The sequence below is a fragment of the Falco punctatus genome (genome assembly GCF_963210335.1).
Source record: "Falco punctatus genome assembly, chromosome: 10".
Taxonomy (NCBI): Eukaryota; Metazoa; Chordata; class Aves; order Falconiformes; family Falconidae; genus Falco; species Falco punctatus.
In genome coordinates this window covers 38800983-38870303 of record NC_137590.1, presented here as the reverse complement: position 1 = coordinate 38870303, position 69321 = coordinate 38800983, and the positions used below count along the sequence as shown (strand labels likewise).

The 69321-nt window shown below is 45.4% G+C and overlaps 1 protein-coding gene and 2 long non-coding RNA genes across 3 annotated transcripts; 1 reads left to right on the top strand and 2 right to left on the bottom strand.

Annotated features, from left to right (window-relative positions):
• The first annotated feature begins 14582 nt into the window (after positions 1 to 14582).
• On the top strand, positions 14583 to 29046 carry LOC308070975 (ribosome-binding protein 1-like). Its single transcript, XM_080405810.1, has 8 exons — positions 14583 to 14981; positions 15527 to 15675; positions 15901 to 16023; positions 17036 to 17188; positions 17525 to 17643; positions 18439 to 18592; positions 19018 to 19150; positions 28481 to 29046. Exons 1-7 carry the CDS (start codon positions 14594 to 14596, stop codon positions 19129 to 19131), a joined length of 1200 nt encoding a protein of 399 aa, XP_080261936.1. The 5' UTR covers positions 14583 to 14593; the 3' UTR covers positions 19132 to 19150; positions 28481 to 29046.
• A 15893-nt stretch (positions 29047 to 44939) lies between these two features.
• LOC308070992 lies at positions 44940 to 45810 on the bottom strand. Its single transcript, XR_013930958.1, has 2 exons — positions 45757 to 45810; positions 44940 to 45274 (listed from the first exon to the last, which is right to left on the bottom strand). It is a non-coding gene; the product is annotated as an uncharacterized lncRNA (long non-coding RNA).
• Positions 45811 to 45860: 50 nt separating this feature from the next.
• On the bottom strand, positions 45861 to 49666 carry LOC308070988. The gene is made up of 2 exons (XR_013930952.1): positions 49055 to 49666; positions 45861 to 47404 (listed from the first exon to the last, which is right to left on the bottom strand). It is a non-coding gene; the product is annotated as an uncharacterized lncRNA (long non-coding RNA).
• Between the last annotated feature and the right edge of the window lie 19655 nt (positions 49667 to 69321).

Sequence of the window (69321 nt, the reverse complement as noted above, 5' to 3'; positions counted from 1 at the left end):
GTTCACTTTTGCTATTTGTCATGAAGGGGAAGATGCTTCCTACAAATTGGGTTTTGTTCTAATGGAAATAGGTGACTTGTGAATAAAGAGAGCAGTGGAGAGTTGTCTTTTCCCCCATTTTTGGAAAACGGAATGCATTATTGTTCCAGTTTAACAGCAGGTGGCACTCGGTTCCAGTGCAAGTAGTTATCACTTCATTGCCGTAAAAAGAAATCCATATAAATATGTCGGTTCTGATTCTGAATCAAAGAATGAAAATAGCTTCTGAACAGGGTCTTGACTAATAATTCATGTGCTGTGATATCTGCGTGGTGTGTCTTCATTGCCTTTCACTAAAATTCCTCTTTCCTGTGAAACCATTTGTGTTTGTGGGTTTGGGATCTTTTTTTCTTTCCTCCCCTTGTTCAGGAAGCAGTAGCCCAGCACAGTTCCACTTGATTTTTTTCTGGTGGTGTTACAACTAACATTGTGCAGTCCTTCTAACTCTGTCCATCAGTAATGCTTTCACTTTTTTGTTGTTCATGTTTTAAGAGACACTATTGTTTTCTTTCTAAGGGCTGTATTTTTGTTGTCTTTCATGATGAGTGAATTTGAAGAACCCCCAATGACATAATACATTTTGTAGTGTAATTTTGTGAAAATGCTTCTCTATGAATTACAAAAAAGATTTCATTTTATATTATTTCAGAGGTAAACCCTGAATTAATCAATCTTGGATGTGGTGTTTCTGTCTTCTAGAAATACTAAGAAATACATGAAGCTTAACTTTGTTTTTATAGGTTGAGAAGAAAAAAGCAAACAAAGATGTTCAAAAGTGCAGGCGGTGGCAAAACAGGAATGTGTGGATAAATTAAATAACATCACTAATCGGCAAATGAAACAAAAGATTACTGTAAGGAAGTATGACTGAAAATGGAGAATGAAAACACGAAGACAAAAAGAATTTTTCATCTGGGGAGAGCTCAAAATTATTAAAATGCCAATGAAAGGGTAAGCTAAGGAAATAATCTTTAATTCTTATTTGTAGTACTATGTAAGTGTCTTAGGTTTTCTAATATTGTAGTAGTTGAAGTAGTTTCCTCAGTGGTGAAAGCCATAGTGAGTAGTCCACTGCTTCTCAAAAAGTGAAGAAAATTTCTTCTTAGAAAACACTAAGCTCATGATGGAGGTTCAAATTTATTGCCTGCTCTAAAAAAAAGAAAAGGGAAAAAAAAAAAGAAAAAAAAAAAAACATCCAAATTCCTGTGATTTCCTTGTCAATACTGAGGCAAAATGCATCTTCAAAACCAGAAAGAGAAGCAGACTGGAAAAAGCAGTTACTTTTGTAGGAAATGGCCACCTAGAAAAGAAAAGTAGGAACTGGCGGTTTGCTACTACTCCCTTTTCTAGGTGATTTTAGTGATCTCCGTGCAGTTGGTGTTTTCCTTTTCATTAAGTTAATATGCCCTTTGTCAGGAGAGGGTGATTTGAAGAATCAGTCAGCAGTATGCAGGCGAGCGGAGGTTATCTTTATTCGGCAGCGCTGGGTGCATGGGGGATCGCTCCACCAAAGTCATGCACCCTGAGGGGGCTTTTCAGTCCCCCCTTTATACAAGCTACTCAGACCTATTCATTAGTTTTCCAAGAAATTGCTTACATATTCATTACAATTCTGAGAATTCATTTACATATCTCGTGCCTGCGCAATTGTCCTTGAGGAGTTGTCTCTGCCCAGACTCTATTCATCAACGGCCATGTTTAAAGTCTTTGTCTTCGCCACGTTGCATGTACAACAGGAATCTAAGACAGAATGTCCCTTCTTAAGATAACCAACCCAAGGACTTAGCAGTCTGTGCATCCGTCATGTGGCAATAAGGGTCCTCGGACATCTCCCGACTTTTAACTAAACATAGGTGTGTCATCCTTTAGATAAGTGGTACAGCATTCACTGTTCAGAGTTCCTGTTGTTTGTCAGGCAGCACCAGTCCCGCTGTGTCACCACATTTCCTTCTCAACCTGGACTTTGGACAGAGACCGGTCCTGCAGACACCTCGGCAAGGAGGAGCCCTTGATGAGGACGACGACGAGCCGCTTTTGGGTGAGCTCAGAGCTGACTGAAACACAAGCGAAAAGCCCCAGCTCAAACCAGGCCACTTTGCTTTTCTTGAAAGTCACAAAGCTTCGCTCTGGTGGGTCTCTTTGCATCGGAAACCCTTGTGCTCCCAACGCTGTGACCTGTGTGGGTGCCAAGTCAGAGCAGTCCGTCACCGCCTGCCTTTGAATTCAAGGTTTGAACTGTGCAGTGTGGCCAGAGAGGGCACATGCTGCGAGAGGTCACGGACCATCATTTCCCTGGCCCTGCGGCTAAGCCAGCGCAGCCCGCTGCTGTGCCGGGAGCGGTGGGGACAGTGCCGCTCTGTCCCCACACAGCTGCCCAGAGCTCAGGGGAGGGGGCGGCCTGGAAGCGCCTGGGCTCCAGCGGCCGGCCAGAGAAAGCCCCCCCCCCGTTCTCACAGGGGAAGTGACTGACATGTGCAGGGTTTCTCCTGCTCGGACTGCAACAAGTTTCCCAGGAAGCTCCCCAAGGCGTGGACGTTTGGGTCTAAAGCACCCCGGGCCGAGAGCAGGCGCTGCCAGGGAGCTAGAGCCCGCGGCAGGCTGGCTGTCACTCAGCAGGCAGGTGAACCTGCTTCCCCGCGCCCCGCTCCATCCACCTCCACCAGCTCTTACTTCCAGCCTGCTCCCCCCGCCCCGTACCCCCATCCTTTCTCCCGTGCGGCAGCTGCAGCAGGCACTTACCAGCCTCCCGAGCCCCCGGCTGACGCGGGGCACTGGCACGCTCAGCCGGCAGCGCTGGCCCCGCTGCAGGAGGGCTAATCCGCAGGCTGCAGAGGAATCACTCACTGACCCAGGGAAGGGAAAGCCCATTTATTTAGGCTACTTGAATTTGGCACGCACAGAACATATCCCAGTAACGCATGGGAGGCTAAGGGGTTTGTTTTGTTTTTTTCTTTTTTCTTCTTCTCTACAGACATAGAGGAAAACTCTATGCAACTCCCATGTACACACCGCACAAAGGAAACAGCTTTAAGCAACCACCGGTGAAACGTGGAAGCCTTTTAAGATCTCTGGAGCTGGCACAGGAATGTTCTCTACCCCCCATACAAAAGGCATTTCAATTTCAGGTCAGACTGTCTAGGTGATATTTCCATGCATTTCTACAGAAGTAAAGAAGCTAACAGACAAAAAGCCCAGATCAAGCCATATTAGTCAGGCTGATTGGTTCTACCAAGTTAGATCAATAGTGATTATGAACAAATGGACCAAGTGACCAAAGCCTGAGGCTGAGAATACCACTTTTTGAGATGTGGTTTCTTTTCACTGTACTACCCATAGAACTGGAGCACTCTGATAGAAGTATCTGCATTTGTAGAAGCCTCAGAAGCATCTGACCCACTAGTAAGTGTGTATTAGAGAAACGAAGGTAGTTCTAAATTAAACTATGTCAACAGAAAAGTAGTTGATAGAATCCCTCAGGCTGAAGGAGAACTCAAGGCACTTCATAACAAGAACATTGAACCTCTAGAACAAGTGAACCTTTAAATATTATTACTGCACCGTGAGTTTACAAGAGTGGATTAGGACTATTTCTCCAGAAAAATGTGTCTATTTTATGTCTGTTTCACTTCAGGATTAGCCTTTATTAGTACTGCTCTGCAACTGCTAGCACTAAGAATTTAACCCAGTTTTTGTGCCAACAGGTTGTTTTAGCCTAACTTTCACTACAGGTTTTCAGTTTTGTATAAAGTGGTTACAGGGGAAACTGTTTCTGAGTTTGGCCATTTGACCAGCAGCCTCAAAAAGACTGACTGAATTTTGCTTTTTACAACAAAGAAAATTAAGAACAGGAACCAGTTTGTTCTCACCCCCCCACCCCCCACCCCCCCCTTTCATCCCATGATACATTGACACTTTGCAGCTTTGGACCAACATTTTTGGAGACCTTTAGTGTTAATCCATTGGGGACAGTATTGGGCTGCTGGACAACCAATGCAAATACTAATAAACCAAGAGAAATCCTTAGATTTGATTTGTTGAGGGTCATTTGTACATACGAGCTACATCTCCAAAATGTGCTTTATTCTACCAGACAGCTTCCCTGCAGTTAGTGAAACCCTTGCCTAGAGTGGTTGCTTTACATAACTGATCTATTAAAACATGGAATGCCTGTAGAGTTGTGGCACTGCATGACATCTACAAGGGACTTGCTTCAAAAGCTACGACCAGGGAGCCTCCTGGCTTCTCAGCAGTGCAAGCTCGGGGCAGGTCCTCTGGCCCATTTGCTTGGCATTCATGCTTTATGCCTAAAAAAAGAGGCAAAACACTCAATGTGGTATTCCAGCATGCTAGTAATCAATCAAATGTACTTGGTAGTAACATTAGAAGAGGCAATCGGGTCACCAAGCAGGTAAGCCCTGCCTTGGCTTAGGCATTTGGATGGTTTTCTCTGACGTGTGTCAGAGCAGACCTCTGGCTACACGCCAAATAGCAATGCAGAAATACCGGGGAGAACGTTTTCACTACATCCGTGCTCAGACTGTTCCCCTTTTCACTGCAGGCTCTCTCAGGAGCGCATCTCTCCTTTCTAGGGCTACCCTGGGTATGGCGGGTGAGGAAGCTACACGCAGGCAGGCTCCAATGGCTGACTCAGCTCCCGCTGGCTCTGGAGAGGTGGGTGGAAGAATCAGAGTGAGAATCTGGGCTGTAGAGACCAGAAAGGCTTTGCTGCTCCAAGGGATCAACAATGGATTCTTTTTTTGGAGATCAGGGAGCCCAACCCAAGCCCGTCTGATGTGGAGAAAAGCTGAATTTCTTCAGGATTTCTTTTTTTTTTTTTAACTTCCACCTGTGCAGCACAGCCTCCCTGGCTAGTTCGAGTCCACTGGCCAGCTGTCGTGTGAAGGCTGGCACTGCTGCACAACGATCCTGTCTGTCTTGCAGGCTGCGAGATTTTGGCCCAGTGCAGCAGGAGGAACTGAAGGGGGTCAGCGCTCCCTGGCTACAAGCCACGCCGACTGAGCATGAAATCTCTGAATGCTGCAGCAACATGTTTACTCCTTGGTTAACGGTGTCTGACAGGCTGAACAGAACTTTGCTTCTCCACGTGGAGATGCAATGCCCTTTGAAATGAGTAATCACAACCACATCTCTAAATCAAGCGCATTGTTAATTACTACTGTTGCACAGGATGTTTGAGATCATGTCTTTCAACAGACACAGGCTTGAACGTCCTCTGCCACAGCAGCAGCTCTAGAAGGAATCTAATGGTTTCTAGCCTGTATGGTGCAGATGTGCTGCTCTGCATGGTACAGCTATGGTGTCACAGACACTGCAAAACCTGCTCTTGGCCTGCGCACAGTTCTAGTGCCTCTAAAATTCAGTCAGACAGTGTAAGTTTTAGCCAGAGCTCATTTGAGCTGCATCACGGGGCATTTCACTTATGAAGTTCTCATCTCTCACTAGTATCTCAAAAAAACCAGCCATCCACAACCAAAAACCAAAGGCCAATCCAGCATCCAGCTGCTTTGGGAGGTGGCGGGAGCAGCTGACGGGGCTGGAGAGCATTTGCCAGCCGTCAGTGACGCCCTTGCCCTAAGCTGGTGTGGTGAATTTTGATCTAAGTCTGACGTGGTGGCAGTGTGAGGTCAGCAGCTCTGTTGGTACCAGCGCATTGTTGGGGTTGCTAGGTGAGGAATGCAGGGCGCTCAGCTCCGCCCCGGTCAGCTCCGGGGCACATTGGTCTGGCCCTAAAGCCAGCAGAAGGACATGGGTACATGTTCTCTGGACCCTCATTTCTGTTTCCTGCCCGGAAGAGGAAATCCATCCCTTTTCACCCTGCAGGTTAGGAATAATCCCTCTGTCCCGATGGGGACCATCCCAAAGTGATGCTGCGTTGTCAGGAGGGAGGGGGCTGGCACCAGCTGTGCTGGGATGGAGCCGGCTGAGGCCGCTGAAATCCCAAAGGACTGGGATGGACCAGGATAGCGATGCCTGTAGTATCAGCTGGGATCTCGCGCGGTGCCCTGGTGTAGAAAGTTGGTCCTGCCGGAGGGAGGCTGGTTCCAGCTGGCGTTGGCAGCCTGCCCGCCTGCCGGCTCTCTGCTGCTTTGTCTGGGATGCTTGGCGAGGCGGGCAGGGAGAGCTGGGCTGCTGATTGAAACAGCCCTCAACAACCCCCCTGGGGGTTGGAGACGACGTTTCCATTGCACTGTCACCCCCTGGCTGCACCAGTGCAGATTCGGCTGTGAGTGAGTTCGCCGCTGTCGGCTGTGAGAAAGGGAAAGGCTCTGAGGTCTCTCCCTGTGAGCACTGAGGTTTTGAAAAGATGCTGATCTCCTTAGTTTTATTCTTATTTTTGCCTCCTCCCTTTCCAGCCACTCCCTCCGTCCCCAGCCCACAACCTCTTAAAGAGGAAATTCAATGATGTTTACAGTTAAGCGCGGGGATGGGAACTTCTGATAGCCGAGGGCTTGATGCATTGATCACAAGAAAGCGCAGCCTGGCACCTCCTGGGGAGTGCCCCTGCGCAGATGAACTGCCTGACTGCAGCATCGGGGGGGGGGGGGGGGGAGTTGTGAGCCACATGGAGGTGATGCCCATGGGGGAAACGCACGAGTGGGACAGTGGGGAAGAGACTGGCTTCCAGACTCGGGACGGGGTTCGGTTAGCGATTAAGAAGAGTGGAGGCAGCAGTATCTTCCTCCGCGTGGGGTTGCACCCTGCCTGCCAGGTCTCAGACCAGGCAGTACAGTCTCCGTTGTGGCTCCGTGTGTTATGGGTGGAGAACCTGAGCGTGGAGAGGAGGGTGGGAACGGATGCCCGCCAGTTAACAGCAGAGGTGGAAAGAGAAGCACCACATCCAGTGCTCCCTTTGCAAGTCTCGTTTCTTCCTGTGGGCATCTGCTGGGGAGATGAGATGGTTAATGACCATGCTTTTGCTTTTTTTTGGCTTGAACTTAGGCCTTTTCCTGGTGTTTGCATTGCAAGGAGATGGTAGCGTCTTGGTTCTCTGTGTGGCGTCTGTAGCATCATTGCTGGGGTGGTTCTCATCACTGGAGGCTGGGAGCAGCGACCCAGTGGGATGTGGTCACTGTGTGTCCTCCCTGCCAGGCTGGGCAGAGGCCAGCAGTGCTGCAAGCTGCGGGTGGCAAAGGGAGGCGGCCAGGGCTGTTGCAAAGCTGGGGAAAGCTCTCCCGTGCATGCTTTCCCCTTCCAGGGGGGTGTTTTATTCCAAAACTGAGACCCTGGATGCACTATGGGTGCAGAGATAAGGCCAGGTGGCCCAGGGAGAGCCCAGGTCTTGTCCAAACTGTACCAGGCAGTCTGGAAACGGGCTCTCTTACTGCCGCAGGGCTGCAGGTATTGCCCAGGGTTGTGCAAAAGCGTCCCATTGGACATGTCATGGGCACTTTGCTCGTGGCTGTCTCTGATTGCATCCCTGCTTTTTTCTTCCCCCTCTTTGGTTCTTCTGGAGCTTGCTGCAGCCAGTGCAAGCAGCCCCTGCGGTGTGGCTGGAGCACTGTGTGCAGGCAGCGCAGCGGAGGAGCGCAAACCTGGGAGGGGGCGGGGGGTGTCAGCAGGTTGCCCACACAACACAGATGGACATGGGAAACTCGCTGCTCACAGAGAGGCCGTTGCGCCTCTTTGTTTTCCCCACTGTTTGCGGCGAATGAAGAGACGGGACGCAGCTTGATGCAAGCAAATGTCAGTTTATTGTACAGAAACACGAGTTTATAAACACTTTCAAAAGCTGCGCATTTCAAACTAATTGGTTCTTGAAGCTAAGCACTGCATACCAGGCAATCCCTGATTGGTGGTTAACTACCAGCAATCAACAGCAAGGTGTTACCTTTCCTTGGCGCCATCCTTGGCGCCATCCGTCTCCCACTCCCCTGTGCTCTGCAAACATGCCTCATCATGTTAATTGTTGTCTAGACAAGCTCGAGCAAATTCCCCTCAGCTAACTGATTGCCGCGCATGGTCCCAGTTTGCAGACCGCTCCTGCATCTCCCCCTTCCTGTTGCACAAAAAGAACCTTTGAAACCGAACAAGTAAAAACAAGGTATAAGTAATAGAACAAATAAAAAACTGAGACATATTATCAGTGTCAAAATAACCCACTGTCTTTGTTCCGTACAATTTTACAATTTCCCCTTTTTGTTTTTGAACAGCTAGTACCAGGTTTGCCATGTTCTGCAGGGCCCTTGCAAACATGACAGCAACCAAGGTAATAGCAAACAAACAATACTGCCAATTGATTGAATGAATGCCAAAAAGGCTGAAATTTTCTCAGATTTTGATAACATGTTGCTGCAATGGGGCGCCTAAAATCCACGCAGCACATACCATCAAAATCCTCACAGCCATGTCCCTGAACCAACAACAAAAAACAGTGGCAATTTTGACTCACATTCTTAACTGCCTACCAAACAAGGTGATTTAACTCTTTAATGCTTTCCCTGCTGTTACTCTGGGTAAGATAAGAACCGCTGCGACACGTTCCCATCATAGCCTCCTACTACTTTAACATCTACAGAAAAACAATTATCGACAAAGTGTAAACAATATCATCTTCTTTTGGATTAATATTATACATAGGTGGAAGGGCACACCAAACAAGAACTGGTTCAGTCAAAAAGTCCAAAACATAGCATGCCTTCTCTGAACATACCTCTGGGGTCATTCCCTTCATTCCCTCTTTTTTATGCAAAGAGAGACACTTTACCATAACAGAGAAGCCCCTATTTACATCTCTGAGCCAGGACACAAACCGCAGCTGTATGCGCCACCAGGCTCAGGGCAGGAATCATTCATGTAGTTACATAGCTATATATCTCTACAACTGTGCAGACACCTATTAAACACTAAATAATCATGTTTATCTTTCCTATTCTCCTTCACAATACCTAGTTGTTCTCTCATTATGAATCCTCCATTCCCCACATCAGTGTCAATGGAATCATTGTCCGAGTTGTCCTGTGAGTTGTCCTGTTCCCATGCTTAGTCCAAGAGTATTACCTTTGTTAAGTGGTTTGATCCAGGGTGATAGTGTTCGTTCTAGGCGCTGTAAAAAGCGAAATCTATATTCTATGTCCTGATTTTGGGTATCTAACATTAATGCAAAACAGTAATCCTCACACAGTTTTTATTTCATTCTGTAGGGTCAGTGTCGCTATCAGTTGTCTGCGGTAAAGGTTCACGGAAAGGTCTTACATTCTTTGCTGGGATCCATCTGGGTCCTTTTTCTGTGGAGACACAAGCATAACCTTTTCCCCATGTAACAAGAGGATATGGTCCCATAATTTTACCTGTTTCTGGATCTCGGACCAATACTGGGGCTTTAACCCGTGCCTCGAAGGAGGCATTTGCAGTGAAATGTCGAACTATCGGTGGGTTGTTATCTATTAAAGAACAATTCAAAAAATTAAAAACATACAATGCTTTCTGTAACCGTTCCTCCGGAATAGCCATTCCCATTCCCCCTTTTTGTTGTTGTAATAAACGTTTTAGAGACTGATGAGACCGTTCAATGAGAGATTGACCGGTGGGGGAATGAGGAATGCCAGTAATATGAGTTATGCCCCATAGGGCAAAAAAGGTTTTTATAGTTGTTGAAACATAAGCTGGACCATTATCTGTCTTTATCTTTAAGGGAATACCCAATGTAGCAAAAGCACGCATTAAATGTCTACGAACATCTCGTGCCTTTTCCCCTGTGTGACAAGAGGCAAACAAGGCACCTGAAAATGTATCAATGGAAGAGTGGATATATTTAAGGTTACCAAATTCAGAATAATGTGTGACATCTGTTTGCCATAATTGTAGGCTTTGTAATCCTCTAGGGTTAACTCCTGCAGCAATTGATGGGAAAGAATGTTTTAGACAATCAGGACAGACAGCAATAATATTTGACGCTTGGTGAGAAGTAAGGTCAAACTGTCGTTTAAGAGCTCCAGCATTTTGATGGAAAAAGGAGTGACTCAGTTTAGCTTGTGCAATACGGTCTGGCAGTACTTGAACTGGTCACGTCAATAGATCAGCTCGTCGGTTACCTTCTGCAAGAAAACCAGGTAGTGAGGTATGAGACCTAATATGCATAACAAAATAAGGTGCAGATCGAGAGTCCAAAAGGAAAATAAGTTCCTGTAACAGGGTAAAAAGTTGTGAATGTGAAACATTTCGCAGCACAGAAGCTTCAGCTCGTGTAACAATACCTGCAACATAAGCAGAATCAGTAACAAGATTGAGTGGTACGTTCCATTTTCGGAAAACACGAACAACTGCATTCAGTTCTACTATTTGAGGTGAACCGGAGACTGTCTCTATGTCCGAATCCCATTGTCTCCGTTGATCATCCCACCATAGAAGAACAGATTTATGTGATTTGCCTGATCCATCTGTAAAGACAGTAAGTGCCTGTAAGGGTTGTTCGCTTCTTCTGGGTTTTAACATCAGACGAAAGTCAATGTTAAACAGTTTGTGTGAAGGTGGATGGGAAGTTATTTGACCTGTATAGTCAGCAAGTGCCATAGCAAAGGTGTCTGATTGCTGATAAAGCCATTGTAAGTATACTGTTGTTATTGGTAGACAAATACAGACAAAATCCTTCCCTGATAAGGTTAACAGGCGTGATCTAGCTTTAACAATCAGAGAGGCAAACATTTCATGTTGTGTCAAAATAGTTTTTGTAGACTGGTTAGGTAAAAAGATCCATTCAATAATTAACAGGGGGTCTGAGTTCTGAAGGTCCCATTGAAATATCAGGGCATGAGGCTGTCGTGCAGGGTTTAAAATAATCAAGTAAAAAGGTAGTTCAGGAGCCCATCGGTGGGCCTGTCGAGAAGCGATAGCTGAGGCAACCTTTTGTAAAGATGTATCTGCTTCAGAGTTAAGACTACGTGGAGAACAAAGATTAGTGTCCCCTTTTAGTAGGTCAAACAAAGGACCCAAGTCTGTATTAGAAATTCCCAATAATGGTCGAACCCAATTTATTGTTCCCAGTAATTTCTGTGCATCATGCAGGTTTCTTACATTGGTATTGATCTGCAATGGTTGAGGAACAATAGTGTGTGCTCTTATTCGCCAGCCCAGATATTTCCAAGGGGGAAACTTCTGGACCTTTTCTGGTGCTATACAGAGACCTGCCGAATTCACGGCATCTGTGACAAGGGCTACAGCTTTCTCCATGACTTCGTGATGTTGTGCTGCCACTAAAAGGTCATCCATATAATGATACAATAACACAGTAGGCATAGCATTTCGGACAGGAGTATTTTTGCAACGTACCATTGACACATTGTAGGGCTATTTTTCATACCTTGTGGCAGTCCAACCCACTGATATCTCTGCAATGGAGCTTGCATGTTGATGCTTGGAATGGAAAAGGCAAATTTTGGGGTATCATCTATATGCAATGGGATACTGAAAAAACAATCTTTAAGATCTATGACAGTTAGATGCCAATCTCGAGGGATCATAGTTGGAGACGGGAGACCAGGTTGGAGGGCTCCCATATCTTCCATAGCATCATTAATTTTTCTGAGATCATGGAGCAAGCGCCACTTGCCAGTTTGTTTTTTAATAACAAAAACTGGTGAATTCAATGGGCTGGTAGAGGGTACAATATGTCCTTTGGACAGTTGTTCTGAGACTAAGTTTTGAAGTGCGCGAAGTTTTTCCAAAGGAAGGGGCCATTGATCCACCCAAATAGGAACATCAGTTTTCCAGGTTATTTTCAGGGTGTTGCACACTTCAATGGCCCCATCTAAAAATGTGTACGGATGGACATTCCCCATTGTGACAATACATCACGTCCCCACAAAACCATAGGGACAGGTAGCACAAAAGGTTTAACAGAAGCCACATGTCCCTCTGGTCCTTGAATTCGAATTAGTTCCAAACTCTGACGACTGTTACCGGTCCCCCCTATCCCAGCCAGTGTCTGAGAGACATTAGTCAGTGGCCATTGCGGAGGCCATTTGGCTTGAGAAATTACTGTGACATCAGCTCCAGTGTCAATGATCCCATTTAGTGCTATTTGTTGGTCATTGTAAATAAGGGTACACTGATACATAGGTCGCTGTGGAGAAATAGATTGTACCCACAAAATGTGAGGCAACCCTGTAGAACCAAAACCTCCTCTCCTCTGCAGAGGGTGATCAGTGGTAAGAGAGCTTACCCCTGCCGGGATCAGAATCAATTGCGCTATTCTACTACCTTGAGGTATCGTACAGGGTGGAAATGGAGTCCATGCCATGATTTTGATTTCGTCCACACTGTCAGAGTCAATAACACCTGGTAAAACAAATAGACCAGACAATGTTGTGGAAGATCTACCAATTAACAGAGCTTGTGTATCAGGGGGTAATGATCCTTTGACATTTGTTGATAATAAATGAACCGAGGAATCGAGCAACGTTACTGTGTGTGAGGTTGCCAGGTCCAATCCTGCGCTGCCTGAGGTTGCTGGACAGAGACTTGAGGTGTCGGTGCTTCTCTCCGAGCTTGTTGAAATGTCAGCTGTGGCACTTGTGTCTGCGCGCGTCGCTGCCCCGCGCTCCGCGGTCGGTTTCCCTGTATCGGTTGTCCCTGGAAATCATACTTAGATCGACATCGATTAGCATAATCACGCCCTTTCCGACATGTCGGACAAACTCCAGGACCAGGAGGTTGTTGTTTATTCCCCGCAGCCCGAGCAAGACAATTTCTCTTTAGATGACCAGGCTTACCACAACCATAGCAATTCCCCACACCACACATCGCTGCAAAAGCAGCAGCCATAGCTTCAAACTTGTGGTCAACCGTACCGATTCGGTTACATGCTTCCACCATTTCCACCAGAGTGGGGTTTGGGTTGGGAAGAGACTTCAGTAGCCTTTTACAATCAGCATTAGCATTTTCAACAGCTAGTTTTGTTAGCAATATATCCCGAGCTTCCGCATTATCTACTTGACGTTCCAAAGCCTGTTTTAGTCTACCAATAAACTGCATATAAGGTTCTCGAGACTCCTGAGTGATGTTAGTAAAGGCTTTTTGTGGCTTTTGTACGTCAGGAACCTGGAAAAAAGCCTTTTTCGCCTCTTCTCTAATTGCCTCGAGAGTCGCACGGGGGCAGTGTTGAGCCCATGTTACCGGATCAACATGTGCACCGGTGCCCGCAAGATGTTCTATTGTCAGTGCAGCTAATACAGGATCATTATGATTAACATACGTGAGCAGGAGTGCTTGCAATCCTCCTTTCCAATGCGACTCCCACAACGTATACTGAGTCGGGGTTAATAGCAATCGTGCTAAGATTTCAAATCATGAGGAGTCATGATATAAGTATCAAACACAGAAGATAACAGACTTATAAAATAGGGAGAAGAAATACCATGTTCTGTGACTGTGCGGCGCAGTTTTTTAACAACCGAAAAAGAAAGAGGCTCCCATCGTGCTCCCCCTGCCCGACCCTGAGAATACAAGACCGGAGCAACTATAGTTTTAGCCATTTCTAAATCCCCCTCCTTTAAGGCTTGTTTCTTTATTTTTGTCCACACATCACGTAGATCAGGAGGGTATAAATCAGGTTCTTTTTCACAGTCTATCGGTCCTGCGTCAAAAGGATCTTCTTCTGGCGGATACCCCACTGCATTGACACCCAGGGGTCTAGAGCACTGTGACTTAGAGGCTGATAAGGAAAGAGCTATAGGAGCTTGCGATTCCTCCTCCTCTCCTTCCTCTGCTTTCATAGTCTCAAAAATAACTCTCCATGAAGAAAGCAGACGGTGGGACTCAATATTGCCTTTTGTCGCAGAATCCCATAATTTCACCCCTGTGTCGTCCCAAAGTTCCCGCGTAAAAATTGTAGATGCAGTCACTGCGGGCATATTTACTTGCACCCACTTGAGCATTGTTTTAAGGTCTTGCCCAGAGATATTTTTCTTATGTTTATTAAGAAGACCTTTCATAAGCTCGTAAACGTCTCCTTCTGGGGACGAAGCCTGATTCCCCGTTACGGATTTCCCACAGCTCACCTCTCAACTCCGGAGGGATTTCTGGCCGGCTCCTGCTTCCTTTCAGCAGATCATTCAAAGTTCTGTGGGATTCGCTGCATGTCGCTCAGATAGGCGATTCGAGAGCCCTTCACTATAGATCCTTAAACGGATCACGTCGGGGTCACCAATTTGCGGCGAATGAAGAGACGGGACGCAGCTTGATGCAAGCAAATGTCAGTTTATTGTACAGAAACACGAGTTTATAAACACTTTCAAAAGCTGCGCATTTCAAACTAATTGGTTCTTGAAGCTAAGCACTGCATACCAGGCAATCCCTGATTGGTGGTTAACTACCAGCAATCAACAGCAAGGTGTTACCTTTCCTTGGCGCCATCCTTGGCGCCATCCGTCTCCCACCCCCCTGTGCTCTGCAAACATGCCTCATCATGTTAATTGTTGTCTAGACAAGCTCGAGCAAATTCCCCTCAGCTAACTGATTGCCGCGCATGGTCCCAGTTTGCAGACCGCTCCTGCAACTGTTGTTCTGGTGTCTTGCAGGCACAGAAGAATAAGGCAGGATGGGTGTCTATGACCCTCAGATGCTGAAGGTTGTGCTCTTTGGAGGTTTGATGCTGGTATCGGCCATTGGGATCTTCCTGGTGTTCACCTTCGTGGAGAAGGTCCTCCGTCCTTCTGAGGAAGCCTTGGCCAAGCAAGGCAAAGGGCTTAAGAAGACTCAGCAGAAGGAAAAAGAGAAAAAGAAGAAAGAGGAAGCTGTTGAGAAAAAAGGAAAAGGAAAGAAAAATCAAGAGAAACCTAATGGACAGGTCCCAGAGGCGCACCAAAGTGCTCCAGTGGTCAGCTCTGTCACCATAAAGAAAAGCAATGTTCTTCCAGCCCATGAGGAGCAGAAGCATAATGGACCTGTCAAGAAGGTGGCTGCATCCAAGAAGAAGAGCGAGCCAGGTAAGGCCAAGTTCCTCTGCATATATCCCCGTCGGGTAAGCCGGCAGAGGGATCGGAGAAGGGCTGGAGTCATCTCGTTCCCTTAGCAAAGAGCTGGAACGAACCTACCTGGTGAAAGGCAGGAGATGACCTTGCTGCTCTGCATCACTGGCACCGCTGCATGGAGCGACAGTCCCCCAGCGAGGCTGTGTCACGATGGAGTCCAGCTTCTGATGCCCACCATGTCTCTGCTCCCTGGCATTAGCAAAGCGTGCCCAGCTCCGTCTGGAATCGCTCAGTGTGATGGAGGGTGGTGGCAGGGCGGCAGGAGCAGTAGCAGAGCCAGGCAGAGGTGGCAGCTGGCTCAGGGAACACTTGTCTGTGGTGGGTGCCGTCCCCAGCACTCGTCACGTTGCTTTCAGTTAGAGAGGTATCAAACTTGGCTGTGGAAATCTGGGCGGTTGCTGGCGTGAAATGACAGTTATGGGGTTGAAGTCAACTGAGGTGATGCTACTCAGCCCTGCCGTTGGCTCAAGCGCTCCCAAACCCTCCTCTCTCCTCCCCAGCACCTGCGGACTCGGATGGGCCCCTCTACCTGCCCTACAAGACGCTTGTGTCCACAGTCAGCAGCATGGTGTTCAGTGAGGGGGAGGCCCAGCAGCTCATCGAGATCCTGACGGAGAAAGCGGGCATCGTCCAGGACACCTGGCACGCGGTAGGGCTGCCAGCAGCGTCGTGTCCACCAGGGCTGGGCCAAGCCTCCGGGGGTGCGGAGGGGCGAAGGCAGCCCGTTTTCGGGCAGGCTGTCCCCCGAGGGTCAGCCTTAGAGACGGGAGCTGAATTTTCCCCTGGAGCAGAGGGCAGGACCCTGTGCGTGTGGGGTGGAGGGGTTGGATGCGAAGGTGGTGGTCCCCGCTGATGTGCCACCCTGTGCCGGCAGGCCAAGCAGAAGGGTGACCCTGTCACTGTCCTGAAACGCCAGCTGGAGGAGAAGGAGAAGCAGCTCGCCACTAAGCAGGAGGCTGCAGCCGCTGCCAGAAACAAGGTGGAGGAGCTGAGTCAGGTAAGTGCCGCGCAGCCCTCCCGGCATCCCTGGCACAGGCTCTGCGCCTCACGGCTCGCCATGTGCCTCCCTCTCCCACCGTCTTACCCGCCCTTGGAGGTGAAGCCCAGGGGTTCTCTGGGCCCTTCATCCATTTGCTGTTTTCTCCCCAAAAAGGGGAGGAGATGCCCACCTGAGCTCCTCTCCTGGGCCTGATCCAGCCCGGGGAGGCACGTGCCCTGTTGGCAGCCGCAGCAGGAGCGGGCTAAAGCCGTGCCCGTAAGAGACTGCAGCTTTCTGCTGCTCTATGGAGGACAGTAAAGCCCTTCTCATCTCTTGCCAGAGCCCCTGAGCTGAGAAGGTGTTGAACAGTCGCTTTTTAAGGAGCCTGATCCTATTTACAGCCCCCTTGCCTGACTCAGCCCCTTGCCTCCACCTCTCGTTGGGTGTTGAAGTTAGAAGGGACCCCCGGCGCGTCGTGCTCAGCACCTCCTGCCCCGCAGCCGCCAGGACCCTGCTGCAGCAGGTCCATCTGCCTGCAGGCAGGAGAGGAGAGGGCGAAGCCACCCTGTGCACTGAGTGCTGCGCTAAACCCCGGCCTGTGCAGGCAGCCCAGGGCAGCGGCACGGCATCACCCAGCCGGCCAAGAGAGCACCCCTGCCTTGGCAGGGGGCGGAGGGGGAGTCTGTGTTTCATTTGTGGGGGTGTTTTCTTTTTTTAGGTTTCCTGCTTTGCCGCAAACTTGTTGTGATGATGTTGATCCTGGGGCCGGGGAGGGGAATAAAATTCCAGGCCCTCACTCCTGTCTCTTAGCTGGCCCAATGTGGAACAACAGTGGCATCCAGTGGCCACTGAGCCCAAAGCTTAATGCAGGAGGAAATGTAAGTGCGGACGGTGTAGCTGGGCCTGGGGGCAGCGCCGAAAGGGTTACACTTCTTAAAGTCTTCTGAGCTAGGAGGCCACTTGGTTCGAGTCCCCTTAAAGCAGGGAAGTTCCTACGCTGAAACTGACCGGGTGGCTTCTCTCCTCGAAGGAGCTGGCGGCCGAGCGGGCCAAGGCGACAACCCTGGAGGGCAAGCTGAAGGAGCAGCTGCTGGCCCGCGAGCAGGAGATGGCAGCGGTGCAGGCACGCATGCAGGCCAGCTACCAGGACCATGTCAGCGAAACGCAGCAGCTGCAGGGCAAGGTGAGCCCCACGCGGTGCTCTGCAGCTTCCTCCGCTGGCTGCCGGCTGGCCCTCGGTGGCAGCTGCCTGGTCTTTTGGAGAAGACCAAGGTGGACGAGGGGACCAGAGCCTCGGGGAGGGGCGAGAGCCCCGCAGTGCTCCTGAGCCGTGGTGCTCACGCTAGAAGAGGGATGTGGGAGCATCCTCACGGGATGCAGCAGCCGCAGGGGCTGTCAGCATCAGCAGACACCTCGCTGTGGCTTCCTTGCCAGTCCCTCTTGCCCATGGAGTGGGCTCCTCAGGGGAGAGCTGAGGGGCTGGCAGCGGCGGCATTAACCCCTGTTGGTCTCTCCCTAGATCCGCACCCTGCAGGAGCAGCTGGAGAATGGCCCTAACACGCAGCTGGCTCGCCTGCAGCAGGAGAACTCCATCCTGAGCGATGCCTTCTGCCAGATCAGAAGTCAGATGGAGAGCAAGTAAGACTAGGGGTGGGGGTGGGGGTTGAGCCTGGGGCCGCCCTCTGGCAAGCCCTGGGGGTGGCTGTCCATCATGATTGGCCACCCCCTTTCTTGAGGGTGCTTCTACAGACGCCCCAGCTAGCTGGAGGTAGAGGAGGGAGTGAGGAAGAGATTGCCAAATGGCTTTTGTGGGCCTGGCAGGGGAAACAAGGATGCTTTTCCCAAGTGGAAGGGCAGGGGAAGCCCTCTCTGCTTTGGAGTCACCTGTGCTGATGCTAGCGGAGGGGGCAGAGGGGACCAGAAGGCGCTGCAGCATTTCTCCACACTTCGGAGAGCTTGTGCTCACCAACTTCAGAAGAAATGTCGCTGGCTCTTTGATGGGAGCGGTGCTGCAGAGAACCGAGACCTGCCTGGTGCATACAGAGCAACCAGGAGCTAGGGGGAAGAATTTGGCACTCTGTTTTTGTAGAAAGTCTGAAATGGCTGGTGATTAACAGTGGTCAATTAATTACAGAGCAGACTCCAGCTGCTTAGAGTGCTTCCTCCTGTGTCTGGGAACACAGATCCTTGCGTCTTCTATTTCATGAGAAAGGAATGTCTCCTGTGATGGAAACGGAGCTTTTGAAATTGATGTGTCAGCTCCTTCCACCCCATCCCTGAAGGACCAGGCGTGTCCGAGAAGCAGGCCAACACAACCGTTGAGATGTTTCAAGCCCTGTTATCAGGCCCACAGGAGGATGTGTTCCCCCTGGGTAACGCCAGGGATGCTTGACTGGCCTGCGGGCTGCAATAACGCTGCTTCTGTTGGTGCAGGCAAAACGCTGAGGTGGCCAGGTTACAGGAGTGGTGCGGCAAGCTGATGAACGAGCTCTCTGAGAAGTCAGAGGTGCTGCAGCATGAGAAGCAGCTGAGGAAGAGCTGGAAGATGAAAGTGGCAGCCTTGGAGAGGCAGATGGAGCAGCTGCAGGTCAGGCAAGCGCCTGCAAACCTGCTCCCCCCGGGTGTGAGGGTGGGGGGGGAAGCCTAGGTGGTGCACCGTGCTGGGTGGTAGCCTCAGGTGAGAGAGGAAACCCAGTGGCCCCTGCCAGCGGGTGCTCACGAGGACGTGGGTGCTCCCTCTCGACTCTGAAGCCCTTGGTGCAGGAGGTAGAGCTTGTGGCTTTGTTGTTGTCACCGGGGTGTGGCTGGATTTGGGTTTTTTAGGGGTGTTTAAAGGACACCTCCCAGGTAGAGCCTCTGAGCACACCGCTAGAGCAGTGGTGCATCGCTGGCTTGTGGCTACCGAGGCAGCTCAGTGGAGACCTGAGGTGACCCGAGATGTTTTGGAGGGGGGAGTGTCACCAGACGGCCAAGGGAGACTCAGGCAGATGCCTTCTTTTGACTCCCATGTAGGAAAAACTAGGAAAAAAAAAAGAGAAAGAACCGGGGCCAGGCAGCAAGCGAACTACAGGAGCGACTGAAGGTTACCCAGGACCAACTGGCCAAAGGGAGAATGAAGAAGTGTAAAGAACAGCTTCAGGAAACGGTACTGGTGGTAGCCACAGCCATCCCTCCCCTTGGTGCTGGTGGAGGGCAGGGGGAAGCGCCTGTCAGGCAGCGGTTGAAAACCGGAGACAAGGTGGCACTTGCTGCCAGAAACCATCTGGGTGGCTTTTGGGAAGCTCTGGGAGCACAGGAGATGGTGGTCATGGTTCTCCCTTCTCAAAAGGCAGGACCTGGCCCATCTGTGAAACGCTTTGATGCTTGTGTTACCGAAATCTCGGAATGAAGAACTTATCGACACCAATGTGATGTAGATAAGCAGACACTTCTTTATTGACGAGTCCTCTCACGATCAACGCACACCAGGTCCCACACTCAGATTCCATATATAGAACTTATTCATACATATTCATACATATACATATTCATTAAATATTCATGCATAATCATAACATTTCCCATAAATCATTTACATACTCTCCTCCTATATCCGATTCTGCGCAGTAAAGCTTAGAAAGGTCTAGAAATGGGTCTGGGGTACGATTTGGGTAGGTGGTATATGAGTCGGTGGTCGCGATCTCCCCCTGCCGGAATTACCTTTTACTAAAGTTCACAGTTTCTTGGCAGGCACCTACAAGCTGTTCCAGTCGACTCTCCCCAGTTCCCATTAATCTCATCCTCTGACATTTCAATGCACCTCTACGTAAAGAAGACTGGTTAAGTACAAAGGAACCTTTCAACCCTAAAGTTATTACCTAAGTTTTTCCACAATAGTTCCAGGCCCTTCTTCTAGCCTTGGTACAGGACGTACAAAAGATGTCATAACTACTTCTACTATATAGCTGTAAATTTTCCATAAAAATTTTCTTATTCCTCTATATTTTAATTCTATTAAATGATTTTATAAAATCAATCAATCAATCTAATATAATCAATCAATCTTAACTTATTAACAAATCGATAACATTTCCCCCCTTTGAAAGTGTTGAAAATCATCATTTCAATACTTTCACATTATTCATACATCTTTTGTTTCAACATATTTTGGTGATGGATCATATCTTGGTGAAATGGTTGGTACTTCTCTCATAATCATACGATTCACTGCAATTCTATTAGTAAACTGTTTCTTCAGACATGCTTATACTAGCATGCTCATCAAAAAGACAACTAGCAACAGAAACAAAGTTTTAATTATAGATTGTATCCAAGAGCTCAAATTCCATCCCAGTTTGTTAAAAATTTTTCCAAACCAATCTTCTGACATATCCTTTTGAATTGTTTCAGTTTCTTTTTCATTTTTTTTTTCCCAATAGGTCTAGATCATGTTCCACATCCTGAGTGACATTTGGAATGTGGACACAACAGTGGTCCAGTTTATCTTTGAGATATCCACACACTCCATGTTCTTTAAGCAGGAGCCTATCTAGTGCCATTCTATTTGTAAAGTCATTCTGGAGGTCGCCTGTAATTATATATTCAATTCCTTAAACCCCTTTTTGTTAACGTTTGCTAATTTTTCCACTTGACCAGCTAACTGATAGAGCCATGCTCTGTTTCTATATGAAGCTGTAGGATTTAAAAGTGATTCAAGTGCCCAACCAGTTTTCACTCCTATAAATGGTTCATTCCAAATATCATCATTTATCTCAGATCTCTTTATTCGTTTAGATTCTAAATTCTCTAAGGATCCTTTAAATGGTGATTTCTTCCAGATTGGACACAATGTTGGCATGCCTAATGTGATTTGTTTCACCTTACCATCTAATGGTAGGTGTGTTGTCCAGGTTCCATCACTTAATGCCCAAACTAAATGTCCTGGACTTCGAATAGTAGATTTTCTACAACTAAACAAAGTTCCTCTTCTGACTGTAAAAGCGCTGGTTAAATTTAGAGTATTCTTAAGACCTCGACAAAAACAACCAAATTTTAAAACAGTGGCCTACAGAGGAATTCTTTGGATTACTAAGTCTGCATTACTGCAATCATACACTTTTTCACATTTCCACCATGGCACTATTTTATTTTCTTTCTCTCCCAATGTAGTTGACCTATCATCTACCCAGGGTAATACTGAAAAAACTTTTCCATCCCATGTAAAACACCAAGGAGTTCTTGATATATATTGAAAATGGGAAAATATGGACATAGACCATATAGAGTCCCACTGGTCTACTAATTGGGTGCTTTGGCCAGTTTCGTTACACTTCCATTCCATAACACTTTTGCTCACATTGGTTTTAAATTGTTCATCATAAGAACACCATCCTACATTCTTAAATCTCCCTATTTTGGTAAAAACATGATTTAACAATTTTTCACAATCTGCCAGACTACCTGGAGTTTTCCATTGTTTTCTAGTGACTTTCACTTGTTCATACCATTGAGTCACTGGCCTCTGTTCACAATAATTGGTCTCATTTTTATGTTCCAGGTTAGTCAAATTCATGGTTAAAATTCCCCATGGAATAGATTCACCTACTGCTCTTGGTATAGGTAAACAAGCAGTGATCTGCGTGATGTTTTGTAAATTGGCAAATTCTTTAATTAATCCTACCATCAAATTTTCCTCAGCCATTTGTTTGGGAATGTCAATCACTTGTTCTGTTTCTATTTGTCTTTTGTTCCTATTCACCAAGTCATCCCATGATCCCACCAACACTATCAACCAAAAGAAAATCCAAAAACCAATCATAACTTGATCTGCAAAATTAGACATGTTCCAAAGTCAATTTTTAAGTCTCTGGGTCACGTTCCACAGTCCTCCACGGAGTAGATGCCTTCTTTATGGTGCTTTCTTCACTCGAGTATAATGTATCCAAGCATCCGATTCTGCAATTTTGATAGCTGTAAAAGTGGTTAGCAGTATCTGGAAAGGTCCTCTCCAGTGCTCCTGCAAAGGTTCAGAGGTCCAAGTGTTCACATAGACATAGTCTCCTGGTTGGAAATCATGCACTGAATTTTCCAGGGATAAAGGTCTATTCCAAATTACTGCACTTCAAATCACAGCCAAAGTTTTCCTTGGAAAAAACAAATAGTTATACACATCTTGTTTTCCTTTTACATATATGTTTGGATTTGGTTCTGGAGACTCATATGGTTTTCCATATAATAATTCATAAGGACTGACTGAGGTTCCACTCTTTGGTTGTACTCTGATTCGTAATAATGCCAATGGAAGTGCCTGAGGCCACTTTAAACTAGTTTCTTGACAAATTTTACTTATTTGTCGTTTTAACGTTTGATTCATCATTTCCACTTTCCCACTAGATTGTGGCCTCCAAGATGAATGTAAATCCCAATTAATACCCAATGCTTTGCTAACACTTTGGACTACTTCAGCCACAAAGTGTGGACCTCTGTCAGAGGAAATTCCAATAGGAACTCCAAATCTTGGAATTATTTCTTGTAATAACCACTTCACAGCCTCTTTTTGCTTTTGTGGTGCGACAGGGAAGGGCTTCTGGCCATCCTGTAAAAGTATCAACCCTTACCAGGATGTACCGGTACCCATTTTGTCTAGGTAACTCTGAAAAATCTACTTGCCAATAATCTCCAGGTTCTGTACCAGATTTCAGTCTACCCATTTGAACCTTTTTCTTAATCACTGGATTATTTTTCAAACATACTTCACACTTTGCAGTTACCATTTTAGCTATTCCCAACATCTTAACTGATATTATTTGCTTTCGTAAAGATGTTACTAAGGCTTCTGCTCCCCAGTGACATTCTTGATGTCTTGTTTGAATTATCTCTCTCATCCCAAGAGGTGGAATTACTACTTGTCCATTAGGAGTTATCCACCATCCAGCTAAGTTTTTCTTAGCACTTAATAACTGACCCAATTTGTCATCTTCCTCTGAATATCTCGTTTTTTCCCTAGGAAGGGTTACTGTTTTAGAAGGAATTATTGCCATTTGCAATGCTTGTTTCTTTGCTACCTTTTTTTTGCTGTTTTATCAGCTAAATTATTTCCAATTATTATTTTTATATTTCCAATGTGATGTGCCTTACAGTGCATGATTGCTACTTGATCTGGCTTTTGAACTGCTTGTAATAATCGTAATATTTCTGTTTGATGCTTAATGTTTGATCCTTGAGAGGACAATAGCCCCCTCTCTTTCCACAAAGCTCCATGGACGTGCACTACCCCAAAGGCATATTTTGAATCAGTCCAGATATTTACTCTCTTGTCTTTGCTTAATTCTAAGGCTCGAATTAAAGTAATGAGTTCTGCCTTTTGGGCTGATGTGGTACTCGCCGATGCTCCTGCTTCTATAACTGTAGTCTCTGTTGTTACCGCATATCCGGCGTATCGGACTCCTTGTTCCATAAAGCTGCTTCCATCATTATACAATTCCCAGTCTGGTCGCTCCAATGTCACATCCTTCAGATCTTCACGACTGGAATAAACATACTCGATGGTAGCCAAGCAGTCATGTTCCAGTCGTCCTTCTTCCTGTATGGAACTTAAAAACACTGCAAGATTTACCAGGTTAGTTGTCTTTAGAATCACATCATCCTGTTCAGTCAATACCACCTGGTACTTCATCATTCGGCTGGGGGACAGCCAGTGTCCCCCCTTCTGTTCTAGGACAGTTATCACCATGTGTGGAACATAGACTGTTATTGTTCTTCCCAAAGTCAATTTCCGAGCTTCTTGTATGAGCATCACTGTTGCGGCCACTGCTCGAAGGCAGTTTGGCCACCCTTTACTCACTGTGTCCAGTTGTTTAGAGAAATATCTGACTGGTCGTTTCCAGCTTCCTATCCTCTGGGTTAACACGCCCAGTGCAAGGTGTTGTCTTTCATGTACGAACAACTGGAAATCTTTGGTTAGATCCGGCAGTCCCAAGGCAGGTGCAGACATTAAGGCACGTTTCAATTCTACAAAAGCCTTTTGCTGTTGTGGGCCCCAGACAAAGGGAGAGTTCTTTTGGGCCTCGTACAGCGGTTTAGCTATTAGCCCATAGTTCATGATCCAAGGCGACACCACCCAGTCATTCCCAAAAATGCTCTGAGTTCATGAATATTTCTCGGCTCAGGTATACCACAAATAGCTTCTTTGTGATTTTTTTCCTAATTGTCGTTGTCCTTTTAAAATCTCAAAGCCGAGATATATCACAGTCTGGCAGGCTATTTGGGCTTTCTTCCTGGATACCTTATACCCATTTAGTCCCAGGAAATTCAAAAGGTCAATAGTCACCTGTATACAAATAAATCTTTCTTTTGTAACAATCAATATATCATCCACATATTGTAAAAATAAATGTCCAGGTCTTGGTTTGTCCTGTTTCCAGATTTCAAATTCCTTAGCTAAATGATTTCCAAAAATAGTTGGACTGTTTTTAAATCCTTGGGGTAATCTAGTCCATGTCAGCTGCATCTTTTGGTTTGAGGATTTTCCCATTCAAAAGCAAACAGTTTTCTGGTTTCCTTTTCCAAAGGTACACAAAAGAAAGCATCTTTTAAATCAAGCACTGTGAACCACTGATAAGTCTCCCTTAACGCTGTTAACAGTGTATAAGGGTTTGCTACTACAGGATAAATATCCTTAACTATTTGATATACTGCTCTCAAGTCTTTCACCAGCCTATATTCACCCGAGGGTTTGGTTTTTGGTTTTTTTTTTTGGTTTTTTTTTTTTGTTTGTTTGTTTTTGGTGGGGTTTTTTTGTTTTTTTTGGGGGGGGCTGGTAAAATAGGAGTATTATACTCAGATTCACATTATTCCAAAATTGTATACTCCAAAAATTTATCAATCAATTTCTTCAATTCCTGTCTCACTTCTGATTTGATTAGATATTGTTTAATTCTCGCTGTTCCTGCGCCTTCCTTCAAATCTATTTTAACAGGTTCTGCTAGTTTCGATTTACCAGTAATATTTGTTTCCCATACAGTAGGGATCACTGCCAAATCCACCTCCGGTGGAATTTCTTGTTCCTTTACCTTTTTTTGTATCATCAAGATTTCTCCCGTTTTTGACTCAGGTATTTTCAAGAGAAGTTCTCCTTCATCAAAAACAATCTGTGCATTTAATTTGGATAACAAATCTCTTCCTAAGAAGGGTATCGGACATTCTGATACATACAAAAATTCATGTGTAATTATTTTATTTCCAAATTTCAAATCTATGGGTTGTAGGAATGGCCTGTTTTCTTCTTTCCCTGTTGCTCCTTTTATATTGGCTGTCTTTGTTCCAATTTTTCCTTTACAAGTATCTAATACTGAAAGTGTCGCCCCTGTATCTACTAAAAATTTAACTTCTTTATCTCCCAGCTTAATTTTAACCAGAGGTTCAGCTGGGCTCCCCTCCGGTCCCCTTCAGTCATCTAAAACCATTATTTTGGCAAGGTCGTGAAAAGCACTCCTGTTTCTGGGGCAGTCCTTTTTCCAGTGTCCTTCCTCTTTACACAAGGCACACTGATTTATTCCTAAGAGGGTATTAAATTTCCGATCACCACAATTCATATACCCTCCATGCCACTTCCAACATTGCATTTAAACTTCTTGAATTCTCTCCCTCCAGTTTCTGGAGGTTTTTTTTTTGTTTTGTTTTTGTTTTTTTTCTTATATCTGGTGCCGATTGCCCCATAAAAATCAAAGCCAATTGTATCTGTGCTGCCTCTGTTTCCACTCTCAAATCAGTGTATTTTCTAGCAGCTTCCTTTAATCTTTCCAAAAATGCTGAGGGAGATTCATTTTTATCTTGTCTTACTTCATATAATTTAGACCAATTCAAAGATTTAGGCATGGCATGTCTAATCCCATACAAAACCCACTTTTGATACCGCTTCAATCTTTCTCTATGTGCCACATTATTTGGATCCCACTGCGGATCCCCAGATGGAAAATTCTGTTCTATTGTTCCACCTGTTATTCCACTCATCACATCCAACTCTGCCTGTGTTTTGCCAGCTTTTAATACCATTTGTTTCTCTGTATCATCTAACAAATTATCCAAAATCACCTGTAAATCACTCCAGTCTGGATTCTGTGTTCTAATTATATAATCTACCACCTTGCCCACTTTTTCAGGATCTTCTCTATAGTTTCCTGCTGCCTGTTTCCAAGTCATCAAATCCGTAGCTGTAAAAGGTATTTTCACATAGACTGGTCCGTCGCTGCCAATTCCCTGTCGCAGGGGAGCTATTGTATGGGTCTGTTGCCGAGTTCTCCGTGAAACAGGAGTATGAATTACAATCTCCGATAATCTCTCTCCCACATCTCCTGTTCCACTGCTATCTGGTTCAGTCACCGGTTCTTGTATCCTTAATTCTCGACCCTGATTCATTTCTCTCCTAGGAGGGGATATATCTAACTCTGGTCCATCGTCATTCTCAATAACAGTGCTTTTCTTCAAACAACCTTTCCCAATCTCACAAGTTGTACAACACTTTTTCACTTTCTTATTATCAGCGGTTACAGCCATTACTAAATTATCTCCAGTAGTTAACTTACATTCCTCCTGCCAATCCTTTCTTTGTCTCAAGTAAAAGAACAAATCCACATATGGCATTTCACTCCATTTCCCTTCTCTTTTACAATACAACATTAACTGCAAAATAGTGTTATAATTCAGTGTCCCGTTCATGGGCCACTTTTCCTGATCTTCTAGTATATATAGTGGCCACCAATTATTACAATACTCAATCATCTGGCTTTTTGGCAAATCCTCATATAAATCTCCCCAATGCGCTAACAAACATCCCAATGGAGAATTTTTCGGGATTTTATCAGTTAACACAAGATTACCCAAGCTTCTACTTTTAAACGACCGAGTTAACTTAGTTGCCATGGTGTAATTACCCACAGTACAATACATAATTATTCAACTCTGTCACTCCGATCCGCGGATCCACACTCCACACTCGCTTTCGTTTTCAATTATACGTCTCACCCTTACAACCACACTCACACTTTCCCACAGTTGCTTTAAACAAGCATATAACACAATTTTATACCTCTTAATTTTCTTCTTAATACACAGACTCACAAAACAACAGAAAGACAAAAATATAACACAATATTATACCTCTTAATTTTCTTCTTAATACACAGACTCACAAAACAACAAAAAAAGCACTAAAACTTCTAACTTCTTGTTAGAGGCACTACCTTAGAGAACACTATAGCATATAGTTTCTCTTGTCTACACTTTTGTCCAACCCTGCAATAGCTTTTGCTTATGTCTTACGGGCAGACGCCTAGGCTTCCACTTCCACAAGGATCCTTTTAGTCCAACCCTGCAATAGCTTTCGCTTATGTCTTACGGGCAGACTCCTAGTCCTACCCTGCGCAGGTCTTTCACTGCGTCTGACAGGTAGACTTACTCAGTGGGACTCCAACCCACTGGTGGGACTCCATCCCACTCTTTCCCATACACTTATTATAGTGGGACTCCTGCCCACTTCCTCTAGTGCACTTACTTACTACAATTAAAAGAAGAAGTGTCTTACCAAAAAAAATCCAGGGAACGTCGCGAAGAGCCTTACGGATCGGGGATCGATGGGTATCCCCGAGAAATCCTCGGTGCCGGCTGGAACCGATCAGGTCCCCGACTCCTCCGGTCTCCTTCAGCGAGGTCCCATCTGGGTTGCCAAAACTGTTACCGAAATCTCGGAATGAAGAACTTATCGACACCAATGTGGTGTAGATAAGCAGACACTTCTTTATTGACGGCCGGGTGCGTGAGCGAGTCCTCTCACGATCAACGCACACCAGGTCCCACACTCAGATTCCATATATAGAACTTATTCATACATATTCATTAAATATTCATGCATAATCATAACATTTCCCATAAATCATTTACATACTCTCCTCCTATATCCGATTCTGCGCAGTAAAGCTTAGAAAGGTCTAGAAATGGGTCTGGGGTACGATTTGGGTAGGTGGTATATGAGTCGGTGGTCGCGATCTCCCCCTTCCAGAATTACCTTTTACTAAAGTTCACAGTTTCTTGGCAGGCACCTACAAGCTGTTCCAGTCGACTCTCCCCAGTTCCCATTAATCTCATCCTCTGACATTTCAATGCACCTCTACGTAAAGAAGACTGGTTAAGTACAAAGGAACCTTTCAACCCTAAAGTTATTACCTAAGTTTTTCCACAATAGTTCCAGGCCCTTCTTCTAGCCTTGGTACAGGACGTACAAAAGATGTCATAACTACTTCTACTATATAGCTGTAAATTTTCCATAAAAATTTTCTTATTCCTCTATATTTTAATTCTATTAAATAATTTTATAAAATCAATCAATCAATCTAATATAATCAATCAATCTTAACTTATTAACAAATCGATAACACTTGAGCTGCCATGAGAATAAGGTTGAGACCCAGTTGAGTAACCCACCTCTCTTTTCCTTCTCCAGGGGGAAGAGGACAGTTTGAAGGAAGGGACTTCAGCTTGATGAGTCTGTGACCTAGACCTTACTGTCAGCTTACCAAAATGCCTTACACATTCCTAAAACTAAAACTAAAAATATATGCCTGATTTACTGTAGAAAAAAGTTGCAAGCCATTTGTGACCTAAAACCTAGTTTTGAAACTTAAAAAAAAACCCAAACACAAAAACCCAACCAGTAAACACTGGAGGCATATGTTTGTAAGAAAATCTTCATACTGTTTTGTACAACTACCGTTTGTTCCCAAGGGCACCGCACCGACCACATCGGGGCAGGCAGAACCCACAGATCTGTGAAAAGGGAAGACTCTGTTTGTACATCAACTGGTGAAATTATTTTTTTTCTTTCTTTTTTACTTTTTTTGGTTTGTTTTGGGTTTTTTTGTTTGTTGGAGTGCAAGAAGTGTGAAAGTGAGACCCAGCATGGAAGGAAGCCTCTCTTTGATGGGTGGCTCTTGGCACGTATCTTTTTGTGTATTTCTGGGTGTCGATGCATTTACAATGATGTAGTGAAAAGAGCTTATCCTTGCTTCATTTTCCCGTTATTATTTACTAATTTTTTATTAAGTTTGCAAGCCAGCCAGGTGTTTGGGGTCACTGAAGAAGGACCCTGCTGTGGCCGGGAGCAGATCCTTTATTCCCCGCCTTGCTTGCTGTGCTGCAAACAGCCATCCCCTCTGTTTTTTCTCCAAGATACGCAAAGGAGAGAAGCCTTCCCTTCCAGCCACGAGTGTCCTCACACTGGCTGCACCCCGAGGTCCCCTGCCATGGGGTCAGGCTGAGCGTGGGGACAGGGCACAGCAGCGTGAGCGTGGGGACAGGGCACAGCAGCACAGCCTCGCCAGCCCAGCGCAGGCTGCTCCTGCTCTCTTAAGCCTCAGCGCACCCCTGAAATTCTGTCCCTGCGGGTGCTGTGTGGTGGAGGTCCTTGGGCACTGCCTTCTCTCTCCCCTTCTTGTGGCTTTCCTTTTGAAACTCCACACAAAACCACCCTTTTTTCCCCAGGTTTTCTTCTTTTTAAATAATTTTTCTTTTTTTTTTTTTTTTTTATTTCAAGTTGGTTTATTGGGAAATGGCAGAGACCACGTCACAGCTTGGTGCCTGCCTCCTCACAATAAAGCTGCTGAGCCTGGTGCTGACATCAGTGGGATTTGAGGAGCTGGTGGGGGGAAAAGGCCCCCAGAGTACTTGGTACCTCTGGGGTGTGTGAAGAACCAAGGCCAGGAAGGGGGATGAAGGCCAGACCCGCCTCCATTTTGTTCCCAGAGAAGTCTGCGTGTGCTCAGCCTCTATATTAGACACACCAGAGATTCCACGCAGGCAGGACTGGGTAGACACGTGTCCTGTCCCCCCAGCACTGCAGCTTTGGGGGTCATGATGGAGAAGGGACGTGCAAATCACACTTGGGCTGTGCGGTATGTGCATGACCTGTCTCTGGTCAGGCAAGAAAAAGGGGTCCTGCTGAATTCTGGCTGAGGGAATGGCAAGCTGAGAGCCCACCACCCACCACCACCCCTACTGCCTGGTGATTAACAGTGGTCAATTAATTACGGAGCAGACTCCAGCTGCTTAGAGTGCTTTCTCCTGTGTCTGGGAACACAGATCCTTGCGTCTTCTATTTCATGAGAAAGGAATGTCTCCTGTGATGGAGGAGCTTTTGAAATTGATGTGTCAGCTCCTTCCACCCCATCCCTGAAGGACCAGGCGTGTCCGAGAAGCAGGCCAACACAACCGTTGAGATGTTTCAAGCCCTGTTATCAGGCCCACAGGAGGATGTGTTCCCCCTGGGTAACGCCAGGGATGCTTGACTGGCCTGCGGGCTGCAATAACGCTGCTTCTGTTGGTGCAGGCAAAACGCTGAGGTGGCCAGGTTACAGGAGTGGTGCGGCAAGCTGATGAACGAGCTCTCTGAGAAGTCAGAGGTGCTGCAGCATGAGAAGCAGCTGAGGAAGAGCTGGAAGATGAAAGTGGCAGCCTTGGAGAGGCAGATGGAGCAGCTGCAGGTCAGGCAAGCGCCTGCAAACCTGCTCCCCTCAGGGAGATGGGGCGGGTGGCTGAATTGTGTGGGATCCGTGGGGCTGGCCATGGGGAGAACTCGGGGGGAGATGAGCGTCCGCATTTGGATAGCGAGCTGCCTGGCGGACCTCTTCATTGCCTCCTGCCCCCTGTCAGTTTGTCACATGCAATGAACTCTATTGCACATCCCCGGCAAAGCCCAGGGGGCACGCTGCCCTGGTGGGAGCCATTCTTGCTCACCTGTGAAGCTCCCCAGCCGGCTGTGAGGGTGGGGGGGGAAGCCTAGATGGTGCACCGTGCTGGGTGGTAGCCTCAGGTGAGAGAGGAAACCCAGTGGCCCCTGCCAGCGGGTGCTCACGAGGACGTGGGTGCTCCCTCTCGACTCAGAAGCCCTTGGTGCAGGAGGTAGAGCTTGTGGCTTTGTTGTTGTCACCGGGGTGTGGCTGGATTTGGGTTTTTTAGGGGTGTTTAAAGGTCACCTCCCAGGTAGAGCCTCTGAGCACGCCGCTGGAGCAGTGGCGCATCGCTGGCTTGTGGCCACCGAGGCTGGTAAGATGCATGGAGACGTCAGGTGAGCAGCGTAGTCCCCAGGAGGAAAAGGTACCTTGGGAAGGGGGTTTGCTGACCAAGGGGTGGTCGCTAGTGATCTTGAGGGCAGATTGAGCAAACCAAGGTTACTGCCAAATCCTATTAAAAGCCCGGAGGCCTCGCAATGGAAAGCGGGGGTCAGGACGGAATAAGGCAGAATCTCACAGTAATAAGTTAAAAAAAGGGGGACCTCATAGCAGAAAGTAAGGGAAACTTTGCGTCGGGAAAAAGGAAAACAGGGGAGTAACAAAATCTTAAATAATTCATTACCAATAATCGTTTTTATTATCTGTTACATATTCTGCACAAGGCACTCCAGAAGCAGCCATGGCCCTCACGGAGCCTCCTGGCCAAAAGGCTTCAGTGTTGAGGGCAAAGGCTGAAGAGTGCATGAAAGTGAGAGAGACACAGGGGCTTGTCCCACCTTGTAACATCACTTGTCGGCATCTTCTCATCTGACCCCAGGCTGCAAAGGGTTGCAGCTCCGCTTGTAAATGACTGGGTACCATTACAGCGGTATTATCAATCAAGGAACAACGTTAGAGTAGCAAAAAGACACTTCTTTGCCCTCGGCTGGGGAGGCACACTGGGACAGCCTCCAGCGCCAGACCATTTTTAGCAAAACAATCACAAATACAATTAACTTCTTAGCTGACTTGTCTACAAAGAGGGAAAGGCTCCATACGATAAGCAGCACTCACTATTACTCTGCTGCAGAATTTAGTTCTTCCAGAGGTAATACACTCTGTTTTGCCAGCATCTAACAGCAAACCATGTAACACGAAGATGCAGAGTTAAGGTACCTGTAAATGCACTGGTTTTGTTTCCTGGCTTTTGTGCTTCCCAGGGCTGTCCTGTGTTGTGCAGCTCTGATATTTTCCAATGTTTTTATATTTGGATATAGTAATTGCTAACACAGAGCCTAAGGCTAGCAATCATAACATCTATTTACAACATGCACACTGGCTGTGTGCACCTGTTCCACCAGCCTCCCATTTGCTTCAAACATGTCAGTCTCCCTGAGGACACGTTCAATGAGAAACCACCCCCCTACCCTGCAGAGCCCTGCTTTACTTGCTGCCAAGCCTCCTGCATCCCCCTGGGCAGATTACTTTTGGAAGGCTGGCCAGGGAATATTTACCAGCTATTGAATCAACAGAGTTCAGCCACATGCCAACATTTCATGCTGTTACCTAAACGGTGTCGGAACTCTCAGAACTCCATCAAAACAGAAGTGGTTTGCACTTTGGTATTAAAAGTTATGTCCAGGCCTGAACACCTCGTTGGGAGCTGGGCCACACAGCAGGCTCCTCTGGGCAAAGATTTCTTTTCTAAGCAGCCGTTATGCAAGTACCAATCTGTGAAAAAATTTTGAAACTCAAAGAGAGAGAACCTTGATTTGACATAGTGCTCTTGCTGCACGTTCCGTAGAAGGGAAGTCACCCACATCTCTAGATCTAATGGAAAGTAGGAAAGAGGCACCAAGTGCCAGGTTCTGCGTGTGGGCTGGGGCAATACCAAGCACAGGCACAGGCTGGGCAGAGAATGGATGGAGAGCAGCCCTGAGGAGAAGGACTGTGGGGTGTTGGTGGATGAGAAGCTCAACTTGGCCCAGCAACGTGTGCTTGCAGCACAGAAAGCCAACCATGCCGTGGGCTACATCCCCAGCAGGGCGAGGGAGGGGATTCTCCCCCTCTGCTCTGCTCTGCTCTGCTCTCGTGAGACCCTCCCCGTGCAGTGCTGTGTCTTCTCTGAGGCCCTCAACATAAGAAAGACATGAAGCTGTTGGAGCAAGTCCAGAGGAGACCGTGGAGATGCTCAGAGGGCTGGAGCCCCTCTGCTGTGCAGACAGGCTGAGGGAGTTGGGGTTGTTCAGCCTGGAGAAGAAATGGCTCCAGGGAGACCTTAGAGCAGCTCCCAGTACCTGAAGGGACTGACAGGAAAGCTGGAGGGGTGTAGAGGGATTTTTAAAGGACCGAGGACATATGTTACCGTTGTCCAGGTTGGACAACCAAGGCCTGTTAGTTGAAGCTGCAGAGCAACTTTAAATTGTCCTTGGAACAAGCAGTGTGAGAAATAAAACAAGCTATGCACGAACAAGAAGCCAGGTGCAGAGCAAGTCCTGGGAACCGCAGAATCGACACAGTCATTGGCACACTCTGATCAGGTGCCTGCAGCATGTGACACGGGTGCCCGCATGGCCAGAGTCTTTTATCCAATCACCTGTGTGCAAAGTCGGGTGGACGGCCGGTTTAAGTTATAAATACGACCTGTTTGTTTAATAAAGTGAGCACGGCACGTAGCCATATTGGTGTGATTGTCGTGAATTGGCTGACTTTCCACGGGGGACCTTCTTCGCCTGGTGTCACCCGTCTGGAGATGCACCAGGATCCCTGGAGCTCCTGACCCCCCCCAACCCTCCCATCTGTTGCCCTCATCCCCACTCCCAAGCAGTGCAAGTATGTCTCAAAAGGCGTTGCCTCCAGTTAATGGCGAGAGGAGAAAAGAGACCGCTATAAACTTGTAGGATGTGTCAGGGCAGCGACTGTTACAGGCAGGTTTAAAGAAACACGCATGGAGGGGCCCTTGGTACTCTGGAGGCAGAGGGGACTGCACATGCAGGTGGGGAGGCCGGGGGAAAATGCTAATGAGTGAGAGGTGGTTAGCAGCAGTCAGAAGCTGCTGATTATCCCACGCTCCAGCTTGTTCTCAGGAGAGCTGGGAAACTCTCTCTTTGATCCTCCTGCATTTCAGCTGATAATTGGATGGGGGTTCCAGATGTTACTGCTGAGCATTTCAGAGAGCTGATGGAAAGACATATCTTGAATCAAGGGGCCTTGGACAATCCCAGAGGTATTTTCAGTGCTTTGCTAAAGGAGTGGGACACCATTCACCTTCTTGTCCCTGTTGAGTTATTGCTAGGGTTCATTTGTATTGTCCCCTGAATGGCCTTTTCTTTACCATATACATCCATAAGCTTCCACCCTTTTTTACTCAAGTTTCACAGAGAACAGAGCTGAATCTTTATTTCCTTCTGCTTAGAAGAGCTTTGAATTGGATTGAGTTTGTGTGTCATTGCTGCAGCTCTGTATGACTATTTCAATAAATGGATTTACTGATTTAGTGGCATTTAGTGGTAGCGACTGCAGCAGCAAGTCTGAAGATGCCTCCAAGAACATCAATGGAAAGGGAATTTTGAATTTGTCATTGCAAATATGCATGTTGAAAGCCTGATTCTGGCACCTAGATCTTTTCATGAACAGTACATCCAACCAAAGCAAAACACCTTGAAATACAAAGATGTAGGTTTTGTAATAAGTTGCTCATTGATGGGCCACAGATCAAGGTTTTAGCAGAAATCAGCTGGGGAAGATTTTTCCTGTCTATTCCAGGAGGAGACAAATCCAATCCCAAAACGCCTGGTCTCACAGAAGCTCAGATTACAGACTGTCATTGCAGGTTTCTTTGGATTTCCAGAATTTCTCCTGTGGCACAGTACTGGATGAATGGAGAATGACAGAGACTGAGAAAGGTCTGTTGGCTTGAAAAAAAGTTACAACAGTTATCAGCGTAGTTAAAGTACTGTAGGTGTAACAGCATGATCTCTATTATTATTCCAAAGAATAATGCCTTTCCCCAGTTGAGTAACACAAATAAGATCAGAAAAGTGCCTCTTTTGGAAAAGCATCCCGAGTGGGAGTTATGCAGTATGAAATGGCTGTATAATTTTAATGGTAAATTTCTTAGTGCAGACAAGCCCCGCTCTTGTAACAGTCCCGGGGCATGTCACAAAAGAGGGCATTAGTGTTACTAAAGGGCCAACAGTCTTCTAGGGAAATGTTTTCCATAATCAGCTATAATGTGAAATTATACAGTGCCTAGATACCATAGTGACATAGATAGATAGATAGATGGGATGTGTCAGCTACTCCCTGTAACAACGTCTTGAAGATCTCTTTATGGATGAAAACACCCAGTCACACACTTATCGTCAAGGCTTGTAGCTCCAGATGGAAGAAAAAGCTGCATTCACCCAGGCATGCCCATTCTTGTCTGTTTTACTTGGCGGTTGACCACGGGCACTGCATGGAGCCGTGTCCACTTCCAGGACTGCTGATAAGCAGGAGACTGGGACCCATCATCCCTGTGTTCTCATGAGGCAGAACAAGAGCACAGAGGGGAGAGAGTGTCTCTGTCCTCTGTAAAATGTTGTGTTTGCCTCCTGAGATAAAGGTTAAAATGCACAGAAGAATCCTCAGCAAGGGGTACCAAAGGTAACATCTCTGGTGGTGCTGAGACACCCAGGGAACAGGGATGGGAACCTCTCAGCCCTGAGCCACTCTGGAGTTACAGTTGAGGAGGCAAGTGGTGGAATCTAAAACTGGTTCACACTGCAGAGTCTGTGAACGCACTATGGGTACCACAGTCCTTGACTTCTTGAATACGAGCTCTGCTCTGCAAAGAATGTGACAGGAAGCAAATACTGAGGAATTTTCAGTATGGATGGCTGGAAGTTAAACAGACTTCTGTGCTGATCTCCATAATCAAGGGCAGGCTGTCTTGCTCCTGCAGCTGAGATTTGGGGCTGGTTTTATGCATTTTTTTGGGAATCTTTTTTTCTTAGATGATGTGAATCTTCATGTCTGGGCACTGGAGCACAAGCTGTTTCTAGTAGGTCATGCAGATCTCTTTCCCTGCTTTGTCTTGATACAGGTGTTCCAGCTGCTGAAGCCATTTTGGGGCTTTCATGCAGCAGGGGCTGCCATCAGCTCAAAGTGAAGATAAAACTGCACTGCTGAACGGGTCTAAAATGTGCAAAAAGGTGTGGGGCATGCACAAAACTGTATCTTAGTTTGAACGATGTGCTTGCTTGCTTATTTTCCTGCCACCACAATAAGCAGGATGGGGCCTATGCCTGTGCTTGATGAGACTTCTCCAAAGAAACCCCCTTGGTGATTCATTTAGTTTAAACCCCTTTTTCTCTCAGTAGAATTAAGGATCTGGGCAGATGTCAGCCGTTTTGGAAAGGACTCCTGAGTTGCTGTCCCAGAGTTGGCCTTACGACTTCTAGTATCTAGAACCTCCTCCTAGTGTACCACACCAGACATCCTGACAGCAACAGCATAGGGTTTTTCTCTTTTTCTCCTGCTGTGAACAAAATAGTTATTTCTAAGTATTTTCCAAAGAGTTTAGATGAACAATTTTAGGCATCAGGCATCAGGGTGTTTCTTCTGTGAGGATGGAAGCAAACGGTAGGGGCATATGCAGACTATGAGCATTAGCCATGGGGACCAGGAAACTAAGGGAGTGAAGGGAGGAGAAAGAATGGAGGCTCAGCCCAGAATAAAGTGGATATAACATCCCTAACCAAGCCCATTTACCTGGATTTGCACTGTGTCCTGGACTTCTCAAGGTTGACGCTAATAGGGTCACATTCATGTTACAGAGAGAAATGAGTGGCCTGGTTTGCATTACTGTATTTCATGAAGCAAACTACAAATCTGATCAGAATGAGGTATAAAATTGCAGATGTATATAGCCTCTGTGTGTGTGTGTGTTTATGTGCACGTGTGTACAAACACACAGATTACTTCCAAGAAGCACAATGTATTTGTGGTAGTCTGAAGGTTAATCCAGACTGGGACTTGATTTCCATATTCATTCACTGAGAACCCATACAATCTTTGTAGTAAACAACAAAACCCCCAAATATATTGGAACAATGAGCATTCCTGCAGTCAAATACAGCAAATTCCCTGATGAGTTATGCTAGGTCTACTCTCTCAGGTATTAGCAGGAGAGAGAGGGAGAATCTTGCACTCAAAAACTTAAAGATCCATAAAGATGTTCTTTTTTTTAGCAAGTAATAATTCTTTGGAAATTAAGGCTATTTAAAAGCAATACCATCCCAATAAATGCATTCAGTTACTTTGTCAAGACAATTTTATATTTGTTTCCTATGATGTTGCCATGTGCATCCTAATCAGTGTTTTGCTGTAATTGTAATTAGAGACCATACCTCAGAGGCAGACTCCTTAAAAACTGAATGAAAGTAACAAGCAGTGGGTGGTAACAGAACTGAGTGTCTTCTGCATATTTACAATGGATTAGGCTTTTTTATTTGAGGGTCAGTGCAGCCTTAACCTATATGCAGTGGTTTATGGCTAATGCCAGCATTGCTTCTGGGTGCAAAGCATGTGTGAGAAATTTCTGCATGCTTGATGTACTTAAAAGGGAAGACAGGAACTTAAGAAGATCTCTTTCCTGCCCTACTCATTTTCCATAATTGGCCCCAACTTCCTCCTAAGTCTTTTCCAGGTAGTGAAAAATGAAATGTGTGTTGGAACCCAGCTTTTTGCCCCTTCAGCTGTTGGCACATCTGTTCATCTGCTGAGGATGAGATGCACGTTACCATATGGCTGAAATGTTAGCGACTGAATTTCTGATGACTGCTTCCATAAAGCCAAACTAATGTTTCAGCAGCATGTCTCTTACCAATTGATATGCACAGAACCTCAGGTTTGATATTTTAGCTCTTCCTCTCTTTTTCAGGGCACAAAAAAAGAGAAAAATTAGCCTTCTTGTTTACCCAGAATCTATTGTCTGAGTGCACATGCCCGTGCATCTCTGTGTGTCTGTGTCTAACACGGGATGGCCCTTGGTGCCAGGCTGTCACTACTACTGCGTGTGTCAAGTGCTACAGGACTGTAGCTGTTCCCCTCATTTTATCCGCAGCTATGGCTAACTCTGTGCTACAGACAACAGACGAAAGGAATAGTTTTTGCAAACAGCACAATGTTCAAAATGCCTTTTTATCCTTTTCTTTTGGTGCAAAACTTTAAAGTTTTTGACTATGTACAGAGTAGTTTTCTAAGTGTGTGCTGACAACGTATTTATTTGCATGTGTGCCTTTTGAGTGTGAAGAGTGAGTGAAAATGCTTTGTGCCATGTCTGGATGCAGATTAGTTTTGGCTAGGAAAAGGAAGATGTATGACAAACAAAATCTTTTTCTCCTGCTGTGAACAAAATAGTTATTTCTAAGTATTTTCCAAAGAGTTTAGATGAACAATTTTAGGCATCAGGCATGAAAATTATGCGCAAACTGCATGCTCTGACATTTCTGCATTTGCTGCTTGTGGTGCATTGTGGCTCATAATTACTTGGTTTTGCTCAGTGACTGAGCTATTGAACTTGAGAGAAACAGAGCTATAGAAATCTATAGTATGAGATGGAGATGAATGAAGAGTGTGAGCACCTGAAGAGCAGTACTTCCGCGCTCTGCTTTACAGAGATGTTTTCTCTCTGTTTCATGAGTGAAGAACCTGAGTCTGGAGTCACTAGGTGAATTGCTGCCGTCACACAGTGATGCAAAATAGGCAGAAATAGAAATGGGAATGCCTGACTCCACATGTAGAAAAGTTCAGGTTTGGAAGTCTGACAAACAAATAAAAGTTGGTGCTAACTAGTTGCAGCAGGCAGCTTCTCTTGTCCACAAGCATGCTGCATTTGCTATGAAGCAATGCAAAGGAAGGAGCAGGAAAGTTGCTCATCTTCCAAGGAACTCAAATCCCCATGAGAAGATTCAAACGTGTAAATGCCTGCTTACATATTTTTTTTGAAATTCCCTTTACTTAGTTTTTGTTATTCTTTTCTTAATCTCATCTAAGTTTTTGTTTGATTTAAGCACTCTGTTGCAGTGTAGTCACAGCAACAAGTTTACTTCATTGAGTCTCTTTTTTAGGAATGTAAGATTTAAAAGAAAAGAAAAACAAATTCAGACAAGATAAGCCTTCATGTGGTCCTGACCCAGCATTTATTCATAGTCATGGAGGAGGTGTGAGTGAGGAGTGAGCGCAAAGTTGTTCATGTGCATTTGTCTCCTTGAGTTCACTGGAGGCTCTGCTTGTGCCTGTGACTGTTTGTAGGTATGCCTTTGAGTATGTTGTGTCCAAATACGATGTACATGGTAGAAGAGACCATGTAAGAGTTCTGGTCACAGTGACGCTGAAGTTACAGTTGCCTGCCTGTACCGGCGTTGATCTAGGTAGTCCATGAAACAATCACAGAGAAAGCACAGCAGCACAAACTTCAGTGAGAATTCCCTACACAAACGTAGGTCCGCGTTGATGGAGCTCCTATGTGATGTCTTCTCAGAGTACCAGTGTTAATTTAGGAACATTGAACTATGGCAGACGGGCACTTGCAGTCATATCTGAAACTGCAGTATAGACACAGCTCTGACTAGGGCCTATCTGTACACAGTTTCACATTGCTGTAACAGTAATTGTTCAGAAACATTCCTAGCGGCATTTGCACAGCTCTCTCCTGGGGTGCAGTTTTACTAGTGAAGAGGTGATGCATGCTCATCCCACCATTAGTAGGGCAGTGACTACACTACATCAGTTTCTAGAAGAGGAGAATAAGAACAATACAAAACCTGTCTGCAGAGATGCCCAGTGAACGATTGAAAGACTTTTGAACGTGTCAGCTCTAATTAATGTGTTTGACAGCTGTAAGCCAGCTCAGGTGGTGTGTACTTTAGCACCCCCTAAATTGGTCAAGGCATGTTCCACCTAGTGTTTAATTTGATCTTTCTAGCATGTATTAAAAGCAGTCACACCTTGATTGCACTAGACTCTTCTGAAACACTACTTCCAAAGGAGTAGCTAACAAGGTTCACCTGCCTATCCTAAAAAAAGTGCTGTTTGTCCACATTTGTATATGCATGTGAATTAAGGGAGAGACCCATGGCTTATTTGTCTGTGGCACTGTTTGATGTTGGGATGGCATGCCTAATGTTATCATCTTTCCAACGGTCACAATTTTTTAATTGTTTTAACCCAGCAACAGATTCCAACCATACCCAGATTCTTGGATAACCAGTTTTTCAGTGTATCTTTTTGTTACTGTGATTGTAGGAGGGAAGGCAGGCAGGAAGTTAGGGAAGTGGAGTAGCACAGAGTATATACACAAGTGTTGGGACACAGCCAAGCTTTAGATTAATACGTGACTGTCGTTTCACCATCTTTTGATACACGGAGTTTTTCTGAGCAGTGGTGCAGAGTGGAGTAGCACAAACAAAGGCTTTAAGGGAAAGAGAGAATCTGATGGAGGCTTTCTTCTGCATTACATCTCTGGTATCTCAAGTCTTTCACAACAGTTATGAATTAGCAATAAATAACCTCTGAGGACAGAGGAATAGAGAAGGATGCATTTTTAATTGCAGGATGCACAAAGAAGTATAGTAAATAAGTACAGGGAAGCTGTCCAGCAACTGGGACTCCAAAGGTGGCAGCTCTTGCCTTACAATGGTCAGAGAGAACAGTTACTATAACAGCAGCTTTGATACTTAAAGCCTTATTCCATTAGTGATTTCTGTAAATGTGTTTTTTACATCATAGAGACATCACTTGAGTGTAGCTAAACTTGTTGTTTCCCAAAACCTTTGCAGAGAAGGGCAATCTCTTGCTCTGTTGTGGAGGACTAGAACACTGGAGTGTCACGTCAGTAAAAACTTGCTGTTAGTTTTAAGAGAAATCGGATTGTGCCCTTTAAACTTCTTGTACAGATCTCAAGGTTGATTCTGATCTACATAACCCCAAGACAGCTGAACTTCAACCAGTAAGGAAGAGCGGCGCATCAGTCCTCCTACCATCTCATAGGTTTTCCAGTGCCATGTCCTTTGACAGCACATCACAAAGCAAAATGGTCACTTGGTGCACAGCCAGCCTCCCAGGGCAGTTGCAGGGTGATTCTTGCTGTGCAGTATGTGCAGCAGCGTACAAAGGTCTCTGAGCTGTGGGCCAGGTGACTGTTTACAGTGTAACCAGTATACCAAGTCAGAGAGAGAACAGAAAACGCGTTCCCTGCATGTGAAGTTATTCATGATTTAGAAGAATGGAGCAGCTAGTTTAGAGTTAGTCCTTGTCTCCCAGATAAAACTTCCTTCACTTCTCCCCGACATTTAATTCCTCTAGGGTTAGAGTACTGATCTACTGAGACTGGTCACAGAGCTATACAGGGCACTTGTAGGGAAGGTGGTTTGGAGAAGACATTTTGTGAAAATAGTTTGATGAGGAGAGAGTTCCTTAAAGCACCATTGACCACCCCCAACCCTGACCACGCCCAACGTCTGACCCTAAACCCGACCCCGACGTCTAACCCTAACCGGCGCCTAACCCTAACCAAGCGCTCCAAGCGCGCGGCTGCAGTACCCAATTCCTGGCCGCCAGGTGGCAGCAGCGCCCCACCAGCCCCGTGCTGAGCAGGGGCCGCGCGAGCACTGGGCGGGGTCTCAGCCCAGTTTACGCCACCGGAGCCCGGGAGTGCCCGCTGCGGCTGCGGGGTGCCCTGCGCTCTGCCCTTCGCCCACTCGCAGCCCAGCCGCTATTACCCCTTGCCTCCGTACTAAAAAGCACCCGCGTGGTTCGAGTGGCTAAATCCTTTGCATCTGACAGCTTTACAGTTGGGTGGCTCTTTCTGCCCGTGCCCCCGGCCCACCAGGAGGGAGCAGCAGCAGCATGGGGAACCCCTGGCACAAGGTGCAGGGGGGGCGGTGCATGGTGGGGTCCTACGGATAAGCCCCGGCGATTGCTGTTGTTCCAGGAGAAATTTAAACAGATGCGGGTACCACTGGGCTTGCTTTAGTCACAACTCAGAGCCGGGCTGCCACCCCAGCGAGTGGCAGGAGCAAAGGGATACAGCACGGCTTAGATATGCTTCTCAAACCGTTGGGATACAGCACGGCTTAGATATGCTTCTCAAACCGTTGGGATACAGCACGGCTTAGATATGCTTCTCAAACCGTTGGGATACAGCACGGCTTAGATATGCTTCTCAAACCGTTGGGATACAGCACGGCTTAGATATGCTTCTCAAACCGTTGGGATACAGCACGGCTTAGATATGCTTCTCAAACCGTTGGGATACAGCACGGCTTAGATATGCTTCTCAAACCGTTGGTCAACGTCTGAAGTTTTTAGGAGTTTCCTTTGGTCCTGTCAGTTCTGCAAATCCATCACCTGACTGTCCCAGGTGATTCATCTCCTCAGTTCCAGGCTGCTCCTCAGATCTTGATCTTCTTTCTGCCTGCTTTAACTCACACACTCCTTCGAGTACACTTAAGTCTTTGAACAAGCAATTACTATTCCAGTAGACAAATTTTTCCAAAAACACCTGAATTTGAGAACACCTGTGTACACAACTTGATCATCTGTTGTTTCTCTGCTCTCCCACTGATTAACTGGACTGGGCTTTAAACCAGCCTTGGATTAGGGCTACACTAGGGACAAGGCGTGGTTCTGCCACTTAGCTGCTTCAGCACTTCACATTTCCTAATTCAAAATACTTTTTCTCTAACAGACAACACAGAACAAAATGCCAAGACTCCAGGTGTTACAACAAACAAAAAAGCCCCAAACCCTAAACAGTGCCTCTGAACTGTTTCCCTTTCCATCCAACGAGTGGAAACTTCCTCAGTAAATGACAAGTGTCCATGACCACCCAAGTGACCTGTGCTTACTGAGCAGGAAAGCAAACAATACCTTTTCAGCTGGCACATGTATCCAAATATATACCCAAAGAAACTCCGTCAGCGTAACTTGCAAAGAGCCCTGCGATCTTACAGCCTTACCTGTAGTGAGTGCCCCTCTAGGGAACTGCAGAGCTGTGGACTCTCAGACGTACTGGAGCACATCTCTTGCCTGCCTGAAACGTTCAGGAGGCTCTCGGATATCCAGGCAGCAGCAGAAAGCGTTCTGATTTTACAGCAAGGCTGACCACACTGGCGAGTTTTCTTTTGCATGCTCACGCCTGGAAGCCAAACCAGAACAGCTGCACACACAGCAGAGCAATTACTCAGCACACCTACACCAACAGAGCTCTCCTAAAGCACACCTGGAGCCATTCATACCCCAAGTCAACATCTACAGCGGAACTTGGCCACAAGCTTTGACACAATGTCATTTTGCGGTCAAACTGGTGCACATCAAAAAATTAGTAAAACGCACCTCCTCCTCTGCCACGTCAGGTATCGTGCTCCTTCAGTTCAGCTGTAACTGTTACATTATTTCCCAAATGCAAAGCCAAACAGAGCAAATATAACCACAGCATGCTCCTTAAAAAGCAACTCTGCGCAGGCAACCGTTCATTGTGTGTGACCAAGGGAAGATGTGACCACGGCCCTTCAAACTTTCGGGAAGCCTAGGCAGGACTAAACGGTGCTTGCAAACAAAGAACATGCCTGCTCGTTAAGACAGGCTGGTCAAGTTTACCACCAAAACTCTACATCAGCATTTGCCACCCCTGTCCAGCTTTGGGTAGCCAGAGCTGCACTCGGATCACTTGAAAGCATCTCCCAGTAGCGGCCAGTACTAAGCTCAGAACTGTACCTCCCTGACACCTGCATGGCGGAAAACTCAGACTGTGCCCCCTTCTCCTTAAGGTGCCTTAGAGCTTGTGACAGGAATTTCATCCACTGCTTGGAAAAGCTCCAAGGTTGCAGCTTAAGGGAACCAGAGTTCCCTGGGTCTCAGAGTAATTCCAGAGCTAAAGCGGTGACAGACATCAGCTCTAGGTCAGATGATACATGCCAGCACTCACCACTGACCCAGGGTGGCAACCTGCTCCCATCCGCTACCTCCTGACCTAGGAAGCCCCTTAGGGAATTACAGCAGCAGTTTGCCAATGGAAAAACCACAACAGCACGACACGGTGACTCAAAGATCTAAAATAGACCCCTTGCGCCTACAGAAGCTGGTGCTAAAAACACAACAGGTGAACGAGAGAACATTAACTGCCATGACTGATACTAGAGCAAACCTCACTGGGCACTTAAGGAGAACAGCAAAACCAGAATAGTAGCAAAAGCCTGCGTGCCCAGGACTGTAATAAAAGAAAAAACCCTGCCTGGAGATTGTTATGAGCACAAATAATACACATCCTCTTCAGTTGCGATCTGAGTTAAGACAGAAAACAAATATCACAACACACCCATATTGATTAGTTGCAACAGCTCGCCTCTCACCGTGTCTGTTATGGGTCACAGGTTCTCCCGCTTGTCTCAGCTACGTTGGGCACCAGTTGCTGTAGCTGGAGCCCAACTCAGGCAGCCTCACACAGGGCACCCACTGCTGCAGCACAAGCAAGCTATCAGGCTGCAATAAGGCTTTTACCATCAGTCAGATTCTACTGTCTGTGCTGTTTCTCCTTCCTCCAGGGATGGGATGGGATGGGATGGGATCAGATCCCCTCTCCCACACTCCTCAGGGCTATTTAACTACTTAGCGGGAACGAGCTACAGCTGCTCATCATCCATGTCCCTCAACCCACTGCCTTGGAGGCAAGGTCACAGCTGCATGTTATCAATACTCATCAACCCTCTGCCTTCACTCCTCTGCACTCCAAGAAATTGCAGGAAAGACAGTGACAGAAACCTGTGTTGGAACTAAGTGCCTGGTCAATGCCTCCAAGTAACAGCAGCTGTGACATCCAGACAGACTGTGAAGGGACAGATGGATCCAAGAATTAAATTAGGGAATGAGGTAAGTAAAAGGCACAGAGAAACAGAGACCTCTGAGTTCTGGAGAGTATATTTTGATGTACCCAATTTCTGGTTTTGTGGCTCAGAAAGAACAGAGCCCAGGTTTTGTCGCAGCAGTTATATGGCTGCAAAGGGAAGGCGAGAGCCAGCAGCAGAACTCCTTCCTGGCACCTTCTGTGTAGGAGCAGCGGCCAGACGTTTTCGGTTTCGGAGCAGGGCTCCGTGGGAGTGACAAAGTGAGGGGACTGTTTTGTGGCCGAGAAGGAAAACCATGACACCACCATACAGGAAGCAATTCCATTTTAATAGTCTCCAAAGTGTCACGGTTCGAAAGGAAGAACAATAGGGTAAGAGCACGAATATGCAGCCAATACCGACAGAAGCAGCGTTGGTAAGCTTCTCAATATTGCTTTTTGGTATTTCACAGGGAAAAACATTGAGCCTAATATTTCTCATCTGTAGAGTTCTTGGGGGCTTTGGGGAGAAGGAAACTGACACTCTTACTAGGTTGTCTGAGAATCACAGTTTACGGTTACTCAATGTCTTCTGGTCTCACAGGATGAGGCAGAGGTATAATTGATTTCTTCTCTGTAACTCTGCAAAGAGCTTTCCTCGTACCTATGGCAAAAGAAAATAATGCTATTATGAAAGACAGTCATTGCACAAAGCCACGTTAAATGACTTCTCTATTACGTTAAGATCATTTTTCAAGAAGATTTCCTAGAATATCTTGAGTTGCAAGTGACCCATAAGGATTCATCAAGTCCAACTCCATGCTCCTTGCGGGACTACCTGAAACTAAACCATATGACTAAAAACATCATCCAGATGCTCCCTAAGCTCTTGACAGGTTTGGTGCCCTGACTGAACGCCCTTTCAGTGGATAAGATTTTCCTAATGTCCAACCTGAACTTCCCCTGACGCAGCTTCATTCCGTTTCCTGCAATCAAGTTTCCTAACTGATGTACTCTTCAGTAGGAAAAGCTATCTAAAGCAGAATACAGAATCCCATTCATCAACAACTATCTGAACTTGTACAGGCCCAGGAACCCTCAACACAAGAACCTTTCCATTCAACTTAAGGCACAACAACCACTTACCGTAAGCATCTTCATCTGGCTCTCCACTGCTAGCAGAGTAGCGCTCCGATAGTGTCCGGTGCTGCGGGCATTCTGGGCGAGCGGGAGTCAGATTCAAATACTCATGGAGTTCAAGATCTGATCCGTTTATTGTACAAACCAGGTACACTTTTATAAGGCACTCTATAAGCGTGTGATAATATGATTGGCTATTTTACAAGCGTATAATAATATGATTGGTTAACAATTGTTTATTGGCAAGATTTCTGTTTCTACTTTTTCAGGCACGTAGGCTCTTTTCTGTTGTTTCCCAGCTCCTCTTATCGCGTCCTGCTGGCCCTGTTTTTGTGCAAGCACCTGCAATTTGTTCCTCCCTCTTCATTCCACTGTTCTGATTGTGCCCTCGTCTTATTTCTTCAGTATTTTTCCACTTGCTTCAAAGTTCAGTATAATCATTCAATACAGCAAAAGCCCCAACACCTCCCCCTTTCTTTTTAAATACAGCATTAATACAGCTTTGGAAACATTGTAAAAGACAAGGCACTAAAAGTAACAAAAGAATAACAAACAACAATATATTATGCAAAGCAGAAGCAAAAGCAATATTCATTAGGCCTATTCCTAAAAATAATGCCATCGTTCACATTTACAATAATGTTGTATTATATGAGATTCAAAACTTTTTCTGATAATGCGAACCCAGAAGATGAGTTCGTTTCGATGTTCTGCTAAAAATATCTGTCCGAAGGCTTCATAAGATTGTAAGGCCTCATTTATACCTGAAAAGTAGGGGCATGTGTCCCAGTAAGAAGGGAAAAACCGCCGGAACTGAAACGTAGGAAAACCTTCCGCCTATATGCTCCAACCCTTTTACAATATCCACAATATAGAGTAACTGTTGAATTACAAGAAGTAGCACATATAGGACAAGAATTTTCTGTTTCTATCGGTCCTTGCCCAAAAAGATCCTGCAACGCACGCACGATACGGTCACAGTGTAACAAAGACAATTCACCGGAGGGTAATTGACATTGTATCTCCCGAGGTGACTGCTGCAAGATGGGCAGAATAATGTATGTTAACTTATCTACAAGCCGCTTTTCTTCATTTGGTCGTGGCGGTCGGAATAACCTTTCTCGATGCTGTGCCCACTGAGCCCACTGATCCCTCCTGTTCATTTAGGAGTCAATCCTGTCGTAGTCACCCTGCTTTTTCTTTTCAGTGGGTCGGTTTTCAATCCACGGGCGAACCCATTTTGCCGGAATCCACTTGGTCACTGCCCCTGTGGAGATACATGCATAACCCCGACCCCACGTTAATAAATTATGAGGTCCTGACCAACAATTTGAGACAGGGTCAAATACCTGGACAGCTATGTCACGATTCGAAAAATCGTTGGGATTGTTAGAAAAGTGATAGAAAATCGGCTGTTCAGTACATTCCGTTCTGGGATTCAACCAGTTCAGTACATAGCATGCTTTTGCCACTATTACATGAGGACTCCTCTCCCCCTCTTTTCGAAAAACAGACAGGTAATGTTTCAATGATTGATGGGCACGTTCAATAATTGCCTGACCACCAGAATTATTCGGAATTCCGGTAACGTGCTTCACCTGCCATTGCAGCAAAAAGGTCTTTATTCTGGCACTAAGATATGCAGGGGCATTATCTGTTTTTACCATATCTGGGCGGCCCAGCACAGCCATGGCTGACATCCAATGCTGAATACAGGCAACAGCATTGGTAGATTTATGAGCAGTCGCCCAAATAGCTTTCGAGCAGGTATCAATTGTGACATGGACATATTTAAGTACTCCAAATGGGGTGAATTCTGTAACATCAGTTTGCCAGATTTGTCGAGGTTGTAACCCTCTAGGATTTGTACCTTCCTGTTGAAGAGGTGTTAACCTGGCACAATCAGGACAGGCCGCTATGACAGTCCTAGCGTCTTGACGACACAGACCAAACTGTTTTTGGAGAGACCGGGCAGATTGGTGAAAAAAGGCATGTGACTCTGTTGCTTGTTTTAGAGGAGAATTTTGTAATACTGGGGATGCCACCTGAGTGTCTATATAAGCATTACCTTCTGATAAGACACCAGGTAAATCCAGATGACTTCTGATATGCGTGATCCACCAAGGAAATTGTCTAAAATTTATTTCATTCCACATCTGAATAACTAGGGCCATAAGTCTGTCATTCGTAAAAGACCCTAAAAGGGAACGCGAAAGACGCGAAACTATTCCAACAACATATTTAGAATCACTCACAACATTAAGAGGGACATTGCGAAATTCCTGAAACACCATTAACACTGCTCTTAATTCCAAAACTTGAACTGAACCTTCCATTTGTTCTATATGAGAAATCCAATTGTTCCTGTCATCCCTATAGGCATAGCCACACTTTTGAGTTTTGCTACTAGCGTCGGTAAAAACCGTAAGTGCATTTTTTATAGGATTTTGTTGCTGTAAAGATTTTTCCTCCAATACTAAGGAAGTTTTAAATAAGGGATGATTGGGATAATGATTATCTAATTGAATACCTAGGGTTGCCACTGCAAAACACTCAGAAATCTGAATCCACCAGTCAGCCAAGGACAAATTTTTCACAGGTAAAATAATTTTTTCAGGGTCGCAGCCTGCGAGAGTACGCAAACGTTCTCGTGCCTTCAGCAATAACTGTCCTACTGCATCCACTCTAGTAGTAACTGTGGCTTTTAAGGTGTTACTGTGGAAAACCCATTCTAACCGAATCATAGATCGATCAACGGGCAATTGTGCTATTATAGCCACAATTTCTGTGTCTCGGTTATACACGAGTAGGGTAAATGGACAATTCAATAGTCGCCTGTCCACTCCAACATTTTGAATTTTCTGTGTAATTTTCTCTAGGGCTTTTTCAGCTTCAGGTGAAAGAGATCTGGGATCAGCGGGTGACGAGCCACCCTTCAATAATGCCAATAAAGGAGCCAAATCCATATTGGTAATTCCACAGAAAGTTCTTAACCATTGAATGTCTCCGACTAGTTTCTGGACATCGTTGACGTTTTTTATATTTGGGACACTAATAATTTTTTGTGGCTGGATTCTTGTTTCTGAGATGCGCAGACCAAGATAATTCCAGGGCGCTAGTTTTTGTACCTTTTCTTTTGCTATAACCAATCCAAAGGTCTGCAGACTCTGTATAAGTTCCTGTTCTTTTTCAGGGGCTAGTGTGTGAGGGCTGGCTATTAAGAGATCATCCATATAATGATAGGTAATAAGGTTAGGATTATTCTCTCTCCAAGATTGTAGAGCTAAATCCACAAACCACTGACATATTGTTGGGGAGTTTTTCATACCCTGAGGTAGTACTACCCACTCATACCTTTTTGCTGGAGCGGCACGGTTTATAGCTGGTACTGTAAATGCAAATTTTTCACAATCATCCTCATGCAGAGGAATAGTGAAAAAACAATCTTTTAAATCAATAATTAATAGGTCCCAATTTTGTGGTAACATAGTGGGAGAAGGCAGTCCAGGCTGAAGGGCACCCATGTCAACCATTTTTTCATTTATTGCTCTTAAATCATGTAATAATCTCCATTTTCCTGATTTCTTTTGAATTGTAAAAATGGGTGTATTCCATGGGCTAACAGAAGGTCTGATGTGGCCTAAATCCAATTGTTCTTGGACTAATTCTTGAATGTGTTGCAGCTTCTCTTGAGGTAAGGGCCATTGATCAACCCATACGGGAGTTTCTGATTTCCATTTTAATTTTAAGGTTGGGCGAGAGCTGCTATCAATGGCCCCAATCAAAAATCTGTAGAGATTCTCATTCCCCATTGGGAAAGTACATCTCTACCTAACAAGGACAAGGATGTGTGTAGGACATAAGGTTTTACCCATGCTTGATGTCCTTCTTGATCCATGAAAAGAATGAAGTTTTTACTGACCTGTGTCAGACGACTTCCCCCAATGCCTGAAATGGTTGAACCCGCACTATCTAATTCCCACATGGTAGGCCAAACTGAAAAAGGAAGAACAGTAACATCAGCACCAGTATCAATCATCATTGAAACATTAGGAAGATTTAGACCTTGTGGACCAGATATCTTAACATTACATTTTGGCCGCTCGGCACCAATAAGTTGACAAAAGGCAATGTTAGGCATACCCGTTGAGCCAAATGCACCTTGACCCCTGTCCTTTTCTCCTTTTTGAGGGACAGTAGCTTGGAATGGAATGAGCTGTGCAATAGTGCTTCCTGCTGGAATATGAACAGGTGGAGAAAAAACTTTTACCATAATTCCAATAGGTCCGGTATAATCGGCATCAATACAACCAGGAAGAACAAAAATCCCCTTTTTTGACGCAGAAGAGCGTCCTATAAGGAGTGCAGATAAACCATAACCCAAAGGACCACTAACTGTAGAAGGAAGTACATGTACCTTTTCATCAGTGATATTTACAGGTTCTGCCACGGCCAAATCGACTCCTGCGCTTCCTCTGGTGGCTGAATACAGCTCGCCGAGGCAGCCATGAATTTTGTTGGGTTCTGGGGATATTTCTTGGCCGCGTCCCTCAGAACGCGGCTGTCCCTGTTTCCCGGAACAAAGAGGGGTGTGCCATCTTTTCTAAATTTTGAGCGACAATCGGCCGCTTTATGACCAAATTTTTGACAACGCAAACAATTTCCATTCAACAGAGACTTTCCTCCTAGATTCTTTTTGCAGTCACGTTTAAAGTGACCTTCCTGTCCACATTGATAACATTTTGGCTTAGGACCCTGGTCCCCTCGGCCTTGTACCTTGTTGTTGTTTAGAGCTACTGCTAGAGCATTGGCATGTATTTTTGCCTTTTCCTCTTCCTCAACCAAAGGAGCCCTTGCGCATGCCTCTATCATTTGAGCGATGGATGCCCCAGGGGGTAAGGATGCTATAAGTTGCTTACAAGGGACATTTGCATTTTGTACAGCGATCTCTTTAGTCAACATAATCTTGAGATCTGGAGTGACATTAGGAGCATTATCAATGGCGTCTCTTAACCTGTCAACAAAACTAAAAAAAGATTCATTAGGTTTCTGCAAGATTTTGGTATATGGTAAGGTTGGTGTATGCAATTGAGGTAACGCCAAGAAAGCTGCTAACCCAGCTTGTTTCGATTGTTGTAACACCCTGGTATGTAACGCTGCTTGTGCAGGTCCATCACGATAAGGACCTGTACCCATTAAGGCATCTAACGGCGCTACTCGTAAGGGATCTCCTTGTGGCAATTGAATGTTTTCTATAAGTTTCACCTCTAGATACTCCTGCCACTTTGCTAACCAAAGCATGAATGTTGTTGGAGACAGGATAAGCTCCATAACTGCTCTTAGGTCGGCCGGCACCAACTCAGTATACTTAATTAAGGCTGTTACTTGATTTCTCACTAATTTATTATTATGGCCATACTGCATTATGGCTTTTTGAATGCCCTGCACCAATTTCCAATCCAGGGGTTCCCATGTCGGCTGACCCTGTCGCAACACTACAGGAGCAGCTAATGGGGTAAACGAAAAATCCCCTTCTATGGTACAATTCTCTACCAGGCCCCTGTATCGCCTTCGAGGGTCAAAATTAGGGTCTATAGGTACCGCGCGCGCATCTTGTTCAATTTTATCCCCCAGAGCCTCTAACCCCTCAATTATAGCCTTATGGGCACTTTTATACGCCTTTTTAACATCTTTCTTTTTAGAGTCCTTGTCGAGCCTCTCCATATGATGTAGTAGGTTGGACATCTTCTTTTCCTGCTGTCGCAGCTCTCTCCGTAGTGCCGAATAAGGCGTCGGTGCTGCCTCTTCATCACTACTGCAAAGACTGCCACTTTCGGGAGGTAAAGGAGGCAGATTGCCAAACAGTTCAGGCTCAGTCTCCATTTCCTCCCCTGGTGGAGCTGTGGGCTGTGTTATTCCCATCCCAGCAGTCTTACATCCAGTACTCGTAACTGCCGGTATTAATGTCTGTCTGCCGCTTGCCGTTTGTTCCTTTTCAGGACACCAGGGTGGCAATTCATCATCTAATCCCCACGCTATTCGTTCAGCAGTAGTCATTACTGGATAAGCTTTAGATGTATGATCGGGGGGGGTTTTGCACGGAGGCTGCCCCTCTGGCTCTTCCTCCGGCTGAGCGGTAGGATCGCCGGGAGACCGCACTGCAGCTTTAACAGCTGCAGCGACTTGTGCCTCGCCGTGTAACTGCGCGACCATACCCCGTACAGCCCGATACGTGCGAGCCAAAGTCTTTACCCCCTTAGTCCCGACTTGCACAGATTCCCATAAGTCCTCTCCCACTTTCTTCCATGTTTCAGTACTATATACATCTTGCGTAGAAGCAAGGTAACCACGGCGGCGACTCCAACATAGCAGATCAATTACTGCCTGCCGTGAGACTGGCGTTTCAGTTTTCTCTGCCAGTTTCATCAAACTGTCTACGATTGCTTTTTCCACCACTGATGCAGTGATTCCCATCCTGCATAAATTTCCTGACTCACCGGTCAGCCGTGCACGTTCCGCCTTTCTTCGGGCGCCCAGCTCTCTCTCCGCTGGCAGCAGGATCCTTGCCGGCTCCGCAGCTTGTAACACGATCCTTAACGAATCCTCCTGACTTTTCGACCGATCCACACGTCGGGGTCACCAGATGCTGCGGGCATTCTGGGCGAGCGGGAGTCAGATTCAAATACTCATGGAGTTCAAGATCTGATCCGTTTATTGTACAAACCAGGTACACTTTTATAAGGCACTCTATAAGCGTGTGATAATATGATTGGCTATCTTACAAGCGTATAATAATATGATTGGTTAACAATTGTTTATTGGCAAGATTTCTGTTTCTGCTCATTCTGGCACGTGGGCTCTTTTCTGCCGTTTCCCAGCTCCTCTTATCGCGTCCTGCTGGCCCTGTTTTTGTGCAAGCACCTGCAATTTGTTCCTCCCTCTTCATTCCACTGTTCTGATTGTGCCCTCGTCTTATTTCTTCAGTATTTTTCCACTTGCTTCAAAGTTCAGTATAATCATTCAATACAGCAAAAGCCCCAACAGTCCGGTACACACGGTAGCCGAGCTGCTTATACATATTTACTGCAACCCGATTTGATACTCTCACAAAGAGATCGACGAAAAATCCACCCTTTCTTTGGAAACATAAAACCAAAGAAAAACCACAGTAAGGAACAGCAGGTGAATGTATTGCTAAATAACCCATAACTTGTAATCTGACCAAGAGCAGGTCTGACGATGTCATATGCTAATCAAACACCTTTCACACTGCAGTAACAGATGCACTCCTTTCCCAAGGGACAAATCCGGTATAAGTTCAGATTTTATTCTATTTTTGTCATATAACCATTCTTTTATACCAGCCTGTAGGTTCAAAGTTATGAACAGAAAGAACAGGGCAAGCTAAGCACTTGCACAGGTCTCATACACATAAGAAATCTTTCATTTTAAAAAAAAATAATCTAAAAATCCACATTTTCAATTGCATTGGCTTAGGGACTGCCTCCTTCAATGTGTGTGGCAGGGGGCAGTGGCGGAACGGGTCACAAAGTTCAGTCACCTAACACAAGGCAGCCCTTCTCCTCACAAGGCAGATTCCTCAGTGTGCAATTTTCCCATTTTACCGATTACAATGGGGTTGCCCTACCACCATGAGTTCAGGACATTTCCCTGTGGGTTCATTTGATGCTCAATTAAATCTTCAGCAAGTACAAGCAGCCAAGCATGACAAAAAGTAAGCTAAGGTACTGTCTGCCATACAGAATTGGTTCCAAGGCTGCCTGCAGGAACTGCAAAAATCTCATGATCACTGAACAAGCACGCTGGAGACCCTACGGGAAAGTGTTGACCCTCCATGAAACTCTCTTGCTGTCAAGACAAGGACCTTTTTCTATACAGTATCTCTATTAGAATTCAGGCTACACCCTACTCATTCTGGCAAGTTAGCTTTCATAGAAACCCTGAGATCTTACACCGCCACATGACAGTTTTAGTCTTGTTCTCTAATTACAGGGAATCCTCAGCGAATCAGAACACTACTTAAAGCAAAATTCCGGGTCTCTTTCATGCAAGTCAAATACCTAAGCCATGTCAGTTGAGAGGTTACTTTTAGAAGATTAAAGATAAGCATGGTACTCACACTTCTGAAATTTCTCCCAGTAGTTCCATCAATTTAGCAGCCAAACCCAGCTGTTGAAATTCCGGTGCGACAGAGAGAGCAGTAACATGTCCGTGCCACTCTTCCCCAGCCCCAAAGCCTTCCGCTTTACCCAGTACTGCGAATGTACAGAGCATCAGAGCAGTAAGGAGCACCTTGGGAATAATGCACCACACGCAGCCACATGACTTTACAAAAAACCAAGCAGTCTACAAACAAACATTGCGATGATTGTGGTAAAGGCTTAAGCAGCGATTCTATGCTATTACTCAGTGATTCAGCAGCCACTAAGTTTCATTTTGATGCAGTATTACAGTTTTTTCTTTGTTAGTGTAAATAAATAAATGGATCTCCACAAATTCATTGTTTGAGGCGTGACTTCCAAATGCAAGTTTTAAGCAATTCTCTTGAGTCTTTAACTGAGCGGAATTCACGACTGAAGGAACGGAGGGCTAGAAGCCCAAAACTCACTCACCATCCCAGCAATTACTGAAGACTTTTTTTGACTATGGGGCAATAGAGCTTGGGACGCTTTGCCAATGTGGCAAGAGAAAGCAAAGGCCCTGGAAACACTGGACGTTTAAGGAAAAATAAAAAATAAAAGCAGGGATGGGTGTGTGTTCTTCATAGTTCCTCTCCTTTCTACACAGAGCCAAGCTACTGTTAGCTCGTTAATGAATATGCAGACTTCCACAGGGCACTGCTAAATAAGCAACTGATGTGGTGGGTACAGAGAAACCTTCCGTACAGCAAACGCTTTAAGCTTTACTGTTAAACACTTCATTTCCTGGGTCCCTACAAAGACTCCCATTCTGTGCCCACCTTCTCAAACCCCCCAAAAGAAGGGGAATAAAAACAACTGGAAGGAACAAATACATATATATATATACACACACACGTAAAAACACGGCGAATCTCTGTAATTAAAAAAATTAGGAAAGGATGCAATCATCCAAGTAATGAGGAGTTAACTGATGCGCTGCATCGGACAGTCTTGTCAAACTCATGCTGGTGAAACTAAGCTCATACCAGTTGGTTTACTGAAACACTTGTCATTTTGATTCAAGTATATGTATGCTAAGACATTCGGCTATAGAGTGAGTGCAAGAAAATACATTTTTGCACACTACAGCAAGAGACCTGCAAAGGGCCACGGTATAATATGCTTCAAAAGAGTCTGTGGTACAAGAAATTCAGCCTCATGGGCTGCTGGCTCAAACACACTGGTGGAACACTGTATAACTGGCCATACGCACGGTTTACACGGAGTGTTGTATGCAATGCACATGTTTAACTAGGTATTTATGGTTTAAGACCTTTTTTAGCTCCTAAGGCAGGCAGCCAGCAAAGATGTTTTCAAGAGTTAACAAGGAACAGAAATTAAAGGAGTTGCTGGTTTTAAGAAGCTGACTCATCATTGTTTTGAAAAATGGCACCATATGGATCACTGTTAATGCGCTTGTAGACAAAGCAAAAGACCTTGGGTTGCGGGCGGCTGTGCAGCTCTGTCTTAATCTTCTGAGGGTAGGTATCTTCTGCCAGTTGCTGCCGGGTGTCATCAACAAAAAGAAACAGGCTATAGTCTTCTGGATTCTCCACTCTAAACTTTTCAGCACAAAGCTGACATACATCTGCGGTAGTGATGTAGGGTCTTACTAGTAAGGTCTTTCCTGTACACGCACTGTTAACTTCCTGGAATGCAACACGAAGGTAGTTCTGTAGAATGAGAAAACAGACATCAGAAACAAAACCTCCAAACCTCATCCTCTGAAAACAGGAAGCTCAGCAACAAACAGCAATCCTCTCTATGTTCTAGTTGTGAAACGCACACCAGTGATTCCTGTACATTACAGCCACCTTGTGAATTGACGTTGGTGATAAGACTGTGGCAGGCATAACAAATTCATAAGTTGACATCCTCCTTTCCTTGGCTCACATTCTAACCCTGCAATTACAAACGAACAGATAGCAGTCTTAAAGCCCCATTGAAAACATCAGTGGTTTTAACGGGACTGGGTGTTTGGCCTTACTAGGAAACTAAATGCTGTGAAGCAAAATAAACATCAGAGGCTGTAGGACAAGGCCTCAAGAACAAGAGTCCAAGTACTGTTAGCTTGATGAATAAGACTTGTAGGGCACAAGCCCTGGGAACCAAGGAACAAGCTAACTGCAGACCCCTGAGCCGCTACAGCTGAGGAGGCAGCAAGACGGACAGAGAAACAAGTAGCCGGATAAGGGAACGGATGGCGCCGATATGTAACTTTGTTAATCAAGAAAGCCGCCTAGAAAGAAACTCCCTAACTTTGGAATAGAAATTGTTGCTATGATAAGGTAAACTTCCTATTGTTTAAACGGTGTGTCTTAAATGTCAACCAATTGGTGTGTAATATGTAGAAGGTAGAAACGTATATAATTGTAAGAAAATCACTAATAAACTGACATCTTGCTTGCATCAAGCTGTGTCCCGTCTCCTCATTCGCCACAAATTGGTGACCCTGACATGATCCAGTGAAGGATCCGACGTGGAGGGGCTCTTGAATCGCCTGAGCGACTTGCAGCAAATCCCACAGAACTCTGAATGAACCGCTGAAGTGGGAGCCGGCCGGCCTGAAATCCCTCCGGAGTTGAGAGGTGAGCTGTGGGAAATGCGTAATGGCGAATCAGGCTTCATCCCCAGAAAGAGACGTTTATGAGCTTATGAAAAGTCTCCCTAACAAACATGAGAAAAGTATTTCTGGGCATGACCTTAAAGCAATGCTCAAGTGGGTGCAAGTAGATATGCCCGCAGTGACTGCATCTACAATTTTTGCACGGGAACTTCAGAACAACACAGGGGTGAAATTGTGGGATTCTGTGACAAAAGGCAATACTGAGTCCCACCGTCTGCTCTCTTCATGGAGAGTTATTTTTGAAACTATGAAAGCACAAGAAGAAAAGGCAGAGGAAGGAGAGGAAGAGGAGTCGCATGCTCTTTACCAGCCTCTAAGTCACAGTGCTCTAAACCCCTGGGTGTCAATGCAGTTGAGTATCCGTCAGAGGAAGATCCCTTTGACCCAGGACTGGCAGACCCTGAAAAAGGACCTGATTTATACTCTCCTGATCCACGCGATCTGTGGGCAAAAATAAAGAAACAAGCTTTAAGGGAGGTGGATTTAGAAATGGCTAAGACTATAGTTGCTCCGGTCTTGTACACTCAGGGTCGGGCAGGGGGACCACCTCTTTCTTTTTCGGTTGTTAGGGAACTGCGCCGCAAGAGGCAGCATGCCCAAGAGATGATGCTGCAACTGCTGGTCAATACTATTGAAGAGAAGCTTCACACAATATGTTCATCATAAGGAAAAAGAAAAAAACCCAACCCTCTGCCAGCAACACACAAGGGTGTTGATCCACAGGTTGCTGCACGATAAACCATTCACACTCTTTATGCTGCAGCATGCAAAAGGCAATCCATTTTCATGCAGGACATTTTCATCACATTAACCGATGGCAACTTAGTGTCTGAGCCTGATGTAACCAAATTTCATCTAACAGGCTTAGAGGGAGGCAGAAAGAAAATTTACTCTGCAACATTAAAGTAAAACCGTATGATCACGAGGCAAAAGCTGGATCTTTTTTCTCTGCTGAAATTCACACATGTGCACAACTGATAACATAGATTAATTCTAAACAAGTCCTACAAGGAAACGCAGTTCTACCTTTCAAAAAGTATTTAAAAAGTAAAATAAAAAGCAACTGGAAAAAAACACACCCAACCACAAAACACTTTTGGACACATGAGCAAAGCAGCCTGCCATCACGTGCTTTTTTGCAAAAAACTAACTGCAATTAGAAACTAAAAGCAGTAAAATGAAAGGAGATGGGAAAAATGACAGTAAGAAAGACCTGTTTATTTACTGAGCTGATACTTACGTTTGTACGCTGAATAAATTAAGCATGCTAAATCACAATAGCAAAAATTCACGTTTCCTAAGAACAAGCTGTTAAAAGCTAAGACTGAGAAGAATGCTCATATGACTTCAGTTCCAAAGAGCACTCTGGGTTTTTAATAAACTTTTGATAGCTTGCAGACTGAAACACTGGAACTTTGCAACAGCTTTTAAACCATTAGGACTGAGCAGAACTAATCCATTTTTGTTAGCCGGTGTGAAGAAAAAAATAAATAAAAAAAATCAAATCAGCTCTAAATAAGGCAAAGCACACTACAGTTTCAATTTCTAACGTAGCTAACACACAGAAGACCTGTTTTTCGATGCTTCTAGATGGACAGGATTGCTTCAAGGAGAGGCTGAGGTTTGTGCAAATGCCTGTAACTCATATAGTAAGTATCAAAATTCTTTATGCAGTATCAGCAAGTTGTATTTCATCATCATCAAAATACCGGATTTTTTGCTTTTCCATCCTTTTGAGGGAGGGAGGATGAAGGCCTTTCCAGGACCCAAAAGCTGGTGGTAAGGCTGTGAGACAGCACCACAGACATGTAGTGACCACATCCTGGTTCAATGTGGGAAAGATGAGTTGAGCTGAAGCTGTGTTACACATACCTTGTAGGGAAGGTGCTTCATGTCAGGACTGCAGATGTGGAGAAGGGAGATGGAAAACTGGCATTCTGGGCAGGCAGCAAAGTGCTTGAATTTGTGCCAAGCATAGCCTGGAAGCGGAGCGACCTTACTGATTTGAGGCTCTCTTTCAAAGAGTCAAAGGAGCAGCCCTGGACACAGCTGGTGCCAGCTCTTCCTGTGCTCCCCTGCATCTTCCAGCATCCAGCACGGCGTCCAGCTGTACAGGTAGCTTGGCTGAAATTCAGTTGCTGAGGAAGAGAAGGTGAAACTGAATACAAGATCCTGCTGAAAAAAATCTTCTGTCATTTAGTCATCCAGCAGAAATACAAAGTTGATTAATTTTCCTATTAAGCGTAATATTTTGCTAGAAAGAACAAAGACTCAAGGTACTTGAATGTGACACCTAACTACAGGTAAGCAGAATATAAAATGGATCCCAGTAAGATGTACTAGCTTTGTGCACTTGCCACTGTGGATAACTGGCTAGCTGAAAAGGGTCACATAGCCATAGTCCAGCTGGCTGGACAAAAATGCACATGGCTCTCAGCTTATCTGAAGTAAAGCAAAATACACTGTCTTTGGCTGTTTTTGTTACACAATAACAGGAAGATTTCGGTGGGAAAAGAATGTTGCAGGTGGGAACAGATAACTACAGAAGAGAAACTAGGGGCGGACTTGGTATTTAGGCAACTAACCAATAATGAGCTTAACTTTTGTAATATGTATGAGCTAATTATAACAAGGCATAAAAGGTGACTGTAAGAGACAATAAACGAAGTCTGCTGATCACTCATATTGAGTGACTGTGTCTTCCCTCTGTCGCGACATGCCACAGTTTGGAATTTCTGTTTGTCAGTTCTCCTCTTCCTAAGAGAGGCATATTGTGGGAGACTGCTGCTTTTCCCAGCTCCTTCCTGTTCAGTGATGTGCTGTGGTTGTTTGCATGGACACTGATAAAGCAGAAGGAGCCGCAAGTGAAAGGTTTAATTACTTCCTGTTGACCCCATACCTTCATTTATCAAGCTCTTAGCTACATCATAACTCATTGACGGTTGTTGTTAGCCTCTCCAGCAGCTTTGCACTGTGGTATGGGCTGTAAACAACCAGACACAAAGGAGTAAATCCTTTCTTCTCGATTCCAACATCCTCCTTGCTTCAGTTCGCAAACTGATGCATCTGGACAGACAGCAGCACGCCTATCTACGTAACAATCTTTTCCTATATGAAAGGCATGCAGACTTGGTTTTAAAAGATAAAGTAATCCCGACTGTTTTGTTATTCTTCAGTTGGAGTTACTGCCCTACTCTGAAAGAGCAGTAAGAAATGGGAGGGGGGAGAAAAAAAACCCACAAAACAAACTACAAACATGAAGACATCCACAATACAGAACTCTACTCCTTGCTTAAACTTTCAAATTGTAGGCAAGCTTTTCTGCCAAGTCTCCTCTCTATTACCCACGGTAAGCCACCAATCGCTACTGGGGAGTTGTGATGATTTATACCACTGGAAATCTGGGTTTGTTCTTTTTAACAGCAAAGCGTACAAAGAAGCTGAATCGAAAATACAATTTGGTCTGTCCTCGCTCTGCACGACTTAAATACAAAGGACAGTGGGAAAGCTCCATTATTTAGTGTTTCCTTTATACCATCATAACCACACTCTGTTATGAAGTGGAAAGACTTTGAAACAGAGGCAAATTTGCCAGCCATCTTCTCAGCACTGCTTCACACCACTTGTGGCCCCAAGGAAATCATTATGAATCGTACTTCTCAAATGGAGATTTCCAACAAAACAACCATCCCCTGGGCTTTTTTTCTCTTCAGCCTAAAGCTCTACCTGAAAATCATCAACTGAAGGCATTGTTCTGTTAGTTGTCCTCCTCTTGTGCCATTGCCGGAGAGTATCTCTAGCTTCTGGGCAGCCTGGTCTTCCTAGAAGTTCTTGATCAGCAAAAGTGCTCCATAAGCATATGCCAAGGAATATCCTCCTGTGAAGGACAGCAGGGGAAGAACAATTCAGAGTGGTCGCAAACACCACGCCAGTTCCAACGGGTCACAGGCAAAAGTACAAACGATTTCTGTTTTGTTTTTTTTAATAAACAGACGCACACATACACGAAAGTCACTGCATTCTATGGCCAAAATATTTATACGTAAAGAAAAACAGCTTACTTGCCTGCAAAATACTGGACAGTGTGTTCTCAGCTGCTAAGAGCTGTGCAGTGGTTGCCTGGGCTCCATATTATCAAAGTGGTGCAACAGTATCCATCTCTGGGTCTGCTAGCGCTGGGGGTGGCCGGTTATTTAAATGACCAGTGTCGCTCCTTTACTCCTGAGTGTTTTTACAAAGGTGGAACATGAGTTTTCTTCTAAACAGTTTCCAAACAGCGATTTTTTTTCTTCCTGAGCTTCAAGTGGGGATCAAACAAACACAGCTGTTTAAATGACATAAAAGACCATCTACCACTGTTCAGGAACTTAAAAGTGACCCCCTTAGTGGCAACAAAGCAATGACCGAGCGTGTGATTTGTACCTGGAAGCATCCCAAAGGTTTTGCTTTTGTTTTTAAAAGGCAGGCTGTGTTTGTTCACCTATGTCCAACACTACATCCAACTAGTTCAGGAGGCAGCGTGTACAGCTCTCCAGACTTCACCTTTATTACATGAGTGGAGAACAAAGTACAGCCACAACAGAGTTGCCGATGTACAAAAGGAGCTGCAGGTCACAAAGGAAAAGGACTCTCAGCAGGAGGCAACAGTCCTCAGCAACCAGGAGAAACAGAAGACAAGCTATCATATATTTCTCTTGCTCTTTAAGTAAACTATTTGAGTGGGAGCGTTCAATTAAGAGGCAGCGCGGTCTATTTGTGGAGTCATTCAGAGATGCAGTGTATGCTCACAGTAGTGCTTTCTGTATTACCGACAGCATCCTCTCGCTTTCAGCTCTGTGACGAGTTCAATACGTGGAAGACACGCAAGACCCACCAGACAAACTGGAAAATACATTTACATTTGAACCGCACAACCCCAAAGCACTAAACAATTTTTCCTGCACCGTACAGTTTAACTAGTGCACAGACAGGGCCAGCCAATAGATGAATGACTTTTGCTACATTAAAAACGACACGACTTAACAGCCCAGTAAATATTTCTGCCTTTCAAGCATGTTAATGATCTCCAGCTTCACATCTCAAGTATTTTCTGTCCTAAGATTCCTGAACAATGCACCCTGCACACAAAGCAGGGAACAGACTAGTACTGAACCGGAGGAAACCCGACACAGTTCTGTCATGCATATCGGCATGTAAAAGGATACAGCAATTTCAGCAACCCAAGAGACAGCAGAAATGGGACGTATACACATATACTTAACTCACAGCTGAGCTTGGTCACAAGAACCTTTGAAACTTCCTCATAAACTGATAGATTCTGGGGCCTACCAAGGGCTGGCAGAATACCTCTTTGTTAAAACCACCACCGTGAAAACAAAGGAGGGAGATTTCCTTGCCTCTAGCAGACTTCAGCCATTGTTCAAGAGTGCCTTAAGAAACATATTCCTAGGCCTCATAAAAATACTCTGTGAGAAGCAAGTATCGGGCATAAACCAGGATCATTAAGGGGGGCAACATTCTCAAAAGCACTCTCCCCAGAGGGGCAGAGAATTCCCCCAAAGATTTTACAAAGCACCTAACCCGGGTCCCATTCCAGGTCTCACAACTCAATTGAATGCTGCAGACCCAGACATACTCTCGGGACATTTTCAGGCACAGAAGGATAACCACAGTTGGCACCCGCACAGCCTATGTTTGCTTGCTAAGTCAGGACGCCTCCTCCTTCTTGGCAGAAAACAACATACTCCCTCCTAAGACGTCGGTAGATTCCCAGGTCACTTGGGGCTGTAACTCTGCAAGCTAACCAGCCTTCTCTTATTTTAAGGTGGAAATAATTACGAGGTTCTCTTGTTACACTACCGCCATCACCGACTACATGACTCCGTCAAAAGGGTTTCTACTCAAACGAGGTGAGGAAGAATCCCCCTTCCCCAGCCCTCCACTCAGTTCTAATAGCAGTTGATTACCTTCTCCATGCAGCAAAGATGGGTCCAGCAATTCCACCATGTATTCAGTTTCAGTATCCAGCTCCAGCGTATCACCCTGGGCCAGCACATATGCCAACACAGGCAAGAAGTCATCAGCTCCAAACAGCCTCCCTGGGTCAAAGAGAACACAGGCAGCGATAGACAAATCACACCCTTTTACCAGTTTCGGTGTTTGAAAGGAAAGTGTTATTTTGCTGCCTTTACTGACCGGGTTTGTATTACTCTAGAGCCTCTCGTTACGGATGTGCAGCAAAGAGAACATCATCGGACACTTGGTGGGCAGCGTCCAGCTTCATCTTGTACTTCTAACAAGCACAAACTGGATGACGCAGACCTTGAAGCACGCAAGGGAATTTAAAGACTGGGCTCACCTTGGTGTCAGCTCAACCGGTGAACTCACAAGAGGTAGCCATGCCAGTCTGGCCTGACCTCCACCCGCACTTCTGTCAGTGGCTAAAAGAAAATCAATGGGCATTTTCTTTATACGTGCACGGACGACGTCCCCTTTCTGGAAGGATCCAGCCACAAGTATCAGTTCCTGAGTCCGAAACCCAGCAGAGAAGCCTGTATATAAAAGCCTATTAGATTTTACATGAAAACTCTGCACATTTCCTTGATGGATCATGGTTAAAAACACCAGTGAGCAAAGCCTCACGTAACTCCCAACTAGCTGGTGAAGCATCATCAGTAACAACAGCACGCAACACACAGAGGCTCTGCTGTACCTAGGTCTGTATGTGTTCCTCTTACCGCATTTAAACTTTCTCTTTAGAAAACGCTATGTGGCTAGATCTCTGGGTCTGGCCAAACTGTGCTCATTGCAGAAGCGGTGTGATGGTCACTTGAAACATCAAGATCGGGAGCCAGTTTAAACTATGGCGAAACTCCAGAGGACTGAAGGGCTGATATTGAAAGTCAGACCAGCTAAGACATACCCTCCAGGTATTACACTATTATATGGCTGAGATTACAGGACAAAGCAGGTACTGGAAACAGGTGCTGGCTCGATGCCACATTTTAAAACTTTACATGACAAAGCAAGACAACCCCAAGGAGCATTTGCTGCATCTTAGCCCAAGCCCCTCAGTACAATGGTTCACCAGAAGCCTCTCAGTACTTTTCTTTTGCATGTTGGGAATACCTTACTCAATGTGATAATACAGTATGGAGAAAAAACCAAAGTTTACATCACTTTGGGCAAAGATTCCTATATACATTTTAAAATGCAGGATTTTGCACAGAAATAAGCCAGGTCTAAGCTCCTGCCCAAATCTTGCCAAAGTGCCTGGGGGTCTTTTACAGCCTCAAGCTTTCACCATTCACCTCAAGTCTCAAAAGAAAGCAAGCATCCTGATCGGCACAGAGCCCAGCTGCAGATTCAGCGCTCGAAAGAAAACTGCCAACCACCTGCAGCAGCTTATACTTTCTTAAGAGAAAAAAATCTTCCACTACCACCAGCATTGCTTCACCTTAGCTCGTGACCTACCACGGCAGCGTATGATAAGATGTCAGACAATAGAGCTGCACCTATGAATTCATGCTGTCCAGCACAGCGTTTTAACTGTGCCACTGACTAATCAAGCGGGTCTTAACTGGTCTGTGGTTCCATTTCACCATCTAGGTTTCAAGTCACTTTGGGACTCCTGCTACAGCGTAAAAATAGATGTTATTTCTCTTGCAAAAACACAAAGAAATTGTCCAAATGAGAACATTCAGAGGCACAGCAAACCCAAAACACTGGATCAGGGGCTGCTTTCCTCCAGCCATTAACACAGAGCCCTTGTAATTGTCATATTGCATACACACTGCTGAATTACTACAGCTAGATACTGGGTGCATCCTTTATTACGATTTCCAGGAAAATACTAATTTAGAACCAGTGTCAAATTCTAGGCTTACAGGACAGCCTTTCTGACAGCCAAATTCAAATGCCTACAGTCAAGCAAAGCTGGTGGTTGGGGTTTTTTTTGAAGCTGCTTCACAACTCTGCTTCACACTGAATTTGTAAGAATTGCTGCCAGATGCAGAGAGATCAGGAAGGAAGCAGAGAGGAAGAATCCCTCTCAAAAGGGCAAGGAGATGCTACAAGAGCTCCAGGAGGAGGAGACAAAGCTGCAGAATCAGGTGGTCTCATCTCCTCCACCAAAACACAACCCCAGGTTTAGAAAAACAATGACCTTGAACCACAAGAAGCACCATACCTGAGTTATTCTCCATAACAGTATAAATCAATTTGCAAACTCTCAGCAGCAGCATGACTTTCTTTTCAGGTGAATACATCTTCTGCGTGGTCACAGACTTTCAACATCCACATAGTCTGGTGTTGGAACAAACACGCCCAGTTCCTGAGGATTCCTCTGCCGCACCACCTGAAAGTTTTCCTTCAGTTGTTTCCAAAAACCATCTGCAGTATGAAACACTTTCAACATTGCTTCATTATGGCTCTTCAACGGCTTCAGAATGCGCTTATGCATGGCCTTCTCCAGGACAACATCTGCAACGGGAAAACACAAGTTGAGCTGTCTTCCTCCTCTAGAGCAGAGCCAGTAGTAACAACCACTCCCAAGAGACACTGTAGAGCAAGACCTACTTGCTAAGGCTTAGTTATTACAGAAGCTGAGTCTCCAGATGTTTGTCAACAAGAAAATAAAAGGCAGAACAGAATCTGTATTCCATTTTCATTTCTGACAACGTGGGAAGTACAAAAAAAACCACAAAGGCAGACTACAGATTGTCACAACAACAAAAAAAAAAAAAAAAACCCAACAAAAAAAGAAATAAACCCCAAAACAAAGCAGCAAGCAAGCAGCAGCTCCAGTTAACTTTTTCTTTTGTTGGCCAGAAGTGTCCCGGTTTTATTTTACTTTGAGCTTAGACTTTAATTCTGAAACTTGAAGCATAACACAGTCAAAACCCTAACTTTTGTCTGCTTTGGCATGAAAGCCCATCTTTCTTTGAATGGTTTCCATCAGAAACTATAACTCACCCAGGGTCTCCTAAAACTTGGCTCAGCTTTAAGATCTTTATGATGCTGGACAGATGACGGGCACTAAACTATAAATGAAAACCAAGCTGCGTTTATCCAGCTTCAGATTTCATCATGCAAGCTTATATACAGCTTTGTCATCAAGTCTGAAGTTCTTTGTTTGGCAATAGTGTGCACATGGCACAGTAACCTCTCAGTTATTTTTCTTTTATTCTTGTTTTACTCAAGGTTTTCTTTAACAGTCAGTCTCCATTTCCAAGGTACAGAACACATCAACAGGGAAAGCTCTTTGGTAAATATTTTCTTTGAAAACCTTTACTTTGTAAGTGAATTTTCTCTCCCACTCAGCCTCCCGATGACAACATAGCTTACATTAATAATTAGCTTATATCCATTATTTGTACTATAGTGAACCGCCACAAGCACAATAGAAACTAAGGACCCTTCAGCCTGGCCACAGCACAAACACCCTGGCGATGGGGCAGGACCAGAGCCCAGACTAGGCAGATGTATTAGGGGAGCACAGGGACCGAGAAGAGAAAGAGGAGAGGCCGTGTCACCACTAGATCACACATTTATACAGGCTAACAGTGGACATCCCTGCTGCTAGTGGCAACTCAAATGTTTCGTTAAACCTCATGCCCTTTCCAGGTTCTTTCCCTGTTCTTACATGTTTCTCCTAGACCAGTCTCTTTTTTTCTCCCCCCGGCCTGCCCTTTTTGGGGGTGGGTTTTTTTTTAGAAATTGCAGGCTATTCCTAAGGCTTGGGATTTACACACACACACACTCCCCTCCAAATAAACATTACCTACTACTTTCGTTTTCTTGCTTTTGCTTTATGTTTTCATTTATTTTATCTTTGTGTTCAACCAATTTTCCTTTTGTGCCTTCAGACTGCTCTTTCTCATACAAACACACCCTTCACACACTCCTCACCTTACGGTGTCTTTGCTTCACATGTAGCATTTATTCTGTACTTGTCTGGCACACAATTCCCAAATGTCCAACCCTACTGGGAGCTCCCATCTCCCCTGTCCCAATTCTGCTGGGGCTTTGGTAGCTTCTCTTACTATTTTCCCCTTCCGAGATCCTGATGGAGGTGGCAAAGCCATGTCTGCTTCATTCCCAGACTCTTCAAACACATCTAGGTGCTCTCTCACGGAGCCTGCAAAAAGGCGGAAAGAGTGAATGTGAGGAGCAGCACTTGCCCTCTGATTTTCTATAGCCACCAGTAAAGGCATAACCAGTCTGACACATGGTCTTGATGGCCTGTCACACAGCGTGAAGGGCAGATCTAGCTTCCCACCAGACCAAAGCCACCAATTATACATAACAAGCGGCAACATTTCAAATGACTGATCTGGTAGAGCCACACAATCACCATTGACAGCACTACCAAACCCAGCCAGGAAAGCAGAAGCATCACCCTTCTGCACAGTGATAGAAACTGCCTCTCCCTGCTATCAGAGCCATCCTCAGGGCTCACAGGGCAGAAATATTTTTCCACCAAGAAAAATGCACAAATCTCACCCACTGGTATGTTAGCTAGCTGAATTTCTAGAGCAGGAGTCCTCAAACTACGGCCCGCAGGCCAGATACAGCCCCCCAGGGTCCTCAATCCGGCCCCCAGTATCTACAGACCCCCCCTGCCCCTGCCATGGGTTGGGGGGGGAGGGGGCGGGGAAGGGAACCAAGCAACTGCAGATGACTGCCTGCCACTTCATCTGCACGCCGCCCCCCTGTTTAAAAAGTTTCAGGACCCCTGTTCTAGAGGGTACACATAGTTCCTTGATAGCTTCACTGATTTTTATTTTATTTTTTTTACAGTTCAGCTTGCTTCCTTTATTTATACTGCCTGTTCAGTTTTCTAAAAAAAGTGAAACGGTCAAATGCTTTGCTTGTAAGTGGAACATCTCTGCAGTTTGCATTCCAAGTGCCTATCTTATTTAAGTCAAAATTAAAGCAGTCTGTGCCACCAAGCACTGGATTAAAGAACTCTCTATGCCCACGTTAACTCCCACAGGCTTCCACTGGACATGACTAGTTAACATCAGACATCCTTCCCCTCAACAAAGCGGGGTCATCACCACATCTGGTCACAGGAGGCTCAATAAACTGTAAAGAGTTCAGCACAGATCCCCAGAGCCCTTGGTCCAAAAACAAGGGAGCACCTAGCTTAGGATGGGACATCGGAAAACTCAGTACACTTCTCCGATCCTCTTTATAGGCTCCAGCCCGGCTGGTTCAGCTGCTGCCTGCAGCATCAGCACAGAGGGAGCTGCAGAAACCGTCCCTCCCCAGAGGCTACGGGAACTGGACGTGGCAGGCAGGGAAAACTCCTCCATAGAGCCCCAGTCCCTGGTCGGGGCCAGGCTTGTTACCTGTAGGCAAGAAGTAGAAGCCTCAAGCCTTCTGCCCTCAACCCTCGCTTAGTGCTGCTCCCACAGCTTCCCGTGCAGATGAGCGTCGCAGGAGGCGTTATTTCACATTGGCAGTTTGTCACGGGCTCCAAAAGCAGTGCCTGCAAATTGCTCCGAAATGTACTTGATCACACTCCACATTTACTCTAAAAACTTAAATCTGAAGCAGCACAGAGAAACAGAGCAGATAACTCACATGGCTGTGCTCAAAGCTCTGAACAGGGTCTAAATACTTATTGCTGAAGGCTGTTCCTAATGGTTTCTGTGCCGTTAAGGCAATCGGGTAAACAAAAACAGGACAGAACATTGAGTAAAGCATCCTTCAGTGCTGTCCAGTGACTCTGTTACAGCTAATAGGAATCAAATGAAATAAAGGACATAGCCTCTCTTTGGAATCGCAGCCGTAACTGCCTTGGCTCCGTAAGGGCAGACCGAGAGAGACTGTCATTTTAATGCAGCACGTTTGCACAGAACTAGAAAATGAGGAGGTGACTAAGACATGGCAGTGTGTCTGAGGCGGTTGTTGTTCTAAAAAACAAAACAAAAAATCACAACCAAAAAAGCCCACCAAACCAAACAAAAAACCCCACCCCAAAACAACACACAGCCTTTTATTCTCCCTCGTGAATTCTTGGAATAGGCATAAGAACCACAGAGTTCTGCCCTCAAATTAAAAGTGGCAAATTCCAGCAAGTTGAAGCGGCCAACAACACAGCAAGATTGATAAACACTGGAATTATTTCTCAATGGTCAGTAAACACCCCTACGTATCCTAATTAATAGAAAACCTATAGAAACGTTTAGATTATTACTAAAGCCTGGAAGGACAGCATTTCTAGTAATCTGGGTCCTAGACCAATATTCAGTGTCAGAAGACACCTATAAGCTGTTTATCCTTTCTACTGAACCGCTGTTACTGCTGCCTTTCAGAGAAAGGTGTTTCTGGATCCGATCCCCCAAATCAATTCCCAGCTAGCAGTTTTCACTGATTAAATAAAAAAAAGTATAGGAGGGTCATCCCCCCCCAGGCAAATGAGCATCTAAGTTCTGAACTGGGGACTGATTCGTTGCATATGAACATCTCTGTATACTCCCCAAATCCAAACTGGCAACAAAAATTCTTGTTTGCTTCGGCATATGCAAAGTGTTTTCAGCTGTCCTCCCAGGTTGCTTAATACTCTTCAAGCCAAAACAGACACTCTTCGGGTTTTGTGGGGGTGGGGTTTTTTTGTTTGTTTTGCTTTTTAACTGAACATCATTTGAGCTGAGCACCATGTAGTGTTCCTGAAGTGATACTTATCAATCATTAGCCTCTAGCCTCAAAATGGGAACAGGAAGTGATCTGATAAAT

What these genes read in the sequence shown, in the direction of transcription:
- LOC308070975 (XM_080405810.1), top strand. Translation starts at nt 14,594, where the DNA reads ATGGGTGTCTATGACCCTCAGATGCTGAAGGTTGTGCTCTTTGGAGGT. An exon ending in AGGTGGAGGAGCTGAGTCAG is followed by an intron (nt 16,024 to 17,035) that starts GTAAGTGCCGCG and finishes CTCTCCTCGAAG; the next exon opens with GAGCTGGCGGCCGAGCGGGC. An exon ending in CGCAGCAGCTGCAGGGCAAG is followed by an intron (nt 17,189 to 17,524) that starts GTGAGCCCCACG and finishes GTCTCTCCCTAG; the next exon opens with ATCCGCACCCTGCAGGAGCA.